We start from the raw sequence: 72,089 nt of genomic DNA on the forward strand, positions 1-72,089 counted from the left end.
CTTTAGAGCTACCACCCGCTTGCTCAGTCCTTCAATAAACCCCCCTTACATTTGGTGGATCGTGCTGGGTAACTACATCACCTACACCTTAGAACTCCGCTCGCGCACGCTGGCGTCGACCATGCAAGTTGACGAGGCCCAACAGACACCACCTCTCGTGGCCACTACTTGCCCCGGCCCGGTTCACCAGCGAGACCCCCCGATCTTTTCGGGCGCCGAAGACCAGGATGTCGAGGACTGGCTGTCGTCCTACGAAAAAGTCAGTGGACCAAACATGTGGGATGACGCTGCTAAGTTGAGCACCGTCAACTTTTACTTGGCTAATGTGGTGAAACTGTGGCTCGCTGTTGCTCTGTTCAATGATTTGCTTTTCTGTGGACAGTCTGTAATGTATTTTCCTAATTTTGTTTTATTTTTGCACGCTCCAGCATGAAAGACCCTATGATTGTTTCTGGATATGTATACGTTAAAAATGATGAATTGATTATTGGTTGGTTAAATAATTTTATTGTAGCGAATAAGAAAGACGTTGATACCATCAGGTCAGCTATCATCAACACAAGAAAAAGGCACGAGATCGGCGATAAAGCACCGTCATCTGGGTCCGCCTGCGTTCCTTTAGAGCTACCACCCGCTTGCTCAGTCCTTCAATAAACCCCCCTTACATTTGGTGGATCGTGCTGGGTAACTACATCACCTACACCTTGGAACTCCGATCGCGCACGCTGCCGTCGACCATGCAAGTTGACGAGGCCCAACAGACACCACCTCTCGCGGCCACTACTTGCCCCGGCCTGGTTCACCAGCGAGACCCCCCAATCTTTTCGGGCGCCGAAGACCAGGACGTCGAGGACTGGCTGTTCTCCTACGAAAACGTCAGTGGACCAAACAGGTTAGACGACGCTGCTAAGTTGAGCACCGTCAAATTTTACTTGGCTAATGTGGCGAAACTGTGGTACACAAACCACGAATCCGAGTTTGAAAACTGGGCTACTTTCAAGCAGGCAATATCCTCGGTTTTCGGTCGCCTTGCCGTGCCAATAGCCATCATTGAGCTCTCGAAATAAACCTTCTTCACGGAATCAGCCCCTTTCATTTTTACTGGCTAACACTCGTTGTGTAATGCCCAAACGCGATGCACTGTGCAGCTTAATAGGCTCATCTTCATGCGATGTCTTACTATTAACAGAAACGTGGCTTAACACATCCGTCGATAATTCCGAGATTTTCCCCTTTCTTTCACACTTTGACATATTCCGGAAAGATAGAGCCGATTACTCGCGCGGTGGCGGTGTATTAATCGCCACTAACCTAAATCTGCATTGTTCACTTGTAAACCTTCCTTCACCATTGGAAATGGTTAGGCTATGATGCGCAGCCACACACCCACACATCCCCATTGGTGTCTGCTATCGGCCCCCTAATTCCGACAGTTCATTCACGCCTTTATTTCATGAAGGTCTGAACACATTATTAAACAAGTACCCTAATAGCCCTGTCCTTTTGTTCGGCGATTTTAATTTTCCCTCCATTGACTGGTCTGATCCCGCTTCTTCACTATCTAATAGCAGCTTGACAAGCGATTTCCTAAACACATGCATAACTTTCGGCTTAACGCAGCTCGTCACTGATCCCACGCGCATCACTGATCACTCATCCAACGTTTTGGACCTTGTGTTAACAACGTATCTTGATAACTTCACGCCTATCACCCTTTTGCGCGGCTTGAGTGATCATCTAACAGTGCATGCCTCGTTTTAGTGCAACGTACTAAAGAAACAAAAAAATCAAAAAACACTTACCCTCTACGATAAAGGAGACTACGTTAGCATAAACCGAGAATTAACAGAATACTTCGACACTTTCTTCGCTAATTTTCCGCTAAATTCTCTTGAGTCGAACTGGTTGCTTTTCAAAGTAGAGATGCATCGTCTTATACGTATTTATTTTCCTACCGTCACAATAACAGAGAAAATGAATTCCCCATGGTTCAATGTATCCCTAAAACGACTAAATATTAAGAAAAAACGCCTATTTCGAGCTGCCAAACGAGCTAACCATGCTTCCACATGGCAGAATTATTACGCAGTGGAGAAAGAATATTATAAACTAACCTTCGAAACTAAGCACAAGTTCGATTCTAACACCCTAACAGCTATGCTGCAAAATAACCCGAAGCGATTTTGGAAAACAATTATACCTCTCAATGTAGTGAGATTTCACTTAATAATAGCTTTGGCCTTCCTATTCCTGAGAATGAAAATGCTGATTCTCTTAACACAGTATTTAGTTCTGTTTTTACTAATGAGCCTCCCGACAGTTTACCCGATCTTCCATTTTCCGCGTATCCGCTGATGCAAAACGTCACATTTGATTCATGCGGCATAGTCAAAGTGATTGAATCATTGAATACCTCATCATCCACGGCAGTAGACGGCATCAATGCTAAAGTGCTAAAAAATACTAAACATGTGTGTAGCCTGTTTTTTGTTGCTCATATTTCAGGAATCAGTCAATAGCGGTTCAGTTCCACATGACTGGCAGGTGGGCAAGGTCATCCCAGTCTTCAAGAAAGGAAGCCAAGCATCGCCGAGTAACTACCGTCCGATTTCTATAACATGCGTCACTTGTAAAGTAATAGAGCATATCATATACTCGCATACTGCTAACTTCTTAACATCTGTATATTTCTTTCACCCAAGTCAGCATGGTTTTCGCAAACATGACTCCTGTGACACTCAACTTGCTCTTTTCCAGCATGATTTACACGTAAACCTAGACCGTAACATTCCGACTGACACAATATTCTTAGACTTCGAAAAAGCATTCGACAAGGTCCTGCATGGTCGTCTTTTACTAAAATTATCCCGTCTTAACATCCACCTCTGTGTTTTAAACTGGATACGAGGATTTGTAACCAACCGTCAGCAATTTGTTTATGCTAACTCACGCTCTTCATCTCTAACACCCGTTCTTTCAGGCGTACCGCAAGGTACCGTACTTGGTCCCCTCCTCTTCTTGATATACATTAATGACCTCCCCTGTAATATTTCTTCTCACATCCGTCTATTCGCAGATGATTGTGTTGTTTACCGCGCAATTAATAACCCCTCTGATCATTCCATACTACAATGTGACCTCACCCGCATACAGAACTGGTGTAACACTTGGCTCATGTCCTTGAATGTAACTAAAACCTTGTTAATGTCTATTCACTGTCGTCAACATCACGTTGTTTATAACTACAGCATCTATAACAACCAGATTACGACAGTCGATTCATTTAAATATCTGGGTGTGTACATCTCGCGTGACCTAACTTGGACCTGTCATATTAACCACATAATCAATTCTGCTAATTGTTCTCTAGGGTATATACGCCGTAACCTTACGCTCGCTCCTCCTTCTATTAAAAAAGTTGCCTTCGAAACCTTTGTCCGGCCAAAGCTAAAACATGCTAGCGCGATTTTTGACCCTCACCACAGTAACCTCACTTACGCCCTCGAATCTGTCCAGAACCGTGCGGCACGGTTTATACTGTCTAACTATTCATACACATCAAGCATCTCGGCACTAAAAGCAGAGATTAACTTATCCGATCTGGCTAAGCGCCGCAACATCGCACGTCTTAACTTTTATCAATAATTCTTCCATTCTTTGCCTTTAGATAACCCATACATCAGAAGAGCCCACCGCATTTCCCGCAACAGTCACTGTAACGCAGTATATCCACCACAAGCCCATACTGTGACCTTTCATCAATCGTTTTTCCTGCGCACAGCCCAAGACTGGAATGACCTACCCACCGAAGTCGCCACCATCATCGACACCCAAGCATTTAAAGGGCTCGTCGAAACTATCCCATCATAACTACCATTATATTGTTGGCCTTTGTAATACCCACTTCCTCATGTATTATCCCAACCGGGACCTTTGAGGTAATAAAATAAATGAATGAATGAATGACTGAATGAATGAATGAAAGTTGCGCGCCGAAAAACGCCTGCGCTCACGGGCACAAGTACCTGGCGAAACGTTTACCGCCTATATCGAAGATATACTCGATCTCTGCAGGCGCGAAGATGACGCAATGAGCGAAAGTGTCAAGATCCAGCCCATTATGAAAGGTGTTGATGACGACTTATTTCAAATTCTCCATGCGAAGTCTCCTGACACGATGTCTGAAGTGGTAACCCTGTGCCAGAACTATGACGAATTGGCGACGGCAACGAGCTCTCACCCGTCGTCCATTTCAGCCTAACCAACCACTCGCTGCACTGGACGTCGTACCTGACCACTCCCGATTTCTAGCACAAATGAAAGACTTTGTACGTGAGGAGGTCGCACGTCAGCTTTCCCTACTGCCGTGTTGTCAGCGCCAAGAGCTGCCGCAGCAGCAGCAAGAGCAACCACCGACACCGTTAGCTCCGATACTCCGACATGCACTTCAGGACCAGATTGCCGAGGCTATGCCAGTACCCTTTCAGCAGCAAGTTGTCGCCGCGCCTCTTACTTATGCTGGCGCAGTAAAGAGGCAGCAGCCACACCAGCCCTCGCCATTCAATGGACTGCCGCATGTCACCGCTCCTACTCAGTCTTCCGTCGCATGGGCTCCTCCCCTCGCTACCACAGCCTCGTCTCAGCCGTATGCCGCGTGGGCGACGCCCCTCGCTGCAAATGCCTGGCGAACGCGCGATAACCGGCCGATCTGTTTTGCGTGCGGCTGCCCTGGCCATATCTCCCGATACTGCCGTCGTCGCGTGCCCGCCTACACAGACGTCCGACCACGAAGCAACTACATGGACCGACCCCTTTTTGGTTATGAAAGCTCGGAAGGTCGGATCATCAGTCAAACACGTCTTCCCGTGACTATCCGGCAACTTCGTCTCGTCGCTCACCTTCACCCAACTGACGCTCCTTGTCACCCATGCGTCCACGACCAGCCCCTCAAAATGAGGGAAACTAGCCGTCGCAGTTCAAGGGGCAAGAACTGCGCTATCGAAATGTTCAAGTCCTCGCCCCTTGCCGTCAAATATTGTCGAAGTTTTTGTAGACAGCGCCCATGCATACGCTCTTGTGGATACCAGTGCCGCTGTGTCTGTTATAGACGCCAAACTTTGCCGCAAGCTCCGAAAGGTGACCACGACTCTTGATATGATGTCCTTACGTGCAGCAAATGGAGAACCTGTTCGACCTATAGCCGCCTGCACTGCCCGACTCACAATTGCGGAGGACCACTACATTGTTGAGTTTATCGTCCTTTCCTTGTGCTTTCATGACATCATACTTGGATGGGATTTCCTATCGCGTAATCGTGCTGTTATAGATTGTGACCGTTCCGAACTTGAACTGATTCCGTGGTTCGACAAGCCCTACGACCACACTATTCAAGCCGTGCACAAGCTAGTTGTCAAAGAGGACACTGACATTCCACCGACAACAGCTGTTTTGCCCCTGTGGTCTGCGACGGCATGCGTGATGAAGTAGCATTTTTTTAGCCATCAAGGCTCTTTCTAAGTCGGAATCCAATTCTGCTTCCTTATTCACACATCTCAATTTCTAATGGAGCCAGTGCTCTCTGCCTTACCAATCCCTTTCCTCATATCATCAAACTGTTCAAAGGCAAGTCTCTTGGATTCGTACAGCCCATTGATAACGGACAAATTTTAACCGTGCCGCAAGAATCATCCCAAAGTGACCTCGCCGCCGTCAGTGCTCTTAACCACTCTGATGTACAGGCTTCGAAAGTGTTCGATTTGGCGATTGCAGACGGACTGTCACCATCTGAACAATCTAAACTCCTCCAACTGCTGTACCAGTATCGCAAATCTTTCGATGTTGTTCAACCTTCACTTTGCTGCACATCTACCACTCTACATTACATTCATGCCGGCTCCCATGCGCCACTACGACAGTAACCATATCGTGTGTCTGCGGCGGAACGCCAAGTTATTACCGAACAGCTGAGCGATATGCTGCAACGCGGCGTCATTCAACCTTCACAAAGTCAATGGGCCTCATCTGTAGTGCTCGTTAAAAAAAGGATGGTTTCGTTCGCTTCTGCGCGGATTACCGGTGCCTAAATAAGATCACTCGAAAAGACGTGTATCCTTCACCCAGGATTGACGATGCCCTTGATACTTTACAAGGTGCAGAGTTTTTTTTTTTTCATCATTAGATTTGCACTCAGGGTACTAGCAGGTCCCCCATGCAGATGCCGATCGACCAAAAACAGCCTTCGTGACACCGCATGGTCTGTATGAGTTTAATGTCATGCCCTTCGGCCTCTGCAATGCGCCTGCCACCTTAGAGCGCATGATGGACCCGGTTCTCCAGGGTTTGAAATGGCAAATCTGTCTCTGCTATCTCGACGATATTGTCGTCTTTCCGCCAGACTTTGGAACACATCTCGAGCGCCCCAAACACGTCCTCACGTGCCTGAAGAAGTCTCAGCTCTAACTCAAGCTCAAGAAGTGTCAATTCGCTGCTCGGCAACTTGCGATTTTCGGGCACGTCGTATCAAAGGACGGTATACTTCCAGACCCGGCTAAGTTACGTGCTGTCACCGACTTCCCCAAACCAACGACTATGAAGCAGTTACGGAGCTTCGTGGGGTTATGCTCCTACTTTCGCCGGTTCTTGCGCAACTTCGCCTCTATCAACGCGCCTTTGACCGAACTTATAGGCAGAACTACCGATATTTCGTCATGGTCTTCTGAGTGTGGCCAAGCCTTCTGTATCCGTCGTCTCCTCACTTCGAAACCAATACTGCGTCACTATGATCCTACGGCAGCAACTGAGGTCCACACCGACGCCAGTGGTGTCAGCCTCGGTGCGGTTCTCGCGCAACGCAAGCCTGGATTCACCGAGTATGTCGTCGCCTACGCCAGCAGAACTCTCACCAAGGCTGAATCAAACTACAGCGTAACCGAGAAGGAATTCTTGGCGATTGTTTGGGCGCTTGTCAAGTTCCGCACATACTTTATGGCCGTGCTTTTGATGTAGTAACGGACCACCATGCATTATGCTGGTTATCTTCGCTTAAGGACCCATCGGGTCGTCTTTCCCGTTGGGCTCTTCGGCTTCAAGAATATGACATTCGTGTTGTATATCGTTTCGGCCACAGACATACCGATGCTGATGCACTGTCACGATCTCCTCTATCCCCGGACATTGCATCTGTTTCCTCGGACAAACCGTTGTCAGCTTTTGACGAGGACACCATCTCGTCTGCACAACGCAGTGATCCATGGATCGCTTCGCTTCTTGGCGCGTTATCCGAGGCACCGACACTTCCAGCCACTCCAACCCTTCGCCGCCAGGCTCCGCACTTCAGTATTCGGGATGGCCTTTTGTACCAGCGCAACTATTCAGCAGATGGTAGAAAATGGCTACTAGTCATCCCCCGAACGCTGCGCTCTACCATCTGCGCGTCGTTTCATTCCGACCCGCAATGTGCTCACGCCGGTATTTTCAAGACCTACGAGCGCCTAAGAAAAAGGTATTACTGGCACGGAATGTTTATCTTCGTCCGCCAGTTCATTCGCGGCTGCCACGAATGTCAGCGGCGGAAAAGCTCACCACATCCTGCAACAGGTTCATTGCAGCCACTTCCATGCCCAGACCGCCCATTTGAACATGTAGGAATTGACCTCTACGGACCACTACCATTAACAACGACAGGCAACCGATGGACTATCGTGGCAGTGGATCATCTAACACGGTATGCTGAAACTGCTGCTCTCCCCCCAGCTGCAGCACAAGACGTCGCAACTTTCATACTCAATCGTTTTGTGCTTCGTCATGCTCCTACTCGAGAACTCCTCAGTGACCGAGGGCGTCTTTTCTTCTCCGATGTAATACAAGCACTTCTTCAACAGTGCCATATTGTTCACCGGAAGAGGACAGCCTACCACCCACAGACGAACGGCTTGACTCAGCGGTTTAATCGTACTCGGGGGGACATGCTCGCTACGCATGTCGCTTCTGATCAAACAAACTGGGACCTCGTTCTCCCATTTGTGACATACGCGTATAACACGGCTACGCAAGTCACTACCTGGTTTTCCCCATTTTTTTTCCTGTACGGTCGCCAACCATCGCACACCATCGACACTTTACTGCCATACTCGCCAGATCCCTATTATCTTTGCCATCAGTTAACGGCCGACCAAATTGCCCTGAGCTGTTATTTTTTACAAGCTAGTTCAGGGTGAGATATTCTGCCCTTCTCGGCTGTAATATTTTCAAACTACGCATAAGTTATCCAGAGAGAATCGACCGTTGCATGCACATGCCACCTTCTTCCAGCACTCTTTGTTTTACAGAATACCGAGTCTCTCTAACGTCAACTTTCTTGATTCGTCATGTTTTTCATAGTCTACAGTTATTTTTTTGTCAGGGAGGGCTGGCCTGTCCTGAAGTACATTTGCAAATGCACAGATTCTTCTCTTTTTCGTCTTTTAGGAAGCCTTCCGAAGAGTTGTGTATACCCCGTGTTATTCTTCAGTCCCATGCCATGAATATGAACTTTTTCATTTGCTGTTCCCGTTGTACGTCGATTTCTTTTCGACTGCTCGCTTTTGCTCTGTTTAATGATTTGCTTTTCTGTGGACAGTCTGTAATGTATTTTTTTTGTTTTATTTTTGCACGCTCCAGCATGAAAGACCCTATGATTGTTCCTGGATATGTATACGTTAAAAATGATGGATTGATTATTGGTTGGTTGAATATTACTATTGCACTGATTAAGAAAGACGTTGATACCATCAGGTCAGCTATCATCAACACAAGAAAAAGGCACGAGATCGACGATCAAGCACCGTCATCTGGGTCCGCCTGCGTTCCTTTAGAGCTACCACCCGCTTGCTCAGTCCTTCAATAAACCCCCTTTACATTTGGTGGATCGTGCTGGGTAACTACATCACCTACACCTTGAAACTCCGATGCCACACGCTGCCGTCGACCATCCAAGTTGACGCTGCCCAAAAGACACCACCTCTCGCGGCCACAACTTGCCCCGGCCTGGCTCACCAGCGAGACCCCCCGATCTTTTCGGGCGCCGCAGACCAGGACGTCGAGGACTGGCTGTCGTCCTACGAAAAAGTCAGTGGACCAAACAGGTGGGATGACGCTGCTAAGTTGAGCACCGTCAACTTTTACCTGGCTATTGTGGCGAAACTGTGGCTCGCTTTTGCTCTGTTTAATGATTTGCTTTTCTGTGGACTGTCTGTAATGTATTTTCTTATTTTGTTTTATTTTTGCACGCTCCAGCATGAAAGACCCTATGATTGTTCCTGGATATGTATACGTTAAAAATAGTAGATTGATTATTGGTTGGTCGAATATTATTATTGTAGTGAATAAGAAAGACGTTGATACCATCAGGTCAGCTATCATCAACACAAGAAAAAGGCACGAGATCGGCGATCAAGCACCGTCATCTGGGTCCGCCTGCGTTCCTTTAGAGCTACCACCCGCTTGCTCAGTCCTTCAATAAACCCCCTTTAGATTTGGTGGATCGTGCTGGGTAACTACATCACCTACACCTTGGAACTCCGATCCCGCACGCTGCCGTCGACCATGCAAGTTGACGCTGCCCAGCAGACACCACCTCTCGCGGCCACTTCTTGCCCCGGCCCGGTTCACCAGCGAGACCCCTCGTTCTTTTCGGGCGCCGAAGACCAGGACGTCGAGGACTGGCTGTCGTCTTACGAAAAAGTCAGTGGACCAAACAGGTGGGATGACGCTGCTAAGTTGAGCACCGTCAAATTTTACTTGGCTAAGTTGGCGAAACTGTGGTACACAAACCACAAATCCAAGTTCGAAAACTGGGCTACTTTCAAGCAGGCAATATCCTCTGTTTTCGGTCGCCCTGCCGTGCCAATAGCCATCATTGAGATCTCGAAATAAACCTTCTTCACGGAATCAGCCCCTTTCATTTTTACTGGCTAATACTCGTAGTGTAATCCCCAAACGCGATGCACTGTGCAGCTTAATAGGCTCATCTTCATGCGATGTCTTACTATTAACAGAAACGTGGCTTAACACATCCGTTGATAATTCCGAGATTCTCCCCTTTCTTTCATACTTTGACATATTCCGGAAAGATAGAGCTGATTACTCGCGCGGTGGCGGTGTATTAATCGCCACTAACCGGAATCTGCATTGTTCACTTGTAAACCTTCCTTCACCATTGGAAATGGTTTGGCTTCTATGCGCAGCCACACACCCGCACATCCTCATTGGTGTCTGCTATCGGCCCCCTAATTCCGACAGTTCATTCACGCCTTTATTTCATGAAGGTCTGAACACTTTATTAAACAAGTACCCTAATAGCCCTGTCCTTTTGTTCGGCGATTTTAATTTTCCCTCCATTGACTGGTCTGATCCCGCTTCTTCACTATCTAACAGCAGCTTGGCAAGCGATTTCCTAAACACATGCATAACTTTTGGCTTAACGCAGCTCGTCACTGATCCCACGCGCATCACTGATCACTCGTCCAACGTTTTGGACCTTGTGTTAACAACGCATCCTGATAACTTCACGCCTATCACCCTTTTCCGCGGCTTGAGTGATCAGCTAACACTGCATGCCTCGTTTTATTGCAACGTACTAAAGAAACAAAAAAATCGAAAAACACTTACCCTCTACGATAAAGGAGACTACGTTAGCATAAACCAAGAATTAACAGAATACTTTGACACTTCTTCCGCTAATTTTCCACTAAATTCTCTCGAGTCTAACTGGTTGCTTTTCAAAGCAGAGATGCATCGTCTTATACGTATTTATATTCCTACCATCACAATAACAGAGAAAATGAATTCCCCATGGTTCAATGTATCCCTCAAACGACTAAATAATAAGAAAAAACGTCTATTTCGAGCTGCCAAACGAGCTAACTGTGCTTCCACATGGCAGAATTATTACGCAGTGGATAAAGAGTATTATAAACTAACCTTCAAAACTAAGCACAAGTTCGATTCTAACACCCTACCAGCTATGCTGCAAAATAACCCGAAGCGATTTTGGAAAACAATTAATCCCTCTCAATGTAGTGAGATTTCACTTAATAATAGCTTTGGCCTTCCTATTCCTGAGAATGAAATTGCTGATTCTCTTAACACAGTATTTAGTTCTGTTTTTACTAATGAGCCACCCGACAGTTTACCCGATCTTCCATTTTCCGCATATCCGCTGATGCAAAACATCACATTTGATTCAGGCGGCATAGTCAAAGTCATTGAATCATTGAAAAACTCAGCAACCACGGCAGTAGACGGCATCAATGCTAAAGTGCTAAAAAATACTAAACATGTGTGTAGCCTGTTTTTGTCGCTCATATTTCAGGAATCACTCAACAGCGGTTCAGTTCCACATGGCTGGCAGGTGGGCTAGGTCATCCCAGTCTTCAAGAAAGGAAGCCGAGCATCGCTGAATAACTACCGTCCGATTTCTCTAACATGCGTCATTTGTAAAGTAATGGAGCATATCATATACTCGCATACTGCTAACTTCTTAACGTCTGTAAATTTCTTTCAGCCAAGTCAGCATGGTTTTCGCAAACATTACTCCTCCCAGGCAGCACGCCGCCGTTGGACCAATGTTGGACCAACATCGGCTAACATCGGCACTGACGTCGGGCCGACGTCGGAAGTGCAACTTCTTCCAATGTCGGGCCGACGTTCAAGCCAATGATGGGCCGACGTTTTGCCGATGTTTTAGCCAGTGTGCAACCAACATTGGGCCGACGAAGGCCCATCGTATTGCCGACAAAGCTGCCAATGTTCGGCCAACATTGGGCCATATTTCAGCCAATCACATGCCATTTTTACGCCGATGTTTGCTGCACGACGAATATTGGCTACGGATGTACGACCGACATTGGACCAATCCAGGGCCACATTGCAGCCAATCAAATGCCGTTATTACACCGATGTTTCCTGCACGACGAATATTGGCTACTGATTGGCTTGCCATTATGTAACCATTATTAGTAGGGAATTTTTCTTGATTGATTGATATGTGGGGTTTAACGTCCCAAAACCACTATATGATTATGAGAGACGCCGTAGTGGAGGGCTCCGGAAATTTAGACCACCTGGGGTTCTTTAACGTGCACCCAAATCTGAGCACACGGGCCTACAACATTTCCGCCTCCATCGGAAATGCAGCCGCCGCAGCCGGGATTCGAACCCGCGTCCTGCGGGTCAGCAGCCGAGTACCTTAGCCACTAGACCACCGCGGCGGGGCAGGGAATTTTTCTTACCGGAAGATTTAAACACCATATGCCTCGATGACCCGCTCTTGTAGCTTTGCAGCCCTGTATACTTGGGGCAACAGAAATTTGAATGCTGAGAACTGAAAGCAGTTACTCGATCTATTTCATCTTTTATACCTCATTCCCTTTGCTAACACTAGAAGTGTAGTTTATTTTTTTACCAATTTATCTTTTGCAATAGCGAGTGCTTTATTCGGTACTGGTATTTGGTACAGCAGATCGAAAAAAGTCGTTAGGAAGTAAATGTTGAAAGCGTATGTCCCCCACTTGCAATCCCCACATATGCCCCCACATGGTAATCGAGAATATTCATAGTTTAGAGCATTTTTTTGTAACTAAAACATGGTGATGGTGCTTCCGAATCAGCATAAGCTAGCCGAACAGTGCACCACCGACAGTCTGCAGACTATTTATTCTTTGTTTTTTTTTTATTTATTTGGTACAACAAAAAATGTATACATTGAAAAATATATATACACAACTAAAAAAGGCCCGCTCTACTGCAGGTCAGGTTGCGTTGGGGGCACAGTGACAGTGGTGCTGTCAAGGCCCTGGCTGCTGTGGCTGGGCAGGAAGCCAGCTGCCGCGAGCAGCCGATAATCTGCACTCTGAGAGTGGGGATCATCGGACTGCTCCACAACAAATGCTTCTCTGAAGCGCCGCTTCCTGCCCCCACAGCGATCACCAGACCCTGGCAGCCACCTCTTAATAAAGTTGAGGGCCTCCGCCTGGTCGCACCCTGCTTTTTGGCAGATGACATCTGCATACAAGAACAGAAATACCATAGTACACATGAAGCACTGCAGTACAGAGAATACACAAGGGTACACACACATAAAACAATGAACAAGTCTTACCTGTCACTAATCTACAGAGCCTCAGGTTCACAAAGGCCCTTTTCCCTTTTCTGCCATGAAGGCTGTACAGCACTTGCACATCTTGTGCCAATACAGCCTTCATGGCATTCACACCAATTTCTCGGAGGCCACGTCCCCCAATCTGCAGGAGGTGCTTGCGCTGTAAAAAAATGCAAGAAGCATAGATGGGGTAAACGCAACAGCACATCGAAATGTTTTCATGATAAAAATCTGCAAGAAGAGGACACTGAAAACAACAACTTGAATTTTTGGGCATCACAACATTTCATTGTTTTTTTACGCTAACTTCAACTCACTTGACCTAAAATGGTTTCCACATCAGCCCTCTCACACTCAGTGTGAGAACCTTTCAGAGTCCTTCTCTGAATGCAGTTTCGCTGTTATGAAATCAAATACAACACTGTTATAACCCTTAATAAATATTGATTCTAGCTATGAAATAGTATATTTACTTTGTACAGTGCTCAAATTCCAATACACGTTTCTTCGAGGTTACAATGTCTTTGCCTGAATGTTGACCAGGAGTAGCTTCTACAGATGAAAAACAATAAAATATGTGGAATTCAAAAAGAAGCTTGGACATGTTTTTAATCAATGCATTGTAAGCAGAGCACAACAAGATAAATGAACATGATCAAGGCGTACTAAGAGGCAACCTTAGAGCGACCAAATCTTGGTCATAGATGAAACTGATAGAAAAATAAAGGTCGCCCTAGATGGTCGCACCATTTGCTGTTTATATTTTTCTGTGATAGCCAACAAAGAGGCATGTCGCTATAGAAATCTCATCACAATAAACAAAGGTGCATTTTTCTTCACACTGCGAAATTGGGTGCATGTTAGATTTTTAAAACAGTAAGAAATCAGCTAACACAAGGCAGGGTGAACTGTAGCTCAAAGTAGAGAGAGCCGCAGCGGACACGAAATAGGGTGATAAATGAACAAAATTACTGAATGTCTGTTTTAAGCAGGCTATTGCTAGTCACTGCCCATCAAACACACGATGCCGCCTACATCGTCTGCTAGCTTAGGACAGTTCACTCGGACTTCACAGACTATAGTAAATACAGTCGAATCTCATTAATTCCAACACACTTAATTCGAACTGACGTTGTGGTCCTATCAAAGCTATACCGCGCTCCGAAAATGCTCTCAGCACCTCGCCCAATCCTGCGGTGGCACTTCAGACACCTCATCTCTGTGCTTGAAGAAGAAAATGAAGAAAAGGAAAGAAATGACTGCGGTGGAATGTTTGCCAAATGCCAATCTGCGACATTCCTGTGCCCCGCTTCGGCTTTTTCCGTCCCTGCCACGTGGAGACCCTTCTCCTCTTAACACTGCGCATGAAGAGAAAGAGGGGAAAAAAAGCTGTCGCAGAGAGTTGGCTCTCTCATGCCGATCTGCAACGCGCCGGTGTCACGCTTCCCTGTTTTTCGTTCCTGCTATGTAGAGACTCTTCTCCTTTCAACACCGCGCATGAAGAGAGAGAAAAAAAAAAAGCTGCCGCGGAGTGTTTCTCTCTCGAATGCCGATCTGCTTTTCTCCAGGTGGAGACGCTCCTCCATTCTCATCATGTGCTGGCCACGCTCCGGCTGCAGCGCAGATGGTAACAGTGGAAACACAGTTGTCTTCGAAGAGTGTCAGCACTGGACATTGCCGCGCGCAACTTCTTTTGCCAGGAGAATACTGAAGCCGAAGTACAAATGCTTTGCAAACTGCACGCAAAACTTGTTGACTCGTTGCAAGGCCAACGTGTACAGACATGTATTGACTACTTTAATTAATGACGGATGTCCTGTAATTTGTGAATAAAACTTCTCCATGCACATGCATCACTGCATGGTGAGCCCTCCGCTCGTTTACCGTATTTACTCTATTCTACCGCGCCCTCGATTGTAACGCGCGCCCGGTTTCCACGAAAAAAAACAACTAAGACATCGGTTGCAACGCGCACCCTTTTTTCTCGTTGGCCCGCTTGATCACACCACTCGCGAAAACGACTCTTTTTGAGAGCGTCTTCCGTTTAAATATGAAGTACGGGGGAAGCTTATGCCTATCTGACGTGCAACAGAGCATTGCTGTCACTCTAGTTTTACCGTGGCCCGATGTCAGTACACAAACTTGCTTCGCCCCCTTCTCCTAGACGGTTGTGGTGCCTGGCATGTCGAAGTAAAGAGGCGTGTGATCGGCATTCCCGATTTGCCCAAGCAGGTAGCTGTTGTTGTGCCGCAAGTTTAGGAGGAACCTCTGAAGACTCTGAAGCTTTTCTTCGTACTCCTCCGGCAACTTCCGGCATATGCCCGTTCGCCTTCGGAGGGAAAAGCCTTTTCTCTTCATAAAGTTCGTTAGCCAGCACCTGCTCGCTTTAAAATGGCTCTGCATTAGCCCTTTTTCTAAGGCTAACTGCATAGCCTGCACTTGGAGCAGTTCTGTCGTCACGGGCCGCTGTGCCGCTCACTGCTTAATCACATACTCGCCGAGCAGCTCTTCAATTTGTGGAAACCGACCCTGCTGTGGTCCACTGAAGCCTTTGCGTGAATCTTTGCTGTCAACAATATTCTGCTTTTGTTTCCGCCAGTCCCGCACGCACGTTTCGGGAACTCCGAATGACCGCGATGCGGCCCGATTTCTGTCCGTTCCGGCACACGCGACGACTTTTCTTTTAGAAGCAGCATTGTGGTGCACTCGTCGAGTTTTTTGAGTCGGCCCTACCATGCCGTCGATGCTAATGTACTACAAGATGACGAACTCCTCAGCACACGTATGAGGTGCCGCGCATGGGAAACACATAGGCAGAAATGACCGACGCGCCATGCCGACGCACGTAGGGGGCGGCCATTTTGTAAGTGGCGATGGCAATAGAATGACCATATTCATTTTTTTTTCGTACTCGATTCCAACGCACATGCAATTTATGAACTGTTTTAACCGGAAAAAAGGTGCGTGTTGGACTCAAGTAATTACGGTAACTTTCATTATTTTGAACTTCTTTTAATTTGAACAAATTTTCTGGCCTGTTTGAGTACGAATTATTCATATTCGACTGTAGTACAGTGGCTCATGAGATAACCTGACTAGTTGGCTTCCCGAAACACAGTATCTTAAAGCAGTACTAAATTTCTGCATGTTACATAGGCATATTAAAAATCAAGAAATATACACCAAAGCCGCAGCCACAGCTTTACTCTGCACAGCTGCCTCTGCTGCCTCCACTTCTCCAATTGTACCAGCAGGCAGCCGGGGAAGGTCAGAGGGGCGCTGTGCTGGCTGGGCGTGCTGAGGCACGGACAAGAGCCGTACCTTGTGCTTCAGCTGTCGCACCTCCTGCAGAACCTCTCTTTGTTGCTGCCGGATGCCAAGTTGGATCCGCAGGATCCGTAGCAATAGAGCTGAAACATACAAGAGTACATACCATATTTACTCGCACAATTTGCATCCTCACATAATTTGCTCACCAGTATAATTAGCCAGCCTGCTTTACTACAAGAAACTTTTTGCTCGCATACTTTGCCCTCCCCAACCAGCCCGAGCCACCCTGCCAGCACACACACAGACACATTTGACATCATGATGCTCTGGTCAGGCACATCTCTTGTCGAGCAGGCGAGTGCAGTCTTACACAAAATGGACTGAGTGCAAGGTCCCTTCTTTCATGAACTTTTATGCTTTCCCTAGAATATCGAACTTGAAAACTGAAACCTGTTTATGTGTAGTCCGAAATGCCTAAAGATTTGCCTCCTATCTTCCCACCTCTTCCACGGCAAGAATCTATTCCCGAGACACAGCACAGATGTTGAACGCGTGCAAGGACCTGTCACATCAACTAGATGAGGCAGGTTTTCGCACTCATTTTTTTTTCGGTTTCGCCATCTGGCCATTGCGTTTTTACCGTTCCTTGTGATAGGCTACAATAATTATATACGAAGCAGATTGCTGTTATAAAGCTTACCGAAGAAAACTGAAACCGTGCTACCGCTAAGCACATCAGCGTGGAGTTCTTCGACATGCAATATTAAGTATGGGAGCCAGCAGAAGAGTGCGTTGAATAAGACTTAGCATAGAAGCTTGGGTGTGTTGGTTAGATATCGGAGGGAACACAACGCAATAGAAGACTGGGACAAGGAATGGACACACACACACATGAAGGGCGACACACACAGCACTGTGTTGGCATCGCGCTTCCTTGTCTGCATCTTACTTTACGTTGGGTTCCCGACAATTATTCGAGAGTACTTATGTTCTCTGGTATAACCCTGTCATGGGAACTGGTTTTTGTGAGCACTGTTCGGAAGAACTTCAAGAAAATGGGGGCATTTGAACAGGCTTAGCAAACAAATGACAATCCGCTTTGAGGCAGCTGTGACAGCGCCTGCAAGATATATTCCCAGTTGAGCTTTTAGGCCAGCGATTCCTACTAGCTTCGCACATGACCGGATTGACAAAAAAAGTACACATAATACGCGAGTATATACCGCATTTGATTCTGCAGCTTTGTTGAACCAGGCAGATACACAAATTTATCCAAAACTCCATTGATTCTGTTGCAAAATTATTCAACAAACAAATTGCGATGTTATCCATGTTACTATACGATTGTGGCACTTTACCCTTGCAGCTTTCCAGGAGGCACACATAGTGCAGCGTTAGTTCACCACTCGCAGTTAATTGTATGCAGTAGGTTGCTCACAGCAACTGACTGCATGCAATGGTGAACATCATGCATGCTTGCACCGCTGTTTCAGCATGCTGGCTGCTTCCCATACGGCTATCAATTGATGTTCACAAAATTGGGAAGATGAAGAAAGACTACACAGTGCCCTCTGGCCACCCTATACTCCAAACCTCCAGCCAACAAATAAACAAAAGAAACAGAAGTATGCAAATGAATATTATTCCTAATGCAGCTGGAATGGAGTGTAGTTTTCACCAATTCTGTGTGTTAAGTCAATATGGAGTGAGTTAACTCCATAAACTAGCTTTTCTCATAACAGTTTTCACTCTATTGTAACGCAAGGAGTGACTTCATAGCATCTAGAAGGAAAAATAGAATCTTCAGTATTTGATAGAAATGTGAGGCTCTACCTTAAAACAACAATAATCTGGAAAAAGAACTCATTACATTCGAAAAAAAAAAGGTAGCACAGTTGATCCCCTTTACAAGAGACACTGATGTAACAGACAAACGGGGATAAGAGGCACCAGTGTGCAGGCTGACATTTGGCCCATCATGAATCAGGCACTCCGTAGATGCGCCTGTGCAGCCGGGAGCCCTGCAGTCAAGCATGCTGAGCAAGACTGTTGACCACTGTACAATGACACATTGCCACAAAATTTCAAAACTTCATTTCACAGACTTCTGCAAAAGCTTCTTACACTCTTGCATAATTTTTGCACAAGCTTCTCTCATTCTTGCGTGATTTTCGTCAGAACATATAAGTGTTGGAAGTTGTATGTCCCCAAAAACTTGCACAATACAAATAGCATACATTAAAGTCTATCACTTAATACGTGCATAGTGTAACAATGAAAGGAAACTCACGCATGGTTTGCTCCGAGCCTTCCCCGTGCGGTGCCTCCTTGAGTCTTGGAGAGCACTGTACAGCTAGAGCAAAGTAGCATCAATCCAGTGTTAATGGCAGGTTAACAAGACAACAAAACTAACCCCCATATTCATAAACGCTCCCCGACTCGACTTTCACCCTTCACTTGACAGAGTTGAGCACTGTGCCGCTGCTCGTTTGAAAGCGACGCTGCGCTACTCGAGAATCACAGCAGATTATTGCTGACATGCAGCAATTTTCTCTGCTTAGAGACGGCGCTCCCATCAGCCATCTCAAGTGAAGGTGAAGCGTTGAGTGGAGGGACGTTCTAGAATACGGGGGTAAGATTGGTTGCAAGAACACTACAATAGACACACTTAATTTTTACACTTCATCTATATTGTACAGCTACACACATTCTGCATCCCTATAATGCAATATATACATACAGGCTTATAAAGTAAACACTGTAGGCTGCTCAAATAACACCTACACAAAAAAATTACCCAAAAGTGGCCATGCGCAAAGTACTTTTATTTGAAGCTCACAAAACTTTTGCGGTGATGGAGAATAAATAAGACAGGTTACGCTTGGAGGCACATGAGACCTTCGCAGCTTTCATAAAGTACAAAAAACAATATGGTATGTGTGTGTGTATGTACGCATGAAGCTTCAGCCTTTAAATACGGTTTCTTGAAAGAATAGACTATGAATTTTATGGCACCTGTGTCCTTCAGCGCAATTGAAAGCCTGCTGATCAGTGTGTGCAATTGTGGAATAGTTACATGAAAAATGGCGTGAAACACCAAAAATCAAATTTTTCTAGCTAGAAAATATGCAGCTGTGTATACACAACACATGCTGCAAACAGTGGAAGGTGACCACAAGAGTGATTTGAGTGTAAGCGGCAGTATTCCGCATTCATGCACCCCGCCATTTTCAACTGTTGCCCAAAAGCAGCACCACTTCAGCGTGCTACTTTTTTTTTTACATCATAAACAGCACGGAATACAGCGAGGATGAAAACAACATATGCAATTAAATTTTGAGCACTATTTATGGTGCGCATGATTGATTGATTGATATGTGGGGTTTAACGTCCCAAAACCACTATATGATTATGATAGACGCCGTAGTGGAGGGCTCCGGAAATTTAGACCACCTGGGGTTCTTTAACGTGCACCTAAATCTGAGCACACGGGCCTACAACATTCCCGCCTCCATCGCAAATGCAGCCGCCGCAGCCGGGATTCGAACCTGCGCCCTGCGGGTCAGCAGCCGAGTACCTTAGCCACTAGACCACCGCGGCGGGGATGGTGCACATGAAAAAAAAAGGCCTTTGTACAACGACGAATTCATAATTTGCCTTCACGGACCTTCTGTTAGGCTGCACCACATACAGATTTTTTGTGGCTTTCAAAAGAGATTTGAAAAAAAAAATAATAACCGTGTTTACTCTCGTCATGAGCGCACTCACTAAGTCACCCTCATTTCAGTCGGCAAAATTTTGAATTTTTTTTTCTTCCACATATTAAACACACACCTTACGTTCATCCGCTGAAGTCCCGCGGGCTCCCCCCCCCCCCTTGCCGCCTTCGCTCGCTGCCACGTGCCATTTTATTTTTGTTTCTATTTGTTCACGGAACGTCCCCTGTCTTTTTTAATTATCTCTTGTAACATATGTGGCATTATCTTGTTCCCGAGGTGCCACAGGTGCTCTGCTATGTAGATGCACCATTAAACTAGTATTTTTGATCAACTGTGCATTTCTGATGTTTACCTTGCAAGTACGTAAAACTGGCATGCTTAATGATCTACGATACACATGTGGCTTGTCTCACTTTGAAGGAAAAGTTAGCATACAATGGTGTAAATGCTTAGAATTTGAAATATTGAGGCAGCAGCACAGCGGAGATGATCATATGGTAAAGAAACAAGTGCTGCCTTATTACTGGCAAGTTGTCACTTATATGTACAAATAAATTTTGCGAGCTAAAAAAAGTACAAAAGCACAGCGAGGCTATGATGTGGTTCAACCTGTGGATTCGCTTCATTTATCACGCCATATGATGAAGCTTCCTTTGGTAAAACTGCTCAGATAAGAAAAAAAAATTTGCTGTCCAATACAGCAACTATACAAAGTGTGCACGTGCATCTCGCAGCGCCTTTTCGTCACTTCCGAAATGCGCCACCAACATGCCCGGGCACCAACCGAATCTATCGCCTACAACTGCCATGTTGTCTCCTCGTGCTTGCACCCGTTTAGTTTTGCCTCACGATGCAAGTTTGAGAAATTATAAGCTGCTAGTGAAGCAAGTTGATTTAGTAGTCCACGCAGAGGGAGCAGAGCTTAGGGTGTTTCTTCGCTGAAAGTTATAACCTGAAATTGAGAACGCACATTCCGATTTTCCTAAATGTACCAGCGTATTTGCTGGTGCAGATTAACAAAAGCTACTTGAAGAAACTTTGCAATATTTGCATCTTCAGGTGCAACTTCATTACGGGTAAGTGCCATAGCCAAGTATTTACCTGCAAACAGATATAGCTTACCAAGATACTGTACATACAAACTTGTCCGCAGTTAAAATCATGATGGCGAGAAAGGCGGTTAAAATCGTGATGGCGATCGCGGAGATTTGGTATTGCATTGAAACAAACTATAAAGAATGGGAAACAATATTAGTTAACTTTGAAGTATAGCTGATCGGTTCAAGTTGGGCGTCAGGATGTTTTTTAATTAGTCAATTAATTCTATACACGGTCTCTATCATGTTCAGTGACTCCACTGTACATTAGCGTACAACAAAAGCAAACTACAAAGTGAAAAGTGTGTTAAAGCATACGCGAAAAATAAAGTGATGACTGGCATTACCGCAGCACACACCACGCAAGGTCGCTATCTGCCTTGTATAATATTTTCCTCGACTATTTCCATAAATTGCAATCAAAGAGGCTCAAGCTCAACATCAGCACTGTTTAAAACACTTGGGGGGGGGGGGGCATTGCTACTTTGGTGGCGTAGGCCGTGACAATATATTCATAATATTATATCTCTTGTAAACTTGCCTAGCTCTGCACGACTAGTTTTCGACGGAAGCAGCTGCGCTTCGCACATCCACTCTTAAAATTGCGGCTCGAGAGATTTTGAGCTTTCACTTGTTTTTGGGCCTTGCAATTTGTAGTGAAAGCAAGATAATAGGCCCTCATAGGTTGTGGCGGGCAGCCGGTGTACGCCGTGGCTGGTATATGTGTCGCACATCTTGATTATCTGGTCTTGTATCGAGTGAACGAGCGAGGCCTTCCTAATCCAATGAGCTCGTTAAAGTAAGACAACAAAAAACCACAATGCTTCCACATCGTTCACAGCAACAGATGACGAGCCCCTAACAAACCGCACTGCAGCACGTAAACTGCCGTAGGTACCCAGGGAGTTACCCGGGCATGGCGGGAGAGGGCGACAACGGCAGAAGTGACATCACAGGAACACTATGTATAAAGGGGACATTTAAAGACTTTCTTCCTATTTTAAACTTCGTGCACTGTTCTGTCACAATTTATAGCTCAGAATAGTTGTATTTTGAAAAGGGCACTGATTCATAAGCCCAATGGTTCAAGGGTGGGTGCATTTAGGGGGCCCATTCTACGTTTTACTTATGCCCTTCAAGAACTTGCTTACAGGGCCAAAGTCCTGTTTCAGAAAGAACACGCTAGTGCGTGGCCAGCAGTCCGTCAAGCATTAGTGCTGGTGAGATTTGGAAATGCAGCGCATGAGCATCCTCATCTGCTACTTCTCTGCTCATGCTCTCGGGGCTTACTTGCGAGGCACGGTCCTTCGCACTTTTCATTTTCACACTGTAAATCAACTGATACCAACTCTGCCTTCCATTATTTAATAAACCAATATTTCATGGTCACGAGGACGAGCTTAAATTGTTTGCTAAATCAGACCTGAACAGCATTTTGAGTCATCGAAACTTGCTAGTTGCAGCGAGCATTATGCGAAAAATATGATGTGCTTTACGGTGACAACTTGCAAAACACTGCAGCAACGATTAAAATCATGCATTTTTGTGCTCACAGGAAATCCCTGAAGCAGGAGGCACTGGGCTAGATAAATTGCGCAGCTAAAATACGGATGCGCTTTCCAATGCTGTCATGCGTACAGGCGGAGAAATGGCAGACAAAACTGGGCGCACCCCGATTCTATGCGCCTGCGTCCCATTCACAAGCCTCGCTGCCAGTTAGCACCACATGGCTCACTGTCCATGAGCTCGCTTGTTTTCTGTAACAGTGGACCATACGGTACACCTATTTAAAAACGAGTATAGAATGTATATAATGCAGCATCTGATGAAGCCATGACGATGTGTTGCTGATGAAATCTGGAACTCTAGTTAGTACCCTTATTGTTAACCAGCCGACCGACTAGCAAAAAGATTTGCGACTGAAATGATGGCATCTACACCTGCCTTTAAAGGGACACTGAACAAAGTTTTTGCCGCCGAGATTTTCAGCCAATCAAACGATTGGGCTATAAAATTCATAGACAATAATAATTTCAAGCAGAAACTACGAAATTATACTGAATTTAATGAGCATTTTACAAAATGCCGCGTCTAGCTCTTAGACACGGCGTTTTCTAAAAGGTCGCGACATTTATTTTTCAAGTTTTTTTTTGTTATTCAAGGCAAATCTACGGTGCATTGTTCACAGAAAACAAAATTGCCTCGGTAAGATTTCTTTGCGAGCAGCTTACTAATTTTAAGGCAGGCGCGTTGATTCGTGAACTGAAGGATGCGAGTGATCGATCTTGCCTGCTAGTGGCTAAGCGACAAAGGCTTTACCTCATGTCCTGGTGTAGCTAAGTCACGCAAATGGAGCAGAAATTGTGCATTATCATTTATTTCACCTAAATATCACACGTATGTGACTTATTGCCGGTGACAGGTGATCAGGATGAAGTCGACAAGTTTCAAATCTGAACAAGAATTCACTCGAATGAAAAACCAGCCTATACTCACGTGCACGGTGAAGTCGAACACGTCGTCCGTCAATGTTGTCGCTGATGCCCGAAGGAAAAGAGAAGAGGACAAGCGACGGGGTCGTCTCTTTCTATAAAGTCGGCAGAACTGCCAGAACGGCCAACACAAAAGGCATCGGGTTGACATTCCTCCATCTGGGCATCAGTCGCTCCACCCGGGCATGCAGCTGCTACTGGTTCTACTACTATCCTCTTCCCCGTGCCTCTTCCCGACATTGCAGTGTTGCTGCCATACTCGCGAACCTTTTTAAATTAAAGCACGCAATCATGTATTATCGTGCACCATACTAAACTTAAAAACAGTGCGCCGGTACATGAGATCACGAAGCGCGGTCCACGCCATCACAAGAGCAATTAGAGAAATGAAACAAAAAAAAAAACAAAAATGTATAAAATATTTTGTCTCAATACGATCCGCAATCCAGTTTGCTGCAGCGGCTTTTGGCTCTGTATGAACGGCCAAGCCAGTGCCAAGCCAAGCTTGCGTCCCTGATCAGCTGTTTGTTTCCATCGAGAATTCAACAGTGAACTGGCAATTTGTTTAGATGATATTGCTAAAGGGCTTGAAATTGAATATTTCTGTACGTACTACTGCTGTACTTTTCCTCTCTGTTTCCTGATCACAGTGATGAGATTGAGGAGGTTACAATTTAGAAAACAGCAAGTGCAGCTCAAGCATTGCTAGTATCGCTGTTTCGGTAATAAAATGTTACAAAAATTTTGCCCCGCGACCTGCTTGCCGTGTTCGAGCACCCAGTAGAAATTTACGGTGCCGCGTTTGAAAGAGTTGAATAAAATTGCAATATTACGAAAGAAAGGCTCTGAAGCAACATCGCATTTTATCAGGCCTACACCTCCCACACCTAGACGAGTAAAACTCGTCGATATTATCTTGCAAAGCTATGTATAATATTTAAAACACATTCTTTAGCCCACGATGAATTGTTCTCTCGTGTGGCTTCTCCATTTGGTACTGTCATGTTAACTTACAAAGGCAACTTTCCATATTTAGTCTCTTTAGATGCTGGAAAAGCTTGACACGTGGTGTGTATGCCATACTGATAATTCTCCTCGTAACCTGGGTCCGCCTCTTTAAACAGCGTCGCATTTTATTGTTCGCAATTGTGTTTGTTTTATACTGTAAGCGAGCTGTGTTATTTCATCAATATTCACGAGTGTTCCCTGACTATACAAACACGTGCGTCTTATTTGGTGCGGTGCACGTTTGTATGTAGCAAAAAATGTCATTTCGTCAGCGTGTGTCTGCTTACACTTGCATGCCCTGCAGTACGTGTACATAATTAATGCAGTAAGGACTGCAATGCATAGCCTTGCATGGGACATATATTCCATGCACCCTCAGAGAAATGTTGTTTGTTATGAGCCTACTGTTTATCATTACATTTTTTTTTCGTTAAAGTTTCAGCTCCATATAAAGCAGCTGTATACAGGCACGAGCTTCAGCAGCTTCCTCGTTGTTCCATTTTAAATAAAAACACCAAGCCTACCCGAATCAATGATCTGTTCGCTATCATTACTGTTATGTGTTCTACGATGTACACAAGGACAGTAGTATACAAAAAATAGGGAGGGGATTGAATGCCCTGCCTGCATGGCTGCGCCGTTTCACAAGATCAGGCGCTGCGCTGTGAAGCTTCCTACCGGCCTGCAGAAATTCAAGGGAGCGTACAATAGCGTGGTTCAAGAGGACTTGTGGGGAATACTAGACACACTGGGTGTAAAAGATGGAGTCACTAATCGTTTAAAGGAAATATATAAAACTAACAAGGTAGTTAAAAAGTGGGAAAAACAGGTATCCAAGCCCACAGTGGTGAAACGTGGACTTAGGCAGGCGTGCCCACTGTCACCCTTCTTATTCATGATGTACCTACAAGGATTACAGGCCAAATTAGAGGCAAGGGGACTTGGCTTCAACCTCTCTTTAGTCAAACAAGGAAAACTCATTGATCAGGCACTACCAGCATTAATCTACGCAGATGATATAGTGCTAATGGCCGACAACAAGGAAGATTTGCAGAGGTTGATGGACATCTGCGGTAATGAGGGAGATAGGTTAGATTTTAGATTCAGTTAGGAAAAATCAGTAGTCATGATTTTTAATCATAACAAAGGTAGTGAGCTTAGAATACAGGAAGTCACGCTAGAGATAACAGATAAATACAAATAACTGGGCGCATGGATAAGCAATGGGACCGAGTACCTGAGGGAACACGAAATATGCGTGACGACTAAAGATAACAGGAATGCAGCAGTGATGAAAAATAGGGCACTGTGAAATTACAATAGGTATAAAGTTGTGAGAGGAATATGGAAAGGGGTCATGGTTCCTGGGCTGACGTTCGGCAACGCGGTCTTGTGCATGAGGTCAGAAGTTCAAGCAAGATTAGAAATTAGGCAACGTGAAATATGTAGGCTTGCTTTAGGAGCTCACGGGAATACACCAAACCAGGGAGAACAAGGTGATATGGGATGGACATCATTTGATGGCAGGGAAGCTAGCAGCAAGATAAAATTTGAGAAGCGATGGAGAGAAATGGGGGGGGGGGAGCGTTGGGCTAGGAAGGTTTTCAGCTACTTGTACATGAAGAATGTCGATACAAAATGGAGGAAGCGAACCAGGAAATTGACTGGTAAATACTTAGAAAACAGCAGGCGGCCAAACCAGAAAGAACTATCGGTTAAAAGGAACTGCAGGAAACGGAGACTGACATGTGGAGAATTGGCATGATTAAGAAGTCCGCACTAGAGATCTATCGAACTTTTAAGCAGGAAATTGCCAAAGAAAGAATCTATGATAATACTCAGGGTAGTTCTCTACTGTTTGAGGCCAGGACGGGAGTATTGCGAACCAAGACATATCGGGCCAAATATGAAGAGGTAGACACAATATGCAGTGCGTGCGAAGAGAAAGAAAAAACTGCCGAACACTTGACAATGCTCTGTAAAGGGCTTCACCTTATAGTTCAAGATGATGGCGCAGAGTTTTTCAAAGCACTGGTGTTTAGGGACAGGGAGGGCAAAATAGACTTTAAGCGGGTAGACTTAACTAGAAGGAGGTTATCTGGTTGGTGGCTAAAGTCAAGGCACGATTGAAAATTAAACCCTTCACTTCAAAGTACCCGTCCAAGTTTACTATTTAAAGGAGAAAAAAAATCTAGTGGTTAGTTCACTAAGCATTACGGCTAGGTGACGTTAGCCGCCGCCCGATCTAAAGGGTACGGCCACATCCATCCATCTATCCAGCCAAGAATATGCTCTCTGGCTTGTTGCTCCAGGCCTAGTCAGGTAGATTTTCTGGCCTCATCGTTGAATTGTTTGCTCGGGTTGTGGCTTGCAAACATTGCGGTTTTGGGCTTCATATCATCTTGTTCCGTCATCATGTCCTCCAAGTGGAGGACATGTCGCAGTGTGAGGAGGGAGTACGACAAGGCGCTGATAGAATGAGCTATCAGTCTTACCAGGCAGGCGGTTGAGAGCGCACCGAGGCAGCTGACGCACACCAGCACTATCCGCTTCCTGTATAATACAGGCTAGGGAATTATAGAAACACAGAGCAGAAATCAACTCTTGTGCCTCTCTCATGCACTCACAAGGCGGAACCTGCTTCGCACACTGAGGACCGAGCTAAGCAACACCATGCGTGACGATAAATCATGGTCTCCTATTGCAATAATGATTAAGGCACGCATGCAACTTAAACCATTGTCACGCAAGATGAATTCACAACACCATCGAAGTGAACCCAAGGCACGTGCGGATTATTATGTACGGTACTAGTACTAAATTCATGCAGACGTTTAGTTGGCGCTGCAGTAGGCCTAGTTGAAGGAATGGCCACAGCTACTGCTGTGATGGAGAACCGGCTCATCAACATCTTCATGTAGATTAAAACGGCTTACCCCGAAATGGCTGGGAGTGTCACGCTATCCCTAGCAGTGGCACATGCAGTTGCATATTTAACGATTACAGAAATGGCGTACCGATTTCCAAAGCACCTATCAATACTTCCGTCAAGGCGTAGCACCAAACACTTTATCGCACAATTCGGGAAACATTCCTTTTTCTCCCAATCTGGTGGCTAGGCATGACTACGCCCAAGAATAAGCATGTTATTATGTATGTTGGAGGTACTTTCATCTGATCCCTGAAAAATTATTTCCCTAAACCCATGGAAAAAAAGAAAATGGAATTCGCACCTGTCATCACATTGCACCCCATCACAGGAATGGGATCAGATTGGCCTGGCGCTCAATACTCCCTTACGCTTAATCAGAGCTCGGTCTGGCACCAGCTCCAGACAAAACCATTTATAATCTCCTGTCTGGCACATCTGTTTTACTCTGCTCTCTCTCAACCAGAGTGCACCATGTACCTGTGGTTCACCCCTGGTGGATCTTTTTCACTGTTTGTGAATTGCACACAAAGCCCTTACTGGTAGATCCTATTCCCAATTCTTCACTATTCTCATGGGAGGCCACTCTTTGGGCAGCTTACATCACGACATGTGCGTGTCATGATGTCAGTGCCGTCTTTTTCAGAGTCGGCGCCGTCTTTTCTTTCTCTTTTGCTCCTTCCCTGTCCTGTGTTTCTGGTGTTGCGCTGCAAACAAGTGAAGATGGTAAAGAACACCAGATGTTCAAAATTTGCTTCTCATTAATATATCGTGGTTTTGGGAATTAAAACCCCAGATATATTGAAAGAAGATGCATGAAAAGGGAAGGATAATATCGGAAACTGGCAAAAAAAGGATGACAGACTTCTTAAGCTATGCTGCCATTGAGATTTTCAGCTGTTCACGCAATTCTCACACGTGGCTTTGATGCAGCTATGCACATATCACACAAGCATGCTGAGTGTATAGTTAGTATAACTGCAACCTTCATGTACCCAGCCTTCATGTACCCTCTATGACATTTCAGAACATCTGAGTCAGTGTTAGCATCAAGTTATGTTCTTCATGCTGGGGAACCAGTGTGATGAGTTACCATTTCTACAGAATGAAGCCCTGTCTACCTGGAACAAGCTGCAAGATATATAACTAAACGGCCCTTTTCAGGGCCAGTCAATCTCTGTCCGGCTTGGATGCACCAACTGATTCCCTTTATCATCAACCCTCAATAAAACTAGCTAATGTTTGTACATGTGCAAGCAGTGTCATTCAATATCTTAGGAAATGCTTGTGAAGCAATTTCAAGGAGAATCGTTTTTCTGATCTCATAGTGAGGCATTAGGAACACCTTAGTCACACCAAATGCCATTATTCAATGAGAGGAACAAGAGAAATATTTCACTGGGAACTATGAAGTAAACAAAAAACAAATGTTTTCAGATACTGCGAGATCATTTCATAAAAAAGCTCAGAAGTTGCTATGTGTGGCCACATTTAATCTGTGCAAGCATCGTGTGGTTACAAAATTCTGTACCAAACATAGGTTCAGCTTTCTGGAATAGACCGCACTGCACAAGCTAGCTCAGTGCATGCACTTCTGTACCCTGCCAGGGAATATTTTTACCACCAGTATGTTGTAACGTGAAGTGAAATGGTGATTGCATACTAGGGCGCGTCCTGCAGGACCCCAATAAAGATGTTTCACTTGATCGGTTGGTGTACTGTAAGCAGAACATTTCCAAGAAAAATCGTATAGTTTGGAGGAGGACTTAAGCAAGGAAAGGTGTAGACAAAACACTGGATTCACTGGCATTATCCTCACCAAGTATAACATTGTTTTTCTGGTGAAGCTTTGTGTCTGAACAGCGAGCAGGATAAGCTGGTAAGGACATGCAAAATTGGAAGTCTAGCACAGCAATCTGTGCAGTACTGCTCATTTCATGAAGCATTAATTTCACAGCTTTGCTCATTGTTAGCGTTAAGCCCATATTATGTCCACTGCAGGGTGGAAGCCCAATCAATGTTCCCTGTCCTGTATGAGCCAATTTCATATTATGGCTGATAATTTCTCGATCTCATTAGAACTAATCACCTGCCATCCTCTGCTACATTTCATGTGTCCTAATATAAATTAATCGACATTACTGACCTGTCATCCATCTTTTTTTCTCATTCCCAACTAATGCATTCATTTTTGATAAACTCTGCTTTCTTCCCATGTCTTAATATTATGCTAGCCTTTTTTTCATTTTTCTGAAACATTATCTTTGCTCAGAAGCTAGAAGTTATCAGAAAGAACACAACGACATTCTACCTCCTGAGCATATGGCATCATCAATACAAAAATGTAATAAAAGTGAGAAAACATCCTATCTATATAAGAGGCCCTAAAATACTGCAGGAGGCAACAAATAAACTGGTATTTGTATAAAGGCAGTGACAAAAACTTTGACTACTGTCACTTATTCTGATTCTTGGGACATCTTTTTAGTACATCATAACACATAATTACACATTTACACAATTTCCACAGAGGAATTGCCACCACGTGCATTGAGGCCACCCTTCAGAAGTCATGTGAGCACAAGGATGAGGTAAGCCTTAAAAACCAGTTTAAAAAACTAAAGGATGCTGGATATCCCAACAGCACCATCACACCCGTGTGCTAAACCCTCCTGCAGAAAGTCAAGTTAAACAAAACAGGACCAAAATAAAAACAGAATGACCAAAGATATTTGCATACTATACCGTACGTACATAAGGTGTTTCACAATATAAAGAAAATAGCGAGCCGATATGATTTTATCTTGTTACTTGACATCCCTTGCAAGTTTTCAAAAGTGTGTGTACTAAAAAGCAACAGGAATAGCCATTATTTCACCATTCGTCACGAGAATAGGTATACTGAATGCCACTATAATGTTGTGTATGAGATACTATTGACACGTGGAAACGTAAGCATAAGACAAACTGGGCAATGCCCCAATGTTTGAGCAAGACAGCATGCTTAAAATGTTAAGAATGGCTATGGTAGTCGCATGGCCATACACTGTAAAGAATGTAAGTGCAGTTCTATGTTTCATAAAACACTGTTTTTGAAAAAAGCAAAAACAAGAAATGAAAGAGAGACTGTGAAAGCATTTTCTTGTCAGGAAGGCCATGGATCAATGCATCAGTATACCTTCACTCATCCATTCGGAGAGAGAGTATTCTTTTCTCAGTTAAGATTATATTATCATGGTCTCACATGTGTCGTTGTGCATGAGCACTGTTCTTGTACTTTGTAAAAAAGTGGGCGTAGTACCTTCAATAAAATTTAGTTGGCAGTCAGCGCTCTTTCCTGTCCTTTTTGTCTCTTCCTGAACTTCTCTCACTGTTACTAGAACACAACCATGATGAACCAACTTGCCCAGATTAAGCTATTGTTGACGAAAAGTCAGAGCATGAAAATACTTCATGGGCTCAGAACCTCCTCACTACCCGTCTAGTTACGGCCCTGGTCGTTGTGTTCCGAGAGTGAAGCACTAGTGGAGCTATCTAACTACCTAACGGTGAGGAGGGTTTGTGTATACTCGAGCTTGTTTCATGACATGGTGAGAGGTGGCAGGTTGTTGAAATAATATGCTGTGTGGGAGGTCAAGATTTTGATTGAGAACGCTGAGTATGAGCCAGTGACATTAGGCGTTCAAGACTTTTTGCGATATTCACTCTAGCATAGGACCTTGGTTGGTGGTTGACGTGTGCATTTGATCACATTGTAGTCTTTCATCATAATTTTTTTGCCACTTGGCGTCGACGCTCTTGAGTTGTACCAAAATAATTAAGCATCCAGGTACAAGTATCTTCTGTCAGTCTGTCAGTGTTTCAATGAAGAGCTGAATATGAGTAATAGCTTCCATCGATACTTCTGGCATTGGTGTATGCACATTTATTTTGAAGTTCTCTTGTAAAAAAGGCATTAAAGGTATGTTTTTGTGACTTTTTAGTGTTGGCCAGAACTGCTGGTGTGTCTGAACGGCTCTTCGATTGGTTGTGGTGTTGTCTTGTTCAGGGTCACAGAGCTTTCAGTCTTTTTTTATATTTGCCTTCACAGGAATGCTCTTTGCATGCTTCTTCAGTACTTTGTATTATTCCTAAAGCATTGACTTCCAGATTTTGATTGTGGTGATTTAATCTATTGTTTAACTTCACGCTAGCCTCATTTGCACGCAAAGCAAGAACTCAGGAGTATGGTAACTTTTGCTATGGGTTTTCCCTTCTTCAGTCTACTGTATTTTTGCCTGTGTTGTCTAAGCGCTGACAGCCTCGTGCGACAGCTTTTTTTTTGTGCACTTATTGTGTGCCAATGACTTATTTGCCTCCTCAGCTAAAGACTTTTTGTATTATAAGAGAAAGCTCTGTCTGTATTGCTTTTGTCATTCGCTGATGGTGTATCTTCAGTATCTTTTCTCAGTGTACACTATACTTGAATGGAAGAGCAGCATGACTACCTTCAGCTGTTAGCAGGCTTTTAGCTGCTGTAATACTGATTGATGCTCCTTTCTCGGGCGTTCTATTTTGGATGGTTGGCATGTCATTGCTTCTTTTAAACTTTAAAACTGCAGGTGCACCTTTTTCTGGTTACACCTGCTATATTTTTCCAGTGGATATATAAATATAAATATATATATATATATATATATATATATATATATATATATATATATATATTGCTAACTTGAGAAACAAGGCCTCTTTACGTTAGGTGCACATCAGGTGGGAAGAGTACTTCTATTACTTACCAAGATTGTGGCCCCTTATGGTGGGAATCATAATGCACTGTTGATGTGTCAAATTCACATAGCATAATTCCAAGGCACTCGATCAATATCCAAGGAAGAAAATTATGTTCTTTTGCGTGAGTTTCAGCAACTCATAGTAATTTGTATGTAAATGAATACTTCATCATTCTTGGCTGTCATGTTTTATGGAAGCACATGTGCTTCGTTAATAACAAAAAAACACGCACGCTCACGCCACTGCAGTGGCGTGAGCGTGCGTGTTTTTTTGTTATTAACGATTTGCCCTATGCATTCACGTTTCTTCTTTTTTTGTGTGTCATACTTCTCGTATCGCGCAGCCTATCGTTTTGGGCACACGTAAAAAAAAGCACATAAAAAAGAAGCGTTCCACGCCGAAATTCGCGTTCGCAACGAGCTGGGCACCGACAGGGTGCCCTACGACGCCCACACACTCCGCAACACCTTACCAACCGTTCGCTGCGATGTTGTTGGGAATTCGTGTGGTCGTTGCATGAATATAGCGCGTGCGTGCGTGCGCACGCGCGTCTGTGTGTTAGATCACGGCAACTGCATATGTTGTATGATTCAGTCACCATAACGCAACTGACGACCCCCGCTCTTCCCACACGTCAAGCAGCAGCAAGTGCCGTTAACCGTACTGTGCTGTGAACGCAAAACAGATTCGAATAGGTCGCGTAGATAGCTAGCCCGACACATGATACGATAAGATTTGCGTCAGATATTCGACGTCTACATGCACGCGTAAGACAGCGGTATCCGCAGCAGCTTCGTCATACGTATGGATAGCACCGCATCGGACGTCACGTCTGACAGAGAAACTTGATCGGTAATTTTTTCTCACTTAAAAAGTCTACCTTGCACAACTTCAACCAACGATTATGCATTTCAACGAGCTGTGCATGGTTTAATGATTGATTGATTGATATGTGGGGTTTAACGTCCCAAAACCACCATATGATTATGAGAGACGCCGTAGTGGAGGGCTCCGGAAATTTCGACCACCTGGGGTTCTTAACGTGCACCCAAATCTGAGTACACGGGCCTACAACATTTCCGCCTCCATAGGAAATGCAGCCGCCGCAGCCGGGATTCGAACCCGCGACCTGCGGGTCAGCAGCCGAGTACCTTAGCCACTAGACCGCTGCGGCGGGGCATGGTTTAATGACGAAAAGATAGTTCTAATATTGTGCCCGGCACATATATTACTCTCTCTCTAACTTGAAAAATCGGCGCGTGAATTGGGGCCAGAACAGCGCCAAAAAGCAGCACACGCAGAAATTGGCTCATATTCTAATATTATGACATCGTGATGTTGACTTTTCAGCTGACGCCGGCAATAACGTTCAAACGGCGGGCCAATAATGCCGGTCTTATTGGATGGCTCCGCCCATATTGGCTGCTACTTGTACAACCTGGCCCGATGTGTCCTTTCTAATAGGCCGGCACAGCCTATATGGGCGGAAAGTTCTGAAAGCTGGCAAAATATAACCAATCTAATAGACTGGCACAGCCATCATTGGCGGAATGTTGTTAATGCTGGTCCAACATAGCCGTTCTATTCGGCTGGCAGAACCAATATTGGGGGTACGTTGTCAACGCTGGTCCAACGTCGCCGTTTTATTTGGCTGGCATAGCCAATCTTGGCAGTACGTTGTGAAAACTGGGCCGTTCATGGGCCAGGCAATGCCGATCTATCCCCAATATTGGGCCAACCTTCTGTGCTGCCTGGGCTGTGACACTCAGCTTGGTCTTTTTCTGCATGATTTACACATAAACGTAGACCGTAACATTCCGACTGACACAATATTCTTACACATCGAAAAGGCATTCGACAAGGTCCCCCGTGGTCGTCTTTTACTAAAATTATCCCGCCTTAACATCCACCCCTGTTTTTAAACTGGATACGAGGATTTTTAACCAAGCGTCAGCAATTTGTTTAAGCTAACTCACGCTCTTCATCTCGAACACCCGTTCTTTCAGGCGTACGGCAAGGTACCGTACTTGGTCCCCTCCTCTTCTTGATATACATTAATGACCTCCCCTGTAATATTTCTTCTCACATCCGTCTATTCGCAGATGATTGTGTTGTTTACCGCGCAATTGATAACCCCTCTGATCATTCCATACTACAATGTGACCTCACCCGCATACAGAACTGGTGTAACACTTGGCTCATGTCCTTGAATGTAACTAAAACTGTGTTAATGTCTATTCACCGTCGTCAACATCACGTTGTTTATAAATACAGCATCAATAACAACCAGATTACTACAGTCGATTCATTTAAATATCTTGGTGTGTACATCTCGCGGGACCTAACTTGGACCTGTCATATTAACCACATAATCAATTCTGCTAATCATACTCTAGGGTATATACGCCGTAACCTTTCGCTAGCTCCTCCTTCTATTAAAAATTTTGCCTTCCAAACCTTTGTCCGGCCGAAGCTAGAATATGCTATCGCGATTTTTGACCCTCACCACAATAACCTCACTTACGCCCTCGAATCTGTCCAGAACCGTGCGGCACGGTTTATACTGTCTAACTATTCATACACATCAAGCATCTCGGCACTAAAAGCAGAGATTAACATCCACCACAAGCCCATACTGTGACCTTTCATCAATCGTTTTTCCTGCGCACAGTCCAAGACTGGAATGACCTGCCCACCGAAGTCGCCACCATCATCGACACCCAAGCATTTAAACGGCTCATCGAAACTATCCCATCATAACTACCATTATATTGTTAGCCTTTGTAATACCCACTCCCTCATGTATTATCCCAACCGGGACCTTTGAGGTAATAAAATAAATAAATGAATGAATGAATGAATGAACGAATGGAAGTTGCGCGCCGAACAACGCCTGCGCTCACGGGCACAAGAACCTGGCGAAACGTTTACCGCCTATATCGAAGATATACTCAATCTCTGCAGGCGCGTCGATGACGCAATGAGCGAAAGTGCCAAGATCCAGCCCTATAGGAAAGGTGTTGATGACGACGTATTTCAAATGCTCTTGCGAAGTCTCTTGGCACGATGTCTGAAGTGGTAACACTGTGCCAAAACTACGACGAATTGCGACGGCAACGAGCTCTCACCCGTCGTCCATTTCAGCCTAACCAACAACTCGCTGCACTTGACTGCACTGGACGTCGTACCTGACCTATCCCGCCTTCTAGCACAAATGTAAGACTTTGTGCGTGAGGAGGTCGCACGTCACCTTTCGCTCATGCCGTTTTGTCAGCGCCAAGAGCTGCCGCAGCAGCAGCAAGAGCAACCACCGACACCGTTAGCTCCGATGCTCCGACATGCACTTCAGGACCAGATTGCCGAGGCTATGCCAGTACTCTTTCAGCAGCAAGTTGTCGCCGCGCCTCTTACTTACGCTGACGCAGTAAGGAGGCAGCAGCCACACCAGCCCTCGCCGTTCAATGGACTGCCGCATGTCACCGCTCCTACTCAGTCTTCCGTCGTCGCATGGGCTCCTCCCCTCGCTACCACAGCATCGTCTCAGCCGTATGCCGCGTGGGCGGTGCCCCTCGCTGCAAATGCCTGGCGAACGTGCGATAACCGGCCGATCTGTTTTGCGTGCGGCTGCCCTGGCCATATGTCCCGATACTGCCGTCGTCGCGTGCCCGCCTACACAGACGTCCGACCACGAAGCAACTACATGGACCGACCCCTTTTTGGTTATGAAAGCTCGGATCGTTAGTCAAACGCGTCTTCCCGTGACTATCCGGCAACTTCGTCTCGTCGATCACCTTCACACAATCGACGCTCCTTGTCACCCATGCGTCCACGACCAGCCCCTCAAAATGAGGGAAACTAGCCGTCGCAGTTCAAGGGGCAAGAACTGCGCTATCGAAATGTTCAAGTCCTCGCACTTTGCCGTCAATTATTGTCGAAGTTTTTGTAGACAGCGCCCATGCATACGCTCTTGTGGATACCAGTGCCGCTGTGTCTGTTATAGACGCCAAACGTTGCCGCAAGCTCCGAAAGGTGACCACGGCGCTTGATATAATGTCCTTACGTGCAGTAAATGGAGAACCTGTTCGACCTATAGCCGCCTGCACTGCCCGACTCACAATTGCGGAGGACCACTACATTGTTAAGTTTATCGTCCTTTCCTTTTGCTTTCATGACATCATACTTGGCTGGGATTTCCTATCGCGTAATCGTGCCGTTATAGATTGTCCCCGTTCCAAACTTGAACTGCTTCCGTTGTTCGACCAGCCCTACGACCACACTATTCAAGCCGCGCACAAGCTAGTTGCCAAAGAGGACACTGACATTCCACCGACAACAGCTGTTTTGCCGCTGTGGTCTCCGATGGCATGCGTGATGAAGTAGCATTTTTTGAGCCATCAAGCCTCTTTCTAAGTCGGAAACCAATTCTGCTCCCTTATTCACACATCTCAATTTCTAATGGAGCCAGTGCTCTCTGCCTTACCAATCCCTTTCCTCATATCATCAAACTGTTCAAAGGCAAGTCTCTTGGATGCGTACAGCCCATTGATAACGGACAAATTTAACCGTGCCGCAAGAATCATCCCAAAGTGACCTCGCCGCCGTCAGTGCTCTTAACCACTCTGATGTACAGGCTTCGAAAGTGTTTGATTCGGCGATTGCAGACGGACTGTCACCATCTGAACAATCTAAACTCCTCCAACTGCTGTACCAGTATCGCAAATCTTTCGATGTTGTTCAACCTTCACTTTGCTGCACATCTACCACTCTACATTACATTCATACCGGCTCCCATGCGCCACTACGACAGTGACCATATCGTGTGTCTGCGGCGGAACGCCAAGTTATTACCGAACAGGTGAGCGATATGCTGCAACGCGGCGTCATTCAACCTTCACAAAGTCAATGGGCCTCATCTGTAGTGCTCGTTAAAAAAAGGATGGTTTCGTTCACTTCTGCGCGGATTACCGGTGCCTAAATAAGATCACTCGAAAAGACGTGTATCCTTCACCCAGGATTGACGATGCCCTAGATACTTTACAAGGTGCCGAGTTTTTTTTCATCATTAGATTTGCACTCAGGGTACTAGCAGGTCCCCCATGCAGATGCCGATCGACCAAAAACAGCCTTCGTGACACCGCACGGTCTGTATGAGTTTAATGTCATGCCCTTCGGCCTCTGCAATGTGCCTGCCACCTTAGAGCGTATGATGGACCCGGTTCTTCAGGGTTTGAAATGGCAAATCTGTCTCTGCTATCTCGACGATATTGTCGTCTTTCCGCCAGACTTTGGAACACATCTCGAACGCCCCAAACACGTCCTCACGGGCCTGAAGAATTCTCAGCTCTCACTCAAGCTCAAGAACTGTCAATTCGCTGCTCGGCAACTTGCGATTTTCGGGCACGTCGTATCAAAGGACGGTATACTTCCAGACCCGGCTAAGTTACGTGCTGTCACCGACTTCCCCAAACCAACGACTATGAAGCAGTTACGGAGCTTCGTGGGGTTATGCTCCTACTTTCGCCGGTTCATGCGCAACTTCGCCTCTATCAATGCGCCTTTGACCGAACTTATAGGCAGAACCACCAATATTTCGTCATGGTCTTCTGAGTGTGACCAAGCCTTCTGTATCCTTCGTCGTCTCCTCACTTCGCCACCAATACTGCTTCCCTATGATCCTACGGCAGCAACTGAGGTCCACACCGACGCCAGTGGTGTCAGCCTCAGTGCGGTTCTCGCGCAACGCAAGCCTGGATTCACCGAGTATGTCATCGCCTACGCCAGCAGAACTCTCACCAAGGCTGAATCAAACTACAGCGTAACCGAGAAGGAATGCTTGGCGATTGTTTGGGCGCTTGTCAAGTTCCGCCCATATTTTATGGCCGTGATTTTGATGTAGTAACGGACCACCATGCATTATACTGATTATCTTCGCTTGAGGACCCATCGGGTCGTCTTGCCCGTTGCGCTCTTCGGCTTCAAGAATATGACATTCGCGTTGTATATCGTTTCGGCCACAGGCATACCGATGCTGATGCACTGTCACGATCTCCCCTATCCCCGGACATTGCATCTGTTTCCTCGGACAACACGTTGTCAGCTTTTGACGAGGACACCACCTTGTCTGAACAACGCAGTGATCCATGGATCGCTTCGCTTCTTGACGCGTTATCCGAGGCACCGACACTTCCAGCCACTCGAACCCTTCGCCGCCAGGCTCCGCACTTCAGTATTCGGGATGGCTTTTTGTACCAGCGCAACTATTCAGCAGATGGTAGAAAATGGCTACTAGTGATCCCCCGAACGCTGCGCTCTACCATCTGCGCGTCGTTTCATTCCGACCCGCAATGTGCTCACGCCGGTGTTTTCAAGACCTACGAGTGCCTACGAAAAAGGTATTACTGGCACGGAATGTTCATCTTCGTCCGCCAGTTCATTCGCGGCTGCCACGAATGTCAGGGGCGGAAAAGCTCGCCACATCCTGCATCAGGTTCGTTGCAGCCACTTTCATGCCCAGACCGCCCATTCGACTGTGTAGGAATTGACCTCTACGGACCACTACCATTAACAACGGCAGGCAACCGATGGGCTATCGTGGCAGTGGATCATCTAACACGGTATGCTGAAACTGCTGCTCTCCCCCCAGCTACAGCACAAGACGTCGCAACTTTCATACTCAATCGTTTTGTGCTTAGTCATGCTCCTCCTCGAGAACTTCTCAGTGACCGAGGGCGTCTTTTCCTCTCCGATGTAATACAAGCACTTCTTCACAGTGCCATATTGTTCAACGGAAGAGTACAGCCTACCACCCCCAGACGAACGGCTTGACTGAGCGGTTTAATCGTACTCTGGGGGACATGCTCGCTACGCATGTCGCTTCTGATCAAACAAACTGGAACCTCGTTCTCCCATTTGTGACATACGCGTTTAACACGGCTACGCAAGTCACTACCTGGTTTTCCCCATTTTTCTTCTGTACGGTCGCCAACCATCGCACACCATCGACACTTTACTGCCATACTCGCCAGATCCCTCCGATTGCAAGCCTGTCTCGGAAGCCGCTCGTTACGCAGAAGAGTGCCGCAAGCTAGCCAAGCGGCTTACTACATCCGACCAACAGCGCCAGAAGGACACCCAGGACGACGACCATCGTTCTGCACCAACGTTCGTTCCTGGAGATCTTGTATGGCTTCATGTACCGCCCTGCGCCCCTGGTGTATCACCAAAGCCACTCTCTAATTATCATGGTCCCTACGACGTGGTCTAACGTACTTCCCCCGTGAACTACGCTATTGAACCCCTCACGCCACCGTGCGACCATCGTCGGCGTGGACGTGATATCGTTCACGTAAACCATCTGAAGCCCTACTTTGACCCGCTTGTCCCCACGTGTTATATTGCCAGGATGGCTTCAACTTTTTCGCCGGGGGTAATTGTAGTGAATAAGAAAGACGTTGATATCATCAAGTCAGCTATCATCAACACAAGAAAAAGGCACGAAATCGTCGATCAAGCACCGTCATCTGGGTCCGCCTGCGTTCCTTTATAGCTACCACCCGCTTGCTCAGTCCTTCAATAAACCCCCTTTACATTATTATTATTATCAATGCTTCAGAAATAAAATGAAAATATGGCCGGATGCGTCTTGGTAGTCAGCGTGAACGAAGCAGTGATTTCAGCTTCACGGAATGCCTGTCTCAAAGGCCCTGCAGCTGCAGCTTTCTGTGCCTGCGGGAGGAAGTTGAGGTCCATTGTCCGAAAAGTCTCGCCTGACTGCACTGCAGCTGTTGGCAAGCTGGCAAGGGGTGCACACAGTAAAAAATACAAAAAAGACGCCCATCGGAGGGTGGGAAATTCAGAGAACGTTGTTCGAAGAAGCGCGCGTAGGTGCCGTGCAGGTTTGCCGTGGCCTACACCAGTCTGTCGACACAGCAGGAAAGAGAGTGCCACAGCCCCTTTTTAGTAACGACAAAAAAATAGTTTGCGCAAACATTCAGTCGTATGGTAATAATAGTTCGTCAATAATTGTGGAAAAAATAAAACGTCATTTGCCCATAAGCTCAGGAAAACTGAGTTATAGTGAAAACAGCATAAATCATTGATCTCGAGGAGTAGTGTATCTTTCATTGTCAAGCCTGCATGCACTTTATCCATCCGCGCCATTGTTGCTTTTTTGCTCGCCGGAGTCATGGGTGCAGTGCTGAACAAGTTTGTCAATTTTCATTCCTCTTGCTCTTATTTCAGGTCCAACTACTGCTCCAATTTACACAAAATAATCACGCAGCTCTCAGTAATCTACTTCGCTGTACGTGGCGAATTCGTGGACGGACGTGGAAGTGTTTTTGTGTGCGTGTGCGTGTGTACGCCGCAGGATTGGTGATCGTCAACTTTTTGTGCGAAAAAAAACGGACACCCATGCTTGCGGGCAAGCGTTCCCTCAAACCTTGTACCTAAAGCAGTACGAATGGACGTGGTGGCTTTAGGGTGGGAATAAGTTATCAGGATTACCAGGCTCCTTGAAAGACAAGTCTCGGTAAAATGTCAAGGTAAGTTCCTTATGCCGCAGTGACACTTCTCGCAGCCATCATCGGAGATCGGCTCAACGTCCAGCGGCAGGATACTTTTAGCTAAGATTTGGTTTGCTTTTGATTCCTCGTATTCTTTGTTAGTTTCTCTCAACTGAAACGTTGTTGCAGCCCTTTGGAGGTCAGGCAAGTCAGAATATTCTCATGTCTTTCTCATCACCTAATCAAGAGCACTCCCCTTGGCTGGCCTCACTACCGGTCAAGGATTGGGCGCTTGATAACTTGCTACGCAGTGTGGATAACTACGTTCCTGCTGCTCTGGTTCTTACAAATGGGGGTTCAATTCCAATAACGAATCCGAAGGTGATACAAGTAGAGCTTCAGAAAGCCTCGTCGCTTTTCCAGAATATTACTGAGGTCCACTAGTTCGGTCGAGGGGGTATCCTGTGCTGCTCTGCAGATCAGGATTGTGTCCGAGAGCTTCTGAATTGCTCTGAATTTGCTGCACAGCCGGTGAGCCCGTTTATTCCAGCTCATCTTGAATGTACGAAGGGCATTGTTCGTGGGGTGGATATGAGTCTGGCACCTCAAGAAATTCTAGACTTATTTGCTGTAGCTGGGGCAGTTTCAGTCTATCGATGCACACGAACGACTGATAAAACAAAATCGCCTACTGAATCAGTTATAGTACCTTTTGCAGGAAGAGTCAGACCAACAAAAATTAAGGTATGGCCACTAATCTACAAAGTAGGGCCAATTCACCTGAAACCTTTGCAGTGCTTGAAATATTGGCGATTTGACCACAGCATGAAAGGATGCAGATCACAGGCTATATGTCGTCAATGCCGAGTAAGTCATGACAGCTGCAATTCCAAATTTGATGACCAGAAGTGCTGCTTGTGTAATGAAGCGCACCCTGCAGACTCTGCTGAATGTGGCCAAAAGAAGGAGAAATGGGTGTTCTAGAAAACATAGAACGCAGGCGTTGCTCTAGGAGGGAGGCGGTAGCAGAAATGCATGAAATATCAAAAGTTTACAAGCATAAATAACATCCCGGCACACAGTGGCAATGAATTCATCGCTCACAAGGTCGATGACTAAGACTATCGAAAAGTCTACTGAAAAGGCAATGCAGCGTCTGGCAGCTACTCTTTTTGAAGCCTTGGTTAATATGTTAATACAACAGCTGACACAAATCATTGGTAGAGTTTTTGTGCAAAATTGAGACTCGCAGGCTCTGTTGATTTCAATGAGTACAGAGGAGGAAAATGTGGCAGTTAATCATAGATCTATCTCTCCGAGAGCAGGTCCTTCTAAAAATAGAGTTCAGGCTGAGTCAGAACCTATGACAGATGATTCAGGAGACTTTACAGATATGGACACAGAATCTCAGAAGTCTTTGAAATGTAACAGATCTCCCCCTTCTAAAAAGTCTTTTTAGAACCTAAAATCCTAGAAACACCTGTCAAAGAAAGCTTTATTTGAGAAACTTTCAAAAAATGATTTCTTGAAAGAAGATATTCTAGATCAGGCAGTTTCTTCTGCTGGTATAGCATCAAATTAGGTTCCCTAAAACTTCTGCAGTGGAATTGCCGGTCTATTTGGTCGGCAACTACAGATATACAATATATTTCTTCGCAAAGTTTTCCCGACATAATTGCTATTCAGAAAACCTGGCTTGCTAACGGTACAAAATTTTACATGAAAAACAATCAATTAATCCGGCTGGATCGCCCGAGTAGAGGTGGTAGTCTGGCTTTCTTAATATCAACAAATTTAGTCACAGAGCCAAGATATCGTATCAGTGTATGGACACTAATTACGAAATTCTTGTGTTAGACATAACACGGCCAGACTGCTCGCTTTTCTCTTTTTCAAATGCATACTTTCCTGCAGAGGTTTAGGACACGAGATGCCTCGATATTATGTTAGCTTCATGCAAAAAAGAAATAGTACTGTGTGGTGATTTCAAATCACACTACGTATCTTCGGGCTTCAGGGGCCGAATTCACAAAGCTTTCTCTTTGGCTACGCATTTTCTTAGCGAAAAATTTTCTTATCTGGAGAAATTACTATAGCGCGGGTATGAATTTAACTTATTCGGCACTTAAGAGGACAAGGAGGACACACGATAGCCGATGAAACGACAAGGAAAGAAAGAAGTGTGTGCCGATAATATCAAGGTTGCACGCAAAGCGTCTAGCATCGAGAGTATACGATGATAGCCAATGATTTGCTGCATCTAAGTTTCAGTTCCGCGAGCGTCTGCTACAGCGCTTACGGGATGCCGCGTACGTTGTAATAGACGTTTTGGTGGGCTGTGCAAAGCCAAGCACTCGCCTTTAATCAACGACTGTAGCTAAAAAAAATAATTGTTCGATGGCCTTAAGCCACCGAGCAATCCATGCACTATCTCGCCAAGTACAAGTAAACAACACTCCAGGTGCACCACATAAATGAAACCATGCGCAAATCGATGCATGCGATGTTTGAAAATGTGCATCGAATGTCTTCCCCTATTTAACGCGACCAGTTAGCTTATATTTCATTGAAGCTGCGCTGCTACTTAACTAATTCGGTGCAATCTAGCACAGTATTGTGGTGAACGTAAGGGTGTTTTGTACCTATAGTCAAAGATAGCCTTTGTTACAATATTCTTATTACAAGACACATGAGCGACTTTGGTGCCTGGAGATGAATTGTGCGGAAATAGATAACAGCAGTAATCAAATGAAATTGTGAGCGCAATTTCGCTGGTTTCATGCACCGCAGCATTTTTATAAAGCCGGAATGCGAGAACGTGCATACGCTTACGCTTAGGTATATGTCTACGTAAAATGAGGGAGACTCGTCGGGAGGTGTCTCAGTGCTAATGCTTTTCACAAAACACGGTGCAAATATTTCGTGCAGCGTTTTTTGAGTGCATAAACAAAGCAAAGGACGTGTATACGAGTCTTGAGGTCGAGAGACGTTATCACACGTGCGAAAAGAATGAAAAGAAAGAGAGAGAGACTGTCGTTTCGGTTTCGCGAAAGCTTGAAATTGATAGATAATAAAGACAATTTTCTGGCCCAGCAGACGTCAGGGAAAGTCTCTGCAAAGCAGCGTCAGATGCTCTGAGAGCATAAAAAAGTGGAGTACGCGTTATGTGGGAGTGACAGCCACTCAGAAAGCGAGATGAAGTGTGACTGTTCTTAGATGTGAGAATCAATGCTAATTAGGAGAGTGTAGTTAATGAGCCAAAACTTTCCTAAATAACGATAATGGAAGCAAACTGAGCATTCATCTAGTGAAAGTGACACTAGTGACAGTGAACTCATAATAGTTGATTAGCGTTGTCACAGGCCGATATATATATTAATATTTGGCAAACTATGAGAAGGTAGCCTACGTTAGAGCTGGCTATCCCAACGTCATGACAGTAATGCACAAGAATAAATAGCGCACGGTTATACAGTCACACGTGGTGGTTTCTATCTTCTAGTAACCTTGGGCAAACCCATTCTAACTATTTTTTCTATTTTTGACAAAGTTTCACTGGACGTTTTTGCATTGGGCTTCATTCGAAGGAATGACGATATATCAGCAATAGGGCGAATGCAAGCACTGCTGCAGTGGACGAGCGGTTACAGCGCTCAACTACAATCTAGGAGGTACGTGGTTCGATTCGCAGAATCACTGAGCACTTCGTTTTTTCAAGAGGTTGTCTGGCCTGACATTATGCGTGGTGGCGGGTACTAAATTTTTCAGAAGTAGGCTTTCGCACTTGCTTCTTTCGCTCCCCTTTTGACCCAAAATCGCTGTACTGTGCTCCTTCAAAAATTAAACAATTCAGGGTTCATAATTTTTTCCTCCATCCTCTCTTATCGCAAAATTGTCCAGTGCTCAAATACCAATATCATACCTGGTATATTACTATTCACGTGTTTGGATATTCAACCAGCAATCAGTCTTCACGGTGTTTTGAAGGAAATCTACACATGAAGTGAGCTAACTGCTTGCAGCCAAGTTGACTGCCTTTGTAGGGACACGCTTTCGTGCTAATTTGGTGGGCATCATCACATGCAGCAAGACTAAAGAGCACGGACAGTTAGAGCTGACGCAAACAGAGTGATTAGTTTGTGTCTTCTCTCCAGCTATTTGTCATGCTGCACGCTTCAGTGTAATGTCGCTGTCGATGATTAAAATGAACTATAGAAGTTAATCGAGTTCTGCTGAGAGGGTCCCCTATTGTCCAGAATGGAACAGAACAATGGCAATTTGATTTGTGTGATAAAGAGATACCCTGCTTTTGGTTACTGGAATAAATTTCTAAACTGAAGTTTTTTTTTAATTAACAACAGTTCCAGTGCAGAGGAAAGGTGCATGGACAAAATTCGTGTATTCAGCTTGACTTGGTTTGTGACCTTAGTTGTAATTGCGAACCGGTATCACAGTATGCATAAATATCACACACATATACAACCACGGGTGATAACTTGTTTATCCTGATTAAAATTGAAAGGTTGAAATCGACATATTCAACCAACGCAATGTGTACGAGATATGCCATGTAGAGTAGCTATGCTCTAATCTTCGCGGGTTCGTTCCATTTTACCCGATTTCCCGCCCATGACTGTAGGTTGGTAAATGAAACAACTTCTTCGAACACACATATTCTGTGTAAGGTTACATTTATTTTTATGCAGTACAAAACAAATTGAAATGTATAATGGCTCAAAAGAGAAATAACTAGAAACAAATTCAGCCAAATTATTACCAAACTTACTCACCAATGATAAACGGATTCTCATTTAAAAAATACATACATACATACATACATACATACATACATACATACATACATACATACGTACATACATACATACATACATACATACATACATACATACATACATACATACATACATACATACATACATACATACATACATACATACATACATACATACATACATACATACATACATACATACATACATATACATATACGCACACACACATATACATATGTACACCCATACCTACATACTTACACTCAGGTGTGAATATTAAAATGAATGCCTATAAAACAACAAGTCTAATACACTCATTTTGAATATACTACAGAAAGTAACTTACGAGAGAAATCCACCGGCACTGTTATGTCTGAACACGGTGTTTCTCGAACCATCTCGCAAAAGCTTGATGCATAGTTTTCCGCTGCTGCCCAGTGACAAGCAGTTTTTATAAAAAACACAAGAATAAAGCCCATGACAATGTCATGCTAAAGAAAAGGGCTGTGCATCAATATTTTCTACATGTCTGCAATATCACTCTGTTTATTTACATAGCTTGGCTCATTCACAACCCACTAACAAAGCATGTTAGGACACTTGGGCTGAAAGTTGGCACAGTGCGAGTAAATTCTAGACAATACATGAATAATACAGTTATAAGCTACTGAGCTCCTTAGTGCAAGCAGTGTTTATAATTACAGCTATGGGTGCCATTTCGTTTCCCCGAAACACTTCTCAAAAGTAGAATCAACTTTATTTAGCTAAAAGTTTCTATTCTGGCGCGTCGTGGTGGCTCAACGATGAAAGTGACTCTTTCAGACAAGAAAACGAAGACCAATTATTTTTCCAGTTCGTGAATATACCCCATGCTAACATTCAGGCAGCTGGTAGGAGTGCTTTTGGAGAGAGGAAACCACCACAATCCCACCAGTTGTGGCGTTGGGTAGCTACTTCACTTGGACAAAAACGATGAAAAACACTGCTCAAGAAGACTTCAAAGCTTGCACATCAACACAGTTCCCATACAGCTGTCTATTAGTCTGCTTGAAAAATATTGAGTTTACTGGTGGGCAAATACTGTACACTATGTGAGGTGTTGCTCCAGTGAACAGGATGTATGTCTTGCTGCTGGCCTCAACTGCGATGTTGCTCAGCACATATGTGTAAAATAACGACTAATACTATGCCACTGCAAAGTAATTATGTGTCATTTGCATTAAACAGGGACCACAATAAAAGAACATAACAACATTTGCCTTCACAAAGTTAAAAAAATGTAAATAAATTTCCACAGAGTTTTCGAGTTTTCATAGTTCATCTGAGGATAGTAATATTGATTGTAAACACAATCTTACTTCCACTAACAAACTATTTTAGGATGCCAGATTCAATATTAGAGTATACCAGCACTTTTGTAGGGCTAAACAATTGTACAGGCACCTAGAAAAACACAAGTGAATGCATGCTATAGCTACATATAAAAATAAATACTTTTATTTCTAGTCTGAGTAGAGCTGCATAGATTATAAGTCACTTGCATTACATTATGAACAAACCTATCCGAGCAAAGTATACATTTAAAAAGTTACACAGTAGATAAGTAGACTCTTAAAGGACGGACAGGCAGTGGGATAATACCCAAGCACTAAAATCTACTGTTAAGATATACTAGGAGTAGTGATGATCCTTTTCCTTCCAAATAAAATAATCCACATAGATTCACTTCCCAGAGCTTATACACTCATGGCATCATTGGTGCTATACAAATGAGTGTACACGGAAGGATTACATCGACTAAGTACATGATTACTGCATCCATGGCTTTACTTCTTGTACTACAAAGAATGCAAACACAGTTACCATTGGCGATCATGGATGCTGTGAATTCTGGCATGTAAATGTAGAGGCACGCAGGCACCTAACACACATGTTAAAGATTTCAGCTCAAAAGTATTTGCCCACTAACACTACAGCAGCCTTTAAAAGAGTGTCATAGTTTGGTATCTTCCATGCAAACTTTAAATAATTTCGAATGCAAGAAAATGAACTGCTGAATAATGCACTGCTAAGAAGTTAAGCAGCAGCTGCTCCTGACATCACAATGTGCTCTTTCTGCTGTTGTAAACTTTGAGCAGGAGAACAGTCACTGGCAGTCCCATTATACTTGTTGGTCTTCTGTGCTCTGTTCTTAATACACTGTACACGACCGTGGACACCGAACCCCTTGTTACTGCTGGAACTTAGAAAAATACAGATCATTGTTACAACCATGCTACATGCAAGAGTGTATAGTTGTCAATTATGTGCTCATAATTACAGATATTGTATTTTCAGAAGCCAATGACAAGCCTCAACACACACACACACACAAACAGTGAAGACTGAAAATATATTTAATATGATAAAACAGCAAAACTATAATGTTATAGATGAAGGCCTGAAATTTCTGACAGGCATAAAAAGCCAATAGAGTTTCTTCTATTTCGACTTTACACTAGGTGCGAGAAGTAGACCACAAATAAGTTCACAAAGAAACACAAGTTGGACTGCATTACAACACAACAGCCAATATTCATAACTTTAAGGCTGTCTAACATAGCCAGCTCATTATGCCGCATATAGGAGCAAATGGGCAGTCTAGAAGACACAAAAAACTTGTGGATTATGACTGTGCTTGTTGCTGACACCTATTATTCTAAATGAAGAAAACCTTTCAAAAATGCACTTCATCAGGGGAAATAATCATACACAACAAACACAACGGGCTCCTACAGGTGCCACCAACACTCACCATTATTGTTGATACCAGTATCTTGCCGGATAGATATGCTGCGTCCTGCGCAGAACACCCAAGGAGCGCTCCATGACTTGGATTGCATGTGTGCTAGCTGCATCGCTCTGCTGCGGAAATAGGCTAGCCACAGACAGAGAAATGAAAAGCCATGGCTTTGAAACACACTGAACGTCACCTTTAGAGATCTACGATGCATACTTAGGTCAGGTACAATTTGTAGAAAAATATATATCACTATGCAATCGTGGTGAACATGTTCGGCTGAAACACAAGCAACAGCACTGAGAGAGAAAAAGCTACATTAGGTAAAATATGCAGTTACTGGCCATATGTCATCTGAGGCTTCTTCAATAGGTCTTTCTCCTTGCAAGTTGTGAACAGCCAGGCAATTTTCACCGACTTGCTATTTCCTTCCAGAGCACTTGATCCACAGAGGGAGTCACAACCTCGAGAGCTCAATAAGAAATCAAAGTATTTGTGCTCGTTTCAAAGCACAAGCTTTTGAGTCTCAGATTATTGGAGTTTCATTCATAAGCTGCAGGCTTTAAGCTTTCAACATTCTCAATTATCTTACAATTTAGTTCTATAAATGTTGAATAAGAATGATGTGTAAGAATAATACAGGTATCCACTGAAAGCAACCATGCTTGGGTTTTCAATTTGTGCACAGTAAGTGCTGTTCACGTAATCGAATGTATTAAAGCAAAACTAACCTTGCAGCCAGCCGTTAGGCAGTTTTGTGCACTCGAAGCTCCCAAGCAGATCGCAGTCCTTCCATATGAGGCTGCCATGCATGCTTCTACGCCACATCCGCTGAATGATAACAGTCCCAGCAGTGACATAGGCTTGCACAGTTAGGGAGAACGTGTCCTTCCTATTTTTGTACAGGTGCTCCAAGTGATGATGAGGATTGATGTGCCAGAATGTGCAACCGATGCATCACAGGACCTTAACAAACCAATCTCTGCGATCTGTGAAGAGCCAAAAACGAGATACTTAAAAACAATCATTAAAGGCACTCACTTCTAATACTTATTTGAGGAAGCTATCACTTCGTTAAACTGACCAAAATCTGCTATAATCACTTTAAAATAAACTGAAGCCTCATGTAAAATTTACGTACCGCAATATATATGTCCTACTGAAGTATAGTACCACCACAGTGGTAATCGTCTATAGAACTAATTATCCAAAATAACAAATTTTTAAGTGCAACCTGGCTCCTGAGAAATAAACTCACATTAACTTTCCAACTATCAAACGTGGTCAATCGACCGGCCCAACCTCATAATCAAACAAGAGCTCACTTGTATGAAATCACAAAAAACTTTTTATGTATTTGCTCTATAATATATGTATGTATATAACAGTTGTAGCTAATTTTTCATGCTTCAACTTACCTGAGAGAAACATTACATCTGATAGGCTTAAAAACTTGCACACGTTATAGAACTGCGTGAATTATAGTACCGGTGAAATTTAGTTCTGCAAGGTGAACTCACCGATGACAGCATTTAGCAGCCGTCGGTGTCATGACGAACCAAGTACGGCCAACAGGCAAAGGGCATCTGCAGACTGGAAGCTGCCAATGACAGCAATGAAGGGCTGGCCAGGCGTGCACGTCCATTGATAAAGTGTAAGAACTGGCCATGACAGGCTGTTGTCAAGGCTCTAGTGCCATGCAAAACGATGGCCAGACGAACTCGGAAACCTGTAGTTAGGCGATATTGGCCTACAACTTCATCCAAAGCAAGGCACCGGTGAAATCTTTGCTTTTTCTGGGGGCCAGAGGGAAGCTTGGCGTTCAGGGGCTCTCGCTGCCACATAGAACTCTCAAGTTGTTACCGAAGAACAGTCTAGGCGCGCTTCCAAAGTAACACGATCCGCAACAGAATGTAGCATCTCGCAGCTTTGGTTGATTGATTGATTGATTTGTGGGGTTTAACGTCCCAAAACCACCATATGATTATGAGAGACGCCGTAGTGGAGGGCTCCGGAAATTTTGACCACCTGGGGTTCTTTAACGTGCACCCAAATCTGAGCACACGGGCCTCGACATTTCCGCCTCCATCGGAAATGCAGCCGCCGCAGCCGGGATTTGAACCCGCGACCTGCGGGTCAGCAGCCGAGTACCTTAGCCACTAGACCACCGCGGCGGGGCGCTTTGGTTGACCACATCACAGCGCTAGGTCTGGGGGCCGGAGGGAAGCTTGACGTTCACGGGCTCTCGCTGCCACATAGAACTCTCAAGTTGTTACCGAAGAAAAGTCTAGGCGCGCTTCCAAAGTAACACGATCTACAACAGAATGTAGCATCTCGCAGTTTTGGTTGATCACATCACAGCGCTAGGACGATAATTATCAAAAAAAGGAGTAGTGACGACTTAACAAACAAAAGCGCCAAGCTGCCCCACCACAACTTCGCAGGGCAAAACAGTTATCAACGCTGTCTTTCAATTTTCGGTCACACAAGCACAGCTTGTTCACAAGTCTTGGAACGTCAACACAGCACCACTGTTCACAACGAAGATTGTTTCACTCCCGAACAGTACATTGCTCCCAAGTAAATAGAAGCGTACGGGCTAAATATTGGCGAAGCAAAAACCGAGCGCGTAGTTCATAGGTTTCGAACGTACTTGGGGTCACTCAAGTAAAGTGTCAAAACGCTGTCAATCCGAAATGTCGCACAGCACCCAACTGGGAGACTGGAAAGTCAAGCGAATGAACTGTTACTGGCACACAAACACACATTGCAGGCTTCTCGAGTGCTAGTTGCCGTCGATACATCGACGCCGATCCCCGCTTGATAACCACACCGACGCACAGGCTTCGCTGCGCTTCACCGTACACCATTGCACTGCCACAGCTTTCCGCACTGCTTACACGCACCGAAAGAGCTGCTGTAATCACAACACATCCGGTCAAACGCTGAAGTAACTCGTGCGAGAAGCGTTTGCTGAAAGTCGCACCGACCGATATGCTGTTTACGACGCCATGTTGTTTTCGACAACTGCGCAGCACATAAGAGAGCTCTTAGAAAGTACTTGCACTATTTTCACGGCGTTAAAAAACTTTCTCTTATGTGCGAGGGGGGTGATATACGAACAGGACAGGCGTGCCAGATGAAAGAAGTGTTTTGGCGACGTCACGGAGTGAGCTGATGTAGAGGGTATTGCTTCACAACAAATCACAAGTTGTGCCTGTCGGCCAAGCCGTCGTCTGTTCGCGTTTGTCGTCTGCTTCGATCAGAGCATGCGACAGGGGATTCGCCTTCGCAATGCTATTTTTCTCAGGTCAAGTGGTCACTGCGTCGCACAAAACACATGTCAGTGGCTCGCTTTACCTTTGAATGATGTTCGTGCGCCAAGTGAAATGGCTGGTAATTGACGCAGGGATGACTTCAGCCAAGGTTTGCTCCAGAATCGTGAGGGTTTGCATATTTTCGGTGTCATACAAAGTTACTAGGGTCATTTCATTCCGATTGCTTGCCATATTATCACGGTCCATATCGGTGTCTCAACGGTGAAGGTGAAGATGCATGATTTGTTTGTAGTTCCATGCGTAATCACGCGCACCCCTAATACGCTTTGGTTTACAAAGTACGCTTTGTTCCAGATCGTCCCAAAATGTATCGACAGCTGTATTTCAGAGATCGCAACCATTGGACAGCTAGAGCCAAGGAAAGTACACTAGAGCACAAACTTTATGAACCACTTACTGAAAACTTCCTCTCATTTTTATTTCCAATAGCGTGCAAAGAATTTGCTCCCATTAACCTTTTTTGTGGTAATTTCCACCAATGAGGCAAGGATATCGAGTCACACTTTTAATTGGATGAGATGGGGCGCAACACAACAACATAACAAATAAGGTTGATCTTATGCCATGCCACGTTCGAATGCACCGACCATTCACGTATCACAATGGTTTTCATCCAACCACAAATCTTTACATGCGTAGTTTTATGCCATTGACGCCCAATAGAATTCTTCGATTGCTGCGACTTCGAAATTATTGGACGATGGTGGTTGTCAACACCATCCACTGCGTACAAGGGAAACGACACGCGAAGCTCAAAGCGCCAAAATAAATAAAAACGCACCAGCAGTCATCAGGCAGCCTTTAATGGGCGTGATATAACTCAAAACCAGCCAGAGCACCAACGTATACCGCCGTGGTAGCAGGTCTTAAGTAGCCAAATTGTTCCTAAAAGTGGTCCAAACCACTCTTAGGATTTTCTCTCAGCCACGCTGTTTTTACGCACAATTTCGCTTCATGAATCCACTTACGAGCACTTTTCGGTGACGTAAGCAAATATAGCAACTGCATCATCATCGCTGACATGTTCCCGGGCAGTCACAGCGCTCTTTATTTGCAGCGGCCGATGTGACAACGATGGCCTCTTACGACGTTTTTTCGTTTCGTGAATCAACTTACGCAACAAAATTTCTCTTGCGCAAAAATGTTTTAGTAAGTGAGTTTTGTGAATCCGGCCCCAGATCTGTTGTATGTGGAAGACAATTGTGGGAATGGATGCTCGATAATAACTTGGCCTGCTTGAACTCACACCTTGCTACATTTGTAAGATTTAACTATAAATCGACTATTAGCTTAACATTTTCCAGTTCTACTTTAAGCATATCCTCGTGGAATATAATAGATTGTGCTACAAACAGCGACCACCTTCCTATTAGTTTTGAAATTAAGTTCCCGAGGTTTAGTTTGAATTTAGTTCCTGAGGGAAAGTTGGGTCATTTGTATATTATGCTAATTTACAAAAAGTTTTAAAATCTACGTTATTTTTCGCGAGGAAATGCATGAAGACCTTAGGGCTATGAGTCTATGTGTGGTATTGAAAAGATCATTAAAAATTCAACATTTACTCTAAACTCGAACACAGTGGAATCTTTTAGCCCGTGGTGTAATCTAGAGTGCGTCAGAGGGTACAGAAAGCAAAAAGCGGCTTGAAAAAGCTGGTAATTAATCAATGCCCCCAAAATTGGAGTGATCATAAATTCATGTCCGCTGATTTTAGGCGTATAGTGCACAAAGCAAAAGAAGACTATGATATGAATAAATTTAATTATCTGTCTAAGTATAAAAATAAGAAAGTGTTTTTCAGGTTTTTGCGTGCGAGAAAAATGATTCCACGGGCAGAAAGCATTCATTGTACCATTATGTCTCCTTGTGAACTCTCTGATTTCTTGGAAAATATTGCTAAAGGCTTGCAAACCAGGTTTACGACAATTATGCCAAAGTTTAGGGTGAAATTAAGGGTGGATTGTGCTTTCCAGGAGGTATCTTTAGCTGAACTGGCAGATGTGATGAAGAGCTTTCCGCCCGTTGCTCCTGGACCTGATGGGGTGACCTCTACAATGATAAAAATGCTATAAGAAATATCCCCACATGAAATCCGTGATATAGTTATTAATTCACTGAAAAATTTTTGGATTCTGGCAGATTGGAAGCTCTACAAAATAATTCCGATTCTTTAGAAACAGGGAATGGAGTTCACTCTAGACAACATAAGACCTATTTCATTGACGTCTAACCTGGTCAAGCTTGTAGAGAGAGTCTTGAATGCCCGTATAATGAACTATATCAATGAACATACAATATTAAACCCAAGACAAATTAGCTTTAGATCGGGATACTTCATTTGGCTTGCACAATTGGATTTGGCAAGTCACATACAGCTGGCTCGGCATCGCCGCAAATACTGTTCACTAGTCACTCTAGACTTAGCCAAGGCGTACGATAATGTGGAGTATCCTATCCTAATCCAGCAGATGCAAGGCTATCGCTTTCCAAAATATATAACAACATGGATTACAGAGTTTGTGAAAGACAGAGATTGTTATTGCTTTTTGGATGTATGCTCTTCTAAAAGATATAAGCAGACACGAGGTATACCTTAGGGCTCAGTATTATCTCCTGTGTTATTCAACATAATACTAAGTTCCATTCCAACTCATCGGGATATCAAAATTTACGTGTATGCAGATCATATTGCTTTCTTTGCAACAAACAGTGATCTGTATTCATTGTATCAGACATTACAGAATTACATGAACATGCTAGAAAGATCAAAACGGCATAGCAGAAAATCCTCCAACTTCTATGTCACTGTATCTTTGTTATTTCCAACTCGCGGTGAAGCCATGGGTTAGAGCAACTATGTCTAAGCATGAAGCGCAGAAATACAGATGTACAGAAAACCACGTTGAATATGTCTCCTGCGCGTGGCGTTTTCATCCTTTTGACGTTGAAGAAAGGTTTTCAGCGATATTAAGCCAAAAATCTTCCGTGCTCGGGCGCAATTCAGGCCAGTGGATAATTTAAGGTAGTCTACAACACCGCGTAAACAAGAAACGAACATAAACGTTCCTTCAGATGATCGTAAGTAGTGTCCACAGACTGACATCTCGCACGTGACGCCACATGCGCGGCTTCTTAACGCGCTGATATAGCACACTGCGATGGCACCAACGCAGCACAATCACGGATGCGGCTGGCCTGCTTCCGTGATATTGATGTAACGTAATTCACCTCAGCGCCTGGAAAGCGACAGAACTTGCACGCGACGTACTTCACATCACGTCACGAACTCGGCATCCCATCATAATGGTACCACAACATGGCGGCTTTAATGACGTCGCTGCAAGAGATCATCTGTTCTCGCGCGTCCTGGCCGTAGCAGCAACAATGCAGCGCGTTTTTTTACTGTGCCTGCTTTCAACAATCAGATTAGTACCCCCCACCAGAAAGGCACTACGAAACAATCTCTGAGCAGTTGTAAGCAGCCAGACTATAGCCAAGAGGAGCTGAAAGGTAGCTCCATCGCCAGGAGGCACCCATCCATAGCGGGACATAGAAGAGTGTAGGCAAAGAAAAAACAAGCCCGAACAGGCGGGTTAGTGCACAGTTTTAATAGCGAGCAGAAGTAACGAAGCCAGCCAAGACCAACGGCGCCCCTGTCACCGCCTAGAACTGGGCTTGGCGAAGTATTGCCTCGGCCAGAAGACAACGTGTTCACGTACCTTGACCTCCTCTTCCGGGAGCTGCCAGCCGACGCGGCGTCGGGCACCAAGTCAGACTTCGTTCCGCTATCGCCTTAGGACGTCGGCGGCCTATTTTTTTTGCAACACAAGTGCCCAAGACGCTTTATAACTTAGCTGCTGCGGAGTGGTCCAAGGAAGCGACGACGTCACTTCCGGAGATATCTTGTCCGCCGCTTTCGTAGTGGGACGAGACAGAGAGCGGATTTGCGGCTTCTCATCCAGCGACTGATAATGATGATGATCCTTGACACTCTGGCGCACACCCACAAAGGGGGATCGGTCAAGAACCGGGCAGCAGCATCTTAACTAAAAGGCTTATGGTTTTTCCAACACAACGCTGCCTCTGAGTGCTCATCTGCGCGCTCCTTTTTTTTCTTCTTCTAGGTTTTAATCTCGCATGCTTTTATGTCATTCCTGGCTGTGTCGTCGCATGTTTCCTGTAATTTAGCTGTAGTAGGAGTTAGTATGTGAATCTTGGAATTGCTTCTTGGAAAGGGCCCATGAATCCACGTGCATGGGTCCCCCATCAGTGTTAGAAACAGTTATTGATCTTATTAGGCCAACAGATGATAGTTACGCTTTGAAACTCAAGAGTGTGTTCGGTTTACTAAATGACCCTGTGTGGCGTGCCGATGGAGATCAAAATGCTTAAACGCTTATTGTTGCAGAAAAGCTGACTGGTTGGTCGAAATCAATTTTTCGACATGCTATACTCAGCGTTAGTAAAGCGATGGGGGTGAAAAAGAAAGAAGAGAGAAGGTGTTGTTGAAGATGATGACGAAAGTGGCGATGGAGCAAAGTTTTCAATCCTTAAGATATACTTAAAGCCACTTGTGCTCTGTCTTACGCAAGAATTCGCACAGTGTTTTTAGAATATAGCATTAAGAAGGAGTCTTAGAATTGAGGCTCCAAGGAGCTTGGGGACCCAAGAAGCTTGCGAGGTGCCAAGGCGCATGCGCAGAACCCATGCCAACGTTGGGCTCTTGCGTTTGCGCTGACCCAAGGCCCAAAAAAACGAAAACTGCCGTGGACCCCCAAGACGTCTTGGGTAGCCAGCAAGCCGAAGCAGAGGCAGCGCCAGCCGCGGTGCCGTATGGCACGCGTCTCGCATAATTTTTAATTTGGGCCATGGGTGGCGTCCTGTGCGTTTAATTCAACGCAGTTTGGGGACACAGTGTCTTGGGCCCCAATTCTCAAACTCTCTATTCTTGCACCGTGCACACGCGTCCTATGCTCACATTTTATGCGCTGCCGTATAAGCAATTCAATGTATTGGTAGTTGTTGAATACAGCTTTTACTAGCCGCGATTGTTGCTAAGGGAGCCGCCGAGCTCTTGAAATAGCCTTACTTCAAATGTTCCCATGACATTACCACTATATTATTGGCGTTGGAGCGTACCGCACAGTTTTGTTTCTCGCAAGATATTGTATTGTTTATACTTCAGCAACGCGAAATGAATGGGTTTATGGGTACGGAATCGCTCAGGGGCCTTCTGTGTATACAGCCGCCGAAATCTTTAGCCAGCGTGCGCAAACAGCGACCCTCGAGTTTTCTGTGCGTCGGAGCTACACGACGGAGCCGAGTGGCAAGCAGGGCTAGGTAAGCGCGCCCTCACAACGTCCGTTCAGCTGGGCCCATTGTCTGCTGGCCTCTTTTTTTTCTTTGAAGTACCTAACCTTAATTGGCGTTTCTCGAACGAAATTTAAATGTTAGTTTCATGATGTCTTCATGCAATGTTCGTCTTTAGAAAATAAAATATGAGCTACACTATTCATATACTCACACTGTTTGTTTGTCTCTCGTTTGTTCATATGGAAGGAACTTTTTTAGAAGGAAGAGCGTAGCAGAATACGGGCCTAGATGAGCTCACTTCGAAGGCCTGCGGTGAGCGTCACCCTGTTCGCAACTCCACTTTGTCGTACGGGCAGAGGCGCAGAAACGCTGCCACACGCGCACACTACTTACATATTCGGGTGACTCTACAAAGGTTTCACTTAACGAATTCAGCTTTATTGAATTCATTTATGCGATGTTTTGCTGCGTTCAAACATGGAAGGCCTGTACTGGCAATTTTTTTTGTTCTTGTCGTATTCGGTTTCTTCTGAGTTGTCGCGACAGCTCAAAACGGACAGTGATGATTGCACGCTTTGAGGCTGTCTGCGCCGAAGCGTTGGTGCTAAACATCAGAAGCGAAGTGGCGTACTCACGGAAGCATTGATAGACATTGAAAAGCGATTTAAATCAACGATTTCGCCGTGCTACCGCCTGATGCATCGTGGCGAGGAATCAAACAAAGGTTTGTTGCAAGCGTTTTTTTTAACTAACTCCGTTGATCCTAAGCACAATCACAGCATCGTTACATTTCTTTATTCGGATATTCTTTCTGTAAAGATAGACGAGTGAGGGACAGAACGTTGCGAAATAATGTTAGGGCACGAATGTTGTGACTTGTTTTGCGAACCCACGTAAATTATAGATAGTTACAGTGCTCAACTCAGCTGTCTATAGTGATGGAGCGTCGTGCGCGAAACAGCATGGATGACATCTGCAGTCTCAGATGCGCCACATTTGAGCATGCGCGGCGCCAGTGATGTGCCTGCCTCGCAGTACTGATCCTTGTTTATCGCCGTGAATGCAATAACCGCTTTGGCCGTCGAAAGCGCTCAGAGCGATGCCGCAAAAAAAAGAAAAACAACAAATAAAGACAAAGTAAAACCGTTGTCGCTGTGATATGATATCACGAAGCGAGAATATTTCTTTTTTGTTATTGTTTTACTTCGATTTTGTAATGTTAGCAGCCAAGGCAGCCATCGCGGCTGCGGAGATGAGGAAGGGTGGAAACTGCGGGGCAGGCACATCATTGGCGTCGCGCATGCTCAGATGTGGCGCATTCGCGACTGCCAACAATATCACTGAGCAGTGCTATGCAGTATTTTTATTCTATTATTTTTTTGTTTTACAAGTGCAAATGGTGTGTTGACATATAAAATGGAGAGATATTCAATTTATATGAACCTCCAGTGCTCAAGGTGATGAAAACTGAGCGGAAACTTTGCGTAAGACGTCATTGATAGAGTGGCACGTCACTGCCGGCTCTTGCCCTGGTAGTGTTGATGTTAGCAAGTAAACTGGGAGGATGCCTAATCTTCGTCTTCAAGAGTGGAAAGCGACAGCTACATCTGGCCATGCTTCTAATTTGCTTGCCATAATTCGCTTCTCTGTGGATGCCTGAACCATACCGAAAAGGAAGAAACGTCTGTGCATCTGCAGTTGGCCGTTGTTAGCTCAGCAAAGTTGCCTGCAGAAAATAGTTGCAAAGCACCCACTATGCCATAGTTCGACTTTTTTGGTGCATGTGTTCTTTTTTTAGCTTTTTACGAAGTAGCGATACACCCACTACGCGTTTGTAAGGCAATACTCGCACCTGGTAGCTGCAATTATTTATGATGATGATGATGATGAATAAGCATGGCTTAGTCAGTTTCTGTGTGGGCAGTGTCAAACCATCCACTTTTTACGAAAATCGCAGTTACGCCAGGTATGCTTGTAAGCTTCTACCACGCTATGCTACATATTTTTAAATTTATTCATTTATTTATTTATTTAGGACATACTGCAGTCCGAAGACCGAGCAGGTGGGCAGGGATTAATTACATAGAAAGCATCAATCCACATGGTAAATTGGTACACCATTCTGAAAACAGTCCAACAAGTGTGAAGAAACAAAAAAAAGATAGCAGTACACAAAGAAACATAGCGGCACAGAGAATGTTTAAAATATTGCAGAAAGTACACGCTTTTCAAAATCCGACACATCACACGCCGAAAACACATCAACAGGCAATCTATTCCACTGCTCGATTGTGCGGGGAAAGAAGGAGTGCTTAAAAAGATTAGTGCGTGCAAAAATTGGAGTTAGATTGTGCTCATGGGTGCCTCGAGTTGGACGAGATAAGCGGGGCTGAATATAAAGTTCTGGATTAATATTGAATTGTTGGGAATTAAGCAAAAACAGAAATCTTAGACGCGCAACCTGCCTCCTGTGTTCCAGGGTCATTATATAGTTGTTTTCCATGAGAAGCGATGGAGAAGCTCGGCTATGATAGCTGTTAAAGATGAACCGGACTGCCTTTCTTTGCACCATTTCTAATTTGTGAATGTCTTTTTTAAGGAATGGGTCCCATGCTGCGCTTGCGTACTCGAGTTGCGGCCTAACAACGGAATTATAAGCTAGCAATGAACTTTTTGGTCGCGGCAACCAACGCGGACACCGTATTTTCTGAAAGCGGGCTCTGTAACACTGTCGCGCCAACAATGAGGACCGCGAAGTGGCACGGCGTTGGTTATCGGCACCTCAGTGACACGGGTCAGCCGATGACCCTAGGCAGCGAAGCGACATTTATGAAATGCCAGGCGGAACATTGCCTGACATATCATATGGTATGGTATTTCATATGGTATCTGACGTCATACCATCTGGAAATTGATGGTGTGGCGTCACATGTGACGTCTGTCCTCAGATCACGGGACGCGAAGGTGTACAGTTGCTCGCGTTACAGGGTGGTTTAAGACCTGTACTTCTGTGAACAGTTCAATTCGTGATATGCCACTTCTTCGTTTGCTTAGTAGCTGAGGGAACAATATGTGCAGGAAATATAATTATTAACATGTAGAGAATAAAGTATCACATTAAAATGTTGAGCTCAAGAAGCAATTTTAAAAGAAACAGGTTGTGCCCGTACAGCCGCATCTTCGACACAGTTTTGAGGTATTTATTATAGTGGTAATGTGGGCTCAGAATTTTCGCGAGTCTTCCAAGAATGCAAGCAACCTTCTGCCGTTTCGCTTGTATCTTATCCTTGTTTACCTCAAGTCCGATGCACGTGAAGTTGACTCGATATGTCCATCTTCGAAAACTCTATTTCTTTGACCCAGTGACAATTAAGAAAGAACGAGCGTTGATGGCCGTGCCCCCTTGTTCTGCGCTTCGCAGCCAAAGCTAAGCTTTGGTGACGTATGTACAAAGCCACGAATTCGTGTTTGTGTGACCTTTGGTTAGGACACGTTAGTCCTTGTGGTGTTAGTAACTAAGTAACAGTAAATATCTAAACAAATAACCTTCAATGATTACATGAAGGTTGTGAATAATGTTTGCAAACAAAATTGTAAATGAAGATGTTGTGATGTTGACATACTCGGTAAAGCAGGCGTACGAGGCTGGGATGATGAGCTTTTTCTGTGGCTTAAAATGGTAAGCCTTGATTTCCCACCTAATTGAATGAAGTGTTTTTAGGCAAAAACAGTTCGCTGGTCGTTGTACGTAACAAAAAGAATCCATGGACATATGTATTTATTTATTTCCATGCATGTCTGAAGGGTACTACAAGCATAATGAAGTTTTCATGGTTGAGCATTCAACATAATGCATTTGTTACAGCTTAGTCTCGTACTACTGTCATGAAGTAGTTCACTTCATAAATAGTAAGGTTTCATAGCTATGTGCTGCTGTGGGGTGAAGCTACATGTCCATGTGCTGCAGAAAGTAGGGGCCATATTTCTAGTGTCAAATTCGGGTTAAATACCATCCAACGTGACTTAGCTGCTTGTCACTGTGGTTATGGTGGGTGTGCCGCTGAAGTGCTTAGTACCTATGTGAGGGGAACAACACCGTTAACAATGTTCCTTATAGCAAACCCAAATTTTGTTCTAGACAACATTCTTCATGGAGTTTAGGTGGTCATCAAGCACTGAAAGAGTTGGCACAGTTGATATGCATCATCTTCTCAATATAATGTCAACTCTAGCTTTTTCACTGATGAGATAGACATAGCTCAACTTGAGCGATCTGTCAGAACACAAAGCAGTCTCCTTTTTTTGTTGGAAGAGCGATACGGGATCAGAGGAGCAGATGAAACTCTGAATGTTGTAACAAAAATTGAAGAAGCAAGACTGAGATGGTTTCAGACCACTAACGATGATGCATTAGAGCTGCACTGATAATAAAAAACTGACAACGGACTCCGCATGGTGACAAGAGAAAAAGCACTAAGCACAAGAAGAATATGCAAGACGAAATTGCAACACGACACTGATGCAGATTTCAACAGAAGGCTTGAGAAGCAGTGGATCAATGACCAGCTGAGCTGGTAGAAACTCATGGACATGAAAATGACCTCCTCGCGAGGACCGGATATTGTCAGCAACAAAAGAAGGTGAACACCAAAATGTGTTTTCTTTAAAATTTATGCTTAGTATATTCTTGTGTCTTCAAGACAATTTCGCCTCACCAGTTTTGCAAGCCATGAAAACTTTTGCCTAACATTAGGCCTGTGAACATCATACTTTTGGTACTATACATTAGATGCTTTTCGTGAATAACTAGCCCAAACTATTCATCAAATCCCGGTATCGCACCGTTCCCAACCGAATAAAAAAAATTCGCGTGGTGATGGAACTGCATTACGACGCCTATGGTGCGGCCTCACCGGTAACCACCACCGGGAACGCACTCCCACACCAGAGAAGGATTGGCCACCCTGGTGCAGTATCTGGCCACTACCTCTCACATGCATACGTCAAATAACTCACGGCCCTCAGTCCCCAGCAGCTGCGAAGCAACTAAACATGGTGGTGGTCAGATGTTCAACGCAGCAGAGGGTGCTAAGAATCTCTGGATCTGTACAGGCCACCACTGGAACCTGAATTTGACAACGTTTAACGCTAGAACCTTATCTAGTGACGGAAGTCTAGCTGTACTGTTCGAGGAGCTAGAGAGTGTTAAATGGGATGTAATAGGGCTCAGTGAGGTTAGGACGACCGATGAGGCCTGTACGGTGCTACAGAATGGGCACGTCATTTGCTATTGGAACTTGGCTGACAGAAGAGAACTAGGAGTGGGGTTTCTAATTCACAGAAACATTGCTGGCAACATAGAGGACTACTATACCATTAATGAAATGGTGGCAGGTATCGTAATTAAACTGAATAAGTGATACAAGATGAAGGTGGTACAAGCATACACGCCTACATCCAGCCACGATGACGCTTCAGTTGAAAGCTTCTATGAAGACGTGGAATCGGCAATCAGTAAGGTATAAACACAGTATACAATACTGATGAGAGACTTTAATGCAAAGGTAGGGAAGAAGCAGGCTGGATACCAGGCAGTAGGAGACTATGTCATCGGTACTAGAAACGCCAGAAGAGAGCTACTAGTAGAATTCGCAGAACACAATAATTTACGGATTTTGAATACCTTCTACCGAAAACAAGGAAACCGCAAGTGGAAATGGAGGAGCCCTAATGGCGAAAATAAGAACGACATGGACTTTAAAATGAGTGCACATCCAGGCATCGTGCAGGATGTGGAAGTGGTTGGCTAGGTACAATGCAGTGATCATAGAATAGTGCGGTCTCGAATTTGCCTGGACTTCAGAAAGGAACGACAGAAACTGATACACAAGAAGCCAATCAATGAGCTAGCACTGAGATGGAAAGTACAGGAATTCAGAGTCTTGCTTCAGAACAGGTACTCGGCTCTTAGTGAGGAAACCAACCTCAGCATAGCTACAATGAATGATAATCTGACGAGTATCAATTCGGAGTGTGCAGTGGAAGTTGGAGGCAGGGTAGTTAGAAAGGACACTGGCAAGCTTTCCCAGGAAACGAAGAATCTCATTAAGTTCGTCAAATCATAAAAGTCTCAATTACAACAGACAAAATAGAACTGGCAGAGCTTTCGAAGTTGATTAATAGGCGTAAGGTATCCTATGTAAGAAGGTATACCATGGAGAGAATTGAACACGCTCTGAAAAACGGAGGAAGCGTCAAAGCAGTGAAGAGGAAACTTGGGATAGGCAAAAGTCGAATGTATGCACTAAGGGACAAAGAAGGCAAAATAAATACCAATATGGATAGGATAGTTAGAATAGCGGAGGAGTTTTACAGAGATCTGTACAGTAGCCGGGACAACCACGACTTTAATACTATAACTAGCAGTAACCCAGGTAACACACAACCAGTAATGATCGGAGAAGTCAGAAAAGCTTTGGAGAGCATGCAAAGAGGCAAAGCTGCTGGTGAAGATCAGGTAACATCAGATGTGCTGAAAGATGGAGGACAGAGTGTGTTAGAAAAACTAGCCACCCTGTTTACGAGATGTCTCCTGACAGGAAGAGTACCAGAGTCTTGGAAGGACGCTAACATCATATTAATACATAAGAAAAGAGATGACAATGACAAGGACTTGAAGAATTAGAGGCCAATTAGCTTGTTATCTGTAGTATACAAGCTATTTACAAAGGCAATCGCTCACAGAGTAAACAAAACATTAAAATTAAATCAACCAAAGGAGCATGCAGGATTTCGAACAGTCGAACAGATTCATACTATCAATCAGGTAGTATAAAATTGCTCAGATTATAACAAAACACTATACATAGCCTACATAAATTTGGAGATGGTGTTTGATTCAGTAGAATTATCAGCCGTCATGCAGACACCGCGGAATCAGGGCGTCGATGAAGTATATCCAAACATCCCGCGAGAAATCTACAGGGTATTCACTACTGCCGTAATGCTTCATAAAGAAAGCAACAGAATACCAATCAAGAAGAGTGTAAGGCAGGGGGACACAATCTCCCCAATGCTGTTTAGCGCTCGCTTACAGGAGGTTTTCAGAAGCCAAGAACAGGAACAGTTAGGAATAAGAGTTAATGGAAAGTACCTTAGTAACCTGTGCTTCGCTGAAGACATTGCATTGCTGAGTATTTCAAGGGACGAATTTCAACTCATGATTATGGAGTTAGACGAGGAGAGAAAAAAGGTGGGTCTTAAAATGAATCTGCAGAAAACGAAAGTAATGTACAACAATCTCAGAAAAGAGCAGCGCTTCGAGATAAGTAATAGTGCACTTCAAGTTGTAAAAGACTATGTCTACTTAGGGCAGGTAATAACTGCGGAGCCAAACCACGAGATTGAAGTAACTAGAAGAATAAGAAAGGGGCTGAGCACATTTGGCAATCACTCTCAACTTATGACAGGTAGATTGCCACTATCTCTCAAGAGGAAGGTATATAACAGCTGTATCTTGCCGGTACTTAGCTACGGAGCAAAAACCTGGAGACTTACAAAGAGGGTTCAGCCTAAATTGAGGACGACGCAGCGAGCAATGGAAAAAAAATGGTAGGTGTAACCTTAAGAGAAAAGAAGAGAGCAGAGTAGATTAGGGAACAAACGGGGGTTAAGGATATCAGAGCTGAAATAAAGAAGAAGAAATGGACATGGGCCGGGCTTGTAGTGCGTAGACAGGATAACCGCTGGTCGTTAAGGGTAACTGATTGGATTCCCAGAGTAGGCAAGTGGGTTAGGGGGAGACAGAAGGTTAGGTGGGCAGATGAGATTAAGAAGTTTGTTTGTATAAAATTGCAGCAGCAAGCACAGGACCGGGTTAACTGGCGGAACATGGGCGAGGCCTTTTTCCTGCAGTAGACGTAGTCAGGCTGATGATGATGATGATGATGATGATGATGATGATGATGATGATGCTAGAAGGATGGCTTGACAATGTTCATATGTCATTGAACGTCAAGAAAGTGCGCTTCTGCTATTTTCTTTTAAGGATTGTGTCAACATTTCTTTGATGTATCGTACCTAGCTCATTTCCCAGGTCGATTTCCTTAAATACCTAGGCATCGTGTACAATAGGACGCTAAATTAGATAAGCCATATTGACGAGGTTGGCTGTAAAGCGTCACGTGCCTTGGGATGGTTACGCAAATTGGGAAACAGAAAAATAGGATTTCGAAGAAGTTCATTGATAATGTTTTACAAGATGTATGTGCGGCCTATTATAGAATTAGGGTGCGTATTATTTTCTGGCAGCGCGGCTTACAAGATGAAACAGTTAATATTATTAGAAAGAGAAGCTTTGCGCTTGTGTCTTGGACTCCCCAAATATGTAGCAAATAAAGTTTTGTATGTGGAAGGACGTCTTCCACCTCTGTTACATGACTTAGAATACTTACAGTTCACACTTTCCTAAAAATATACAATTCGCCTCTGAGACATGCATCTTATGTTTTTATTCAAGAACCAACCGCATTCTTCGGAACACAATGGTCTAGACTACACTCCCCTCAGATTAGGTTTGTCCAAGCGCTGCTAGAGCATCTCAATGTAAATATTTATCAGATTGCCATAACGAAGATACCTAATTCAAAACTTGATATTTTCCTCTTTAATGCGAAACAACTGCTCTTTTGATATTAATAATTGGTTACAAAATTAATTGACTCATCTGTCCATAAACAACATTATTGTGACGGATGCTTCCGTATTGAACGAAAAGGCTGGAGTAGGCATCTTCTGTACTTCTCTCGACTGGTATTTTTCAGTTCGATTACCAGATTACACGCCTATATTCAACGCTGAATTATTTGCTATAATTCTAGCGCTTCGTAAACTTCCTGCAAGCGAATCAGATGCAGTCATACTTACCGATTCTCTCTCAGTATGCACTGCACTATCTACAGCAAAAAATTTGACATTATTGAGTATGCTTAGATGTTTATTACCAGTAAACCTGAAAAAAATATTCATTTGCTATGGATACCTGGCCACTGCGAGATTTATCCAAATGAGATGGCAGACTCGTTAACCAAAGCATCTTTAAGCGGACCACTCTTACCTATTTTACCTGATTTCACCTCTGTAACAGCACTCAGATATAAAAATGCTTGTTTGCACAAACAAATAGAAAAATTATCATTTGATAAAGTCAGAGACTTCGTACACCTAAGATTTTGCTGGAAGAAACAGTGGTGTGTATCTCGGCAGTTAGAAATTACAATCACGAGATTACGATGCAGAATTCTTCACCTGAATTGCTACCTGCATAAAGCTGGACTTACAGCATCTTCATTATGTCTCTTTTGCAAGAAATCAGAATCAATAGATCACTTCTTTTTATTGTGTAAACGATCTTCCTATCAAAGGAAAAGATACCTGTTGGAACCAATCTAGAAGCTAGGTTGAAAAATAAACGTCGAAGTAATTTTATCCTTCGGAAGGATTACTTTAGGTTATAGCCACAGGGAGGTTTACTCTGCCGTGTGTGCGTACATAATGGTCACAAAAATATTACCTTGTTAGTCTATTGTCATTATTATTTACGGCTACGACACTACCTGAATGCCTGACTTAGCACACTTGACGATCCTGCCGCCCGGTTTTTGGCCGATCACTCTTTGTGGGCGAGTGCCAGCAAAGCTGAAGGCTCATCATCATCATCATCATCATCATCATCATCATCATCATCATCATCATCATCATCATTTTCTTTACCTTCACACGTTGTTCAGAAATATTATAACTCAGAAAACATAGCGCATTGCATGCTTGCTGAGTAAATAACTTCTAACTAATCGTAATTACCTCATTAGGCTGTTTTGTTTTAGCAATACGACAACACTTTCATTTTTTTTTCACTTCTTCCAGACAGTGCTCTATTTATTGGGAAACTTTATGCCAAGAAAATGTGGGCTTCGTGCTATTGTACTTTTCATAAATATATTGATGTAAATATACTTGTGTGTTTTTCTCATTTTAACGCTTGAGGAATTACCAAGGATAAATAAAATATTGCGCAATTACAAATAAAAAACAGTTGCATATCTCCAACTCCAAGGGTGTCATGAGATTTATGAGCCCGCGCTTGAATATTTCTTGCATTTGAATTTGTCTTTCTTCGTCTACGTTCCCCGAGTTTTTATATTTACGTGTGTTTTGATAAGGACACGCAGTAAAAATGTTGTTGTTAGTTTGATTCTTCAAAGCAGGGTGCAATGCTCACGGATCGAAACGAAAAAACTTAAGAACAGCCCATAGTTTTGTTTGCACTATCTACAATCCGGGTGATATAAGTATAAACTTGACTGGAATGCGTACATCACAGGCAACATTATCGTTACTGATGTCGGAACATCGCGTGGTTATCTTGAGGGACTGCTTATACCCGCATACATAGTTACACAAATTAATGTGATGTCACGTTTTAGTCTGTGAGCACTGTAGATAGTTTTACGCAAGCCGACAAATAAACTGGTCTGATGCATTAGGGCTGGCTACTGTGAAAATACTGGGGGACCATTAGGCTCCGTTTTTCTGAGTTGAAGGCGATATCAGTATCGATCCTGTTTCTTATGCGTACTTCATTCACTCAGTGTGTACTTTTTGTTGCATGATGCTACTTGAACAATTTTAATTGGGGAATAGTACTGTGTAATTGAGAATGTTGAAAGTTCTCAATGAAGGTTTCGCACATGGCTGAATTTTGTGTAAAAAAAGATAGCATTGTTTAAAGAACGAGAAATAGTACGTATTTACTGAGTCTAGTGGAAAAAATTTAAATACAAAAGGAAGACACCTAGACACAGTGAACACTGACAACTGAAACTTTGTTGGAGAAAACAGACATATATATGCGGTTACGAGTGAAAGAAAATGATTAGATGAGCAGACAGATTGTATAAATGATGTGCTTTCAGAAAAACTACCTCCGTAGCAAGTAACATAACCAAAAATTACGTGACACATGAATCACCAGTTTTGTTTATGAAATACGCCTCTTCGATTTCCCGCGCTACCGTGTCCCTGAATCTAGCTTTAACTGCGGTATCATCCAACAAGGGTGCGCAGCTGCTCTCTCTACAATGTGATGATTTGGTCAGAGATTGGTTGTTGCCCCACCGCTGTGGTCTAGTGGCTAAGGTACTCGGCTGCTGACCCGTAGGTCGCGGGATGAAATCGCGGCTGCGGCGGCTGCATTTCCGATGGAGTCGGAAATGTTGTAGGTCCTTGTGCTCAGATTTCGGTGCACGTTAAAGAACCCCAGGTAGTCGAAATTTCCGGAGCACTCCACCACGGCGTCTCTCTTAATCATATGGTGGTTTTGGGATGTTAAACCCCACATATCAAAGAGAATGGTTGTCCTTTTAGAGAACCTTTGTGATCTACAATTATAATATTGAATTCTAAATAGTACTTCCTACACGAAAGCGCAGTGCCGTACACCACACGGTGAAAGAAAATGATTAGATGTCTGCTCATCTAATATTTTTTTTCACCTCATGTGTTCTCGTAACCACATGCATATGTCTGTTTTCTTCAATAAAGTTTCAGTTGTTAGTGTGCGCTGTGTCCTGGTGTCTTCCTTTTGTACTTCAAAATTTTTTTGCGCAACTCAGGATGAATTACCAACTTGCCTTGCACACCGTGCTTCTGAATAGTGTGCGTGTAAAATGTTTTAGAAATTTATGCACCCACTATGCAGTCGTCAGGGAATACGCTGTTATGCCTGCTAGTCCACAGCGAACGTCCATGCCTCTGAAAAAGGCAACCTGTGTCAAGGCCAGCACGCGAGCCCGCCTGACGCGATGAACAACTCAACGGCGTCATCACGCGACGGCGCCTTTCTGCTGCGCACGTGCAGTGAGTCACCTCAGCCAGCGAGCCCGTCGAGCAAGCAACTGGCGCCTTCCTGTCTGGCGAGTCTGACGCAATGCGCGGCGACGTCATTTGTCCTTGGGTGCAGACACCTGCAGCGCAGCCTCTTCAGATTCGATGAGAAAGAATGACGCGGCCCAGCGGCGACCCCATCGGAGGAGTCTGACCTCAAGATCAGCGGCGATTCTGATTGGACATTTGGTTTCTCAAAGAAACCCGGTGCATATAAAAGAAGCCCTGCGGCGCGTCGCGAGCAGCAGACCTATTTGAGAGCAGACATGTGTGTCAGAGAAGAGAGCTATATGATAGAGAGTTGAGCTGTGTGTCAGAGAAGAGAGCTATGTGATAGAGAGTTGAGCTATGTGTTCGCAGTAGACATTTGTGTCAGAGAGCAGACCTATGTGTTAGAGAGGAGAGCTCGGCTCTTCGGGTCTCTAAGCTGTCGGCCCCAGTGCCGAATTCGTAACGCCTCTGTATATATGCTGTACACAAACCTTGTTTAACTCACCGTCGTCTCGTCCGCTCATCTATCAGGTCTGCGCAGAAGCAGTCGCGAGTTGAGAAACCTACGCTACCAAATGGCTGGTGACCTTCCCGACCGAGTTCGAAGCAGTGGCGCCTTCGGGATCATGTTGGCGTCGGCGTCTTTCGAAACAGTGGTTGCAGCGGTGAGATTCGTTGCGCCCTTCGTAACGTCTTCGGAGGTGCGCATCACTACAGTGGTTGGCAGCTGCGGGATCGGCCGGTGTCAGCGACATTGATGCGGTGAGTGCCTGATGTTTTCCCCTCAGTTCACCAGACTACTCTAGCTCGGGTTATAGTAGTTTAGAGAAGGGCTGTGTGAAGCATTAGAGTGAGCTTTGATCGTTTCAAGCAAAGTCGAAGTGCTTTGAAACCAAAGTTAATGTGGAGGGGGTAAACACGGGAATGTTAATAATTGCTTACGCGTCTTGCAAGTAGACTTATAGTGGGTACGGCAAGTAAATTCTTAACAGGAGCAAACAGCAAGAGGCTAGTGTGAACGATGGAGAATCTTAAAGTGAAGGAACTCATCTAAATTTGTGAGGAACTGGGCATTCATTTGGGCCGTGCGAAACGAAAGCAAGCGATTCTTGAGATCATGAAGGATGAGGGAGTGTCGGCTGAGGAAGTCGATGAGGCCTGGGTGGATATCAAAGCACGCCGCGAGGAGGCTGAAAGGTGAGAAGCTCGCGAACGTGAAGAAGCTGAAAGCCGAGAAGCTCGCGAACGTGAAGCAGCTGAAAGGTGAGAAGCTCACGAACGTGAAGAAGCTGAAAGGCGAGAAGTTCGTGAAGAAGCTGAAAGGCGAGAACGCCGCGAGGAGGCCGAGAGGCAGGAGCGCCTCGAGTTGAAGCGAATAGAATTGGCAATCCTACAGTGTTCGCAGGCGCCTAGCGTAGCTTCTCTGAGGATTTAGGTCAGCGGTCAGAGAATTCGCGACCAACTGCCACCGTTCGTAGTAGGCGAGGGCATGGCTCTCACGCGATCGCAAGCGCTGAAGCTTTCGCAGGCGCTTGATCTTGTTCTCTGTGGCGAAACAAGTTCAAAAGCAGCAGATCTGTGTGACCTTGGTGGCGAGTCAACGGAACCTCAGACACAAGATTCTCCGTGTGTGTCATTTGAGCCATCGCTCGAGCGGCCTGTCGCCGAAGCGTCCGCCGCAGTTTCCGTAGCAGGGGGAGACGACATGGCGCCATTGTGTCAGAGCGAGAGGGGCGCAACGCTCTCGCCTGTAGCCGAAAGTAGGAGTAAGCTGTCGAGGGTTGATCGAGAGACGCTCATTCGAGAGCAGCGTGAGGACCTCTTGATTAAAGCGCTAGTGGAAAGCCACATGAAAGCTTCACAAATGTTGTCGAAGGAGTACTACTACAAATCGGCGAAGAAGCGCAATTTTGAAGTAGAAAGTCAGGTAATGCTGCTGCGGCCGTCCAAAAAGAACAAGCTTGAGGTTCATTGGGAAGGGCCCGCCAAAGTAATATCAAAGCTTTCTCATACCAAATACGAAGTGAAATTAGGAAGACGGCCGAACAAAGTTTATGACAGTAACTTGATCAAACCATACGTTCAACGTAAAGTGGTCGTAAATCCGCTGTTGAATGCTTCAGAGAAAGAGGGAGCATAAATTTTTAGTTCTAGTAAGGTAATCGAAAGGAAATCGGAGGTAATCTTGGAGCAGTTGAACCTAGAGCCTAGGTTAAGTGAAGTCCAGAAGGAGGACCTGAAAAGGATTGTTTCCGAGTTTGAAGACGTGTTTTTGGACCGTTCCGGTAGCACGACGGTGATTGAACACGATATCGAGCTAACTTGTGAGAAGCCAGTCCGTAGCAAGCCGTATCGTTGTCCCCCTGTGCAACGTCACAAGTATGAGCAGCTGTTGATACCGCATAGGTATCGTCGCCTAAATGAGGCCGGTTAGTGAGATGGAGCATGATTCTCCAACAGCTCAACTTTGACGTTCGCTAGAAAAAAAAGGAAAGCTAAACGCTATGGCAGACGCATTGAGCCATGCGTTTTAGTTAGTATTTCTCCACCTTTTGGTTTCTCGCTGGCGATTCGGGGCAAAATTTTGTCCTCATCCCGGCCTTAGCTGAGGGCTCTCGTCCGGAATGAGCTCAAGGAGCCAACTTTATGTTCTATTTGTTTCGTTACGTTGTTGTACGTGTAAAAAATCGAGTTCTCATTTTAAGAGTCTCGTGTCCCACATGTGCCTCCTGATTTAAAGGGAACGAAATTCCGATAGACACGTAGCTATGTATATGTTGTACTATACTTTGTCTGGTGTTCTGTTGGGTGACCGAGGGCACTTGCTTGTGTCGTGTGTTGTCTGTTGTTGAACCGTTCTTGACAAGATGCAGAACCATCGACAAGTGCTGAGACCAAAGATCGTCAGAAGAGACGAGCGAAGCTGGTCGACGAGTTGTGGCGACAAGCCAGTGGAGCTGAGATCTGTCCTCAAGAATGGGATGTGTTCCCAGAACAGAGTC

The 72,089-nt window shown here is 44.6% G+C and overlaps 1 protein-coding gene across 2 annotated transcripts; it reads right to left on the minus strand.

Moving 5' to 3' along the window:
* Positions 1–12,690: 12,690 nt before the first annotated feature.
* LOC142776382 (uncharacterized) lies at positions 12,691–24,075 on the minus strand. Of its 2 annotated transcripts, XM_075879973.1 has the most exons (5): positions 23,721–24,075; positions 18,699–18,761; positions 16,460–16,548; positions 13,139–13,298; positions 12,691–13,041 (listed from the first exon to the last, which is right to left on the minus strand). In XM_075879973.1, the coding sequence occupies exons 2-5, from the start codon at positions 18,700–18,702 to the stop codon at positions 12,779–12,781; spliced, it is 516 nt and encodes a 171-aa protein (XP_075736088.1). In that variant the 5' UTR covers positions 18,703–18,761; positions 23,721–24,075; the 3' UTR covers positions 12,691–12,778. The 2 variants fall into 2 exon arrangements, with proteins under 2 accessions (XP_075736088.1, XP_075736087.1); XM_075879972.1 differs by lacking the exons at positions 16,460–16,548; positions 18,699–18,761; positions 23,721–24,075 and having other exon boundaries at positions 13,139–15,845.
* Positions 24,076–72,089: the final 48,014 nt, after the last annotated feature.

The sequence above is a fragment of the Rhipicephalus microplus genome, chromosome X (genome assembly GCF_043290135.1).
Source record: "Rhipicephalus microplus isolate Deutch F79 chromosome X, USDA_Rmic, whole genome shotgun sequence".
NCBI classification, from domain to species: Eukaryota; Metazoa; Arthropoda; class Arachnida; order Ixodida; family Ixodidae; genus Rhipicephalus; species Rhipicephalus microplus.

What these genes read in the sequence shown, in the direction of transcription:
- LOC142776382 (XM_075879972.1), bottom strand. Translation starts at nt 13,415, where the DNA reads ATGCCCAAAAATTCAAGTTGTTGTTTTCAGTGTCCTCTTCTTGCAGAT. An exon ending in GCTCTGTAGATTAGTGACAG is followed by an intron (nt 13,042 to 13,138) that starts GTAAGACTTGTT and finishes TCTTGTATGCAG; the next exon opens with ATGTCATCTGCCAAAAAGCA.